The sequence below is a fragment of the Aythya marila genome (assembly GCF_965140915.1).
Source record: "Aythya marila genome assembly, chromosome: 4".
NCBI classification, from domain to species: domain Eukaryota; kingdom Metazoa; phylum Chordata; class Aves; order Anseriformes; family Anatidae; genus Aythya; species Aythya marila.
The window spans coordinates 32,098,060-32,151,208 of NC_139045.1; the positions used below are offsets into that span (position 1 = coordinate 32,098,060).

Below are 53,149 nucleotides of genomic sequence, written 5' to 3' on the forward strand. Positions count from 1 at the left end.
TTAACATCCATTAAGTCTTATGAGCAAACGGCTCCTGTTCCTCCTGTTACTCAGCAGGCCGGGGACTGCTACCGTAGCCCCGAGCCTGAACCTTTCCAGGCTGAAGCTGGCAGCCGGGGTCTCCTCACGCAGAGGCAGCGTTGCATGCTGTTCCTGTCATAGGCTCCCTGCCTGTCCCCCTGCCAAGCACAGTGCTATGCACCCACCAACCCATTCAGTGGGAGCCAAAGGCCTTGGGCACCCTTTGAAAATCCCCCTTCAGTGCCACGGGCCGGGCACCAAGGCTGCTCCCAGTGACACCCACAGCAAGCCTTTGTTTGCCGGCACCGCTGCCTCTGAGCCGGCAAACAGTGAGTGGCTGCCCCAGCTCCTGTGGCTGGGATCACGGCAAGAACAGAGGCAACGTGTTGGCTGGGCAATTAGAAGCATTACAGCAATTAGCCTCTTACAGGCACTCGCAGTGGGAGTGCAGCAGATAGGAAAAGACATGACCTCAGCCCGGATCAAATAGGCAAAGCCAGCCACGGCGGGGACTTCTCCCAGAAGGCAAACAGGCAAGCTGCGGCCCTGCCAGGCCCAGCGTGCCGGGCAGCCCGGCCTTTACGGCTGGCCTTTTTCTGGCTCGGCCTGTAGCCCACCCTTCTTGAAGCGCTGTTGTTTTTCCACAGCCGTTGCCTTCGCGACACAGCTCTGTGTGCCGAAAACACGCTGCTGGCACTGCACTGCGCCGAAGCCTTGCGGCTGGGTGGCTCCTGACAGCGCCGAGCTGGCGGTGACGGCCCCTGTCCCGGGCAGGTGAACCGGGCAAGCACCAGCAGGGATGTGCCCATAGCAAACCCCGATTTATCTGCTGGGGCAGGGACTTTTCCTGTGGCTGCCAGCATGAATCACAGCCCGAGCCTCCCGTTTTTTGGCTGAAAGCATTCGCAGGAATCACCACTGCTCCTTCTCTAACATTACTCTGCAAAAGCTGAGTAAAACAATGCAGTTGTTGGCTTTGCAGGAGTCAGGCAGCTCTTCTGGTAAGCAGAGGATTTTGATCGTGCCCTGTTATTTCATCTCTTTAGAATATTCACCAGACAAAGTAATTTTCCTGTCTCTGAGCAGCGCTAAGCTGTCAGGCTCCTATTCTCTGAGCAAAAAGCAGTGCAGCATCTTCCCCCTACACAAGTGCTTTTTTGGGGGAAGAGAAAAAAGAAGATGAAAAGAGAAGAAAAGGAAAAAAAAAAAAAAAAAAAAAAAAAAAACACCAACCCCTCCCTCCTCACGCTGGTCAGCTAGAGGCACACAGTTTTCCAGAGGTGGCAAGAAGAAGGAAATCGTGGCTGTTCACATAAAACCCCAGCACCCAGGAACTGCTCGTAGCACCCAGGAGAGTCAGCCCCACCAGGTAGCATAGTATCGAGAGGCTCATTTAGCTGCTGGAAATAAAATCCCACCCTGCAAATACCTCCCCATTGGGAATTAAGCAGCACTGGGGCTAAAACTGGGCCTCAGACAGGATGGTGGGGGGTGAAGGATGGGGGCAGAGCGAAAAGGGATTACCCAGAGCCCTCCCTCGAAGGCAGCACAGACACTGCCCGTGTTGTTTCTTTAATTGCGGAAACAATGTGCTCTTTCACAGGCTGCAGGTGGCTCGGGGCATGGCAGAAAAGGGACATTATGGCTTTCCACCACAGCCTGCTTGAAAGGTTTGGAGCCCTATGCACAAAAAAGCCTTTGCTGAGGGTATGGCTGCTGCATCAAGTATCAATGAAAGCTGCGTATCTGCTGCTATGAATCCGATCGCCACAGAAAATGAATGGAAAGCATTAAGAGCAGCAAACAGTATTTCAAGCTGCGATGAACAGCATCCAATTCATCAGTGAATAGCAACCCCGGGTCAGCGAAAGAATAGCTTTGTTTGAATGAAGTGTGGAAGTGCCTCGAGCAGTCCGCAGGAGCAGATGGGCAAAAGAAGGAGCCAGAAACACGAGCACTTCTGAGATCTAGCGAAGGGCCAGCCCCGAGCGAGGCAGTCTGGCTGGCCGGGTGTGCAGAGGATACCTGGGCTGAATGCCCCAGGTGAGCTGGGTGATGGGGCTGTTGGCTCATTCACAGCACCCCCCAGGTGATGGGGCCGTTTGCTCATTCACAGCACCCCCTCGTCATCCCATCCTGCTCCCAGCTGCTGCTGGGCTCCCCCTGCCCCAGGTGCCTCTGCCCGACCTCCAGGCCAGATGCTGCCTGCAGGGTGGTGACAGCAAGACAGCTCTGATAAGCTCTGATGGCTCTGTACTTAGGGGAAATCCTCTTGGCTCTTGCCCAAGGCAAGGAAGGCTCAGAGGCCTGGCTTTCCAAAGGATGCATCCGGATCAAAGCCTGCTCCCCAGCCGCCACCGCCACCGCAGAGGCATCACCTCCAGCCATAACAGAAGGTTATAAAAACAAGGTCTCTCCCTGACACATCCCAGGCTGCAAGGAGGAAGCAGCTCCCAGGACCTGGCTGCCAGCGTGCTGAAGGTTCACAGAAATGCTGCTGGACCATAGGGACACACAGGGACGTGCCCCAGCTGTGAGAGGCAGGGCAGCAGGCACCACTCAGCTCTGTGCCATTCTTGCCTTAGCCACAGGAGCCCAGCATGGGTCTGGGGATGCTTCCATCTGCTCCCACTGTTGCAATCCCACAGTCTTAAAATCCAGAGCACCACAAGGCTCAGGGCCATCTTCTCAGTGCAGAAGATGCCCAAGAGTCGAGCTGTGACAGTTTATGTTGCTTTGATAATTTATATCCCGTTTTATAGCTGTTGATGTTACAACTCCTTCGACATGAAAGATGGTAAGGCCCCAGTCTTATGGAGCTTGCAGTCTAGTACAGACAGGTAAACATAACAAGTAGAAACATTAAACTTTAGGTAGGGAGTGGGGACAGGTTGAGGGAGTATGTACAGAAATTATCTTTGGCACATCAAAGAGCTGGAAAAAGTCCATCAGAGGAACCTTTAGGCTATTTATGTATTTCAGGTAGCAAGATAAAATCATGAATAATGAGTTCCTGCAGCCTCTTTGCAGAACCAGCACTGAAGCAATGCTTACAGAGGCACTTCTCTGCTCACCTATGTCCTTCACACAGGGTACAAGGAATCCTCCATGGGTTTTCCTTGCTGACTTTTAACCAGCAAAGAGAGGAGAAATAGCAACCAGTACTGCCATGCCCTCCCCACCAAGGTTTGGTGCCTGTCCACGACTTCCAGATCACAAGGTGCATCTCCCCAGCACCATCCTCGGCATCTTTCTCCTCGTCTTCTTCTTCCTGTTTTTCACCATTTCTCCATTCTTTCAGACTGCTTATTTTGAACTTTAGTCCCCAGAGCTCCCAAACCTTGGCCCCACTCCCCCTCGCCATACCCAACCCACACCATCTCCAGCGAAATCCTGCAGCGCAAGGCAAGCTGCACGCCAAGGAAAGGAACAACCAGACCCAGCTCCAATGCAGCCAGTGCTCGCCTCAGCTCCTGCCATCAGAGAGCGAGCACATGCTGAGGGGACATGCGTGGATCATTCCCTCCAAGGCGTTCCTGCACTGTTTCTCTGACCAGGGGATGAAGGCCTGAGACCCATCCCTGACAGGCTTTGGAAATCCTCTGTTGCAAAACCCAGGATTTCAGCAGGAAGAAAGCAACCTGGACAACTTGCTTGTGCTACACCACTGGGCTGTAGGAGGCTCAGGCTTGTGGGGGCCGGAGACAGCTCCAGAGCAGACCTGGGGATGTTTCCCAGCTTAATATAATTATCTCATTTGTGAGGGCTCCCTCCTAAATAAAAATTGAGCAGACCGATATAGGGTATGAACTGTTTCCAATACAATGCAGAAAGACATCACCCAAACAGACAAACATACGTGGCAGCACAGTTTGCTGTTTCGCCGCCAAAGAGACTGAGGTAAAAATGCAAGTTGATCAAATCACAAAGACATCCTGCATTTACAGAGGCTATGCATGCTTTCCACCAGGCTGGAGGAGCTGCTGCAAGTACAAGCCTCAGTAGCCAGGATGTGGAGTTAAGTAGAACTGATGCAGAAAAAAAAGCAGCCCCTTCCACTCCCACTGCGCCAGCCCAAGCTATACTGTAAAGAACCAGGTTAAAAAAAAAAAAAAAATCCAGCTGAAAAATAAGCTAGTGAAAAGCATTATTTCTTAGCCAGACAAACTGTGCAGTCTATTTCATCCTCCAGCAGCCCAGCATCTGTGGGCTGTGCCAAGCCTGCCCCTGGGCAACTGCGTTGTGACTCCTCTGCTGAAGGCAAGTCATTGCAAGAGATTGCAGTCATTTTTTTAATTATTTTTTTTTTCCCTGTTGTTGTTTCTCTTGCTGTTTCAGCCTGTTCAGTAGTTGCAGCATCTCTTGTGGTTTCTGTCAGACCGAGGAGCTTGGTGGCATTTGCCTGGAGACGTCTCTCCTCAGACACCTTGTGCTGCTTCTCTGCACCCTGCCTGTGGGACAGGCAGAGAAACCAGGGGGAATCACACAGCCTGACGGCAAACCCCACCACCACACAGCTGAGACGGTGAAGGGGCTGGCCAGCTACTGGCACACATGGCTCTGAGAGACTGCCTTCAGCTGCCTGACAAACTGAGACAACTTCCAAGGGCCTTCTGCCCTCCTTGGGCCACTCCTCCTCCGCCATTGTGGCTGAAGACCTGCTGCCCCTCACCGGGCAGGCAGGCCAGGCCCACCTCCTCGCCCCGGCCCCCTTGTTTTGGGTTTGCTCTGACCCCAGTGCCGACTGCAAGGGGAAGGCAGAGACTGATCTCCAGCACCTCCTGCTTGGGTGGGAGCAAGCATGGCCTCGTTCGACCCCTGCAAGCAGCCACTCAGATATATTGTGGGCCTCCAGGCTTCAACACACAGAATAGGCCATGGTATATCACACAACGAGTTACAAGAGGCTTTCAGTTCACCAAACGTCCCTTTTCCCACCAATTCAGCATGGACCTAAATCCACGGAGCGCTGTGCAAGGGGCCAGCAGCTTGCCCTGCCGAGCACAGAGCCCAAGCTGTGGTCAGGGCCATCCCCGTGCCTTCCGGGCTCCTCCAATGTAAAATCCAAGCAGTAACCCAACCCTGGCAGCGGCAGTGTGCTGCATAGGGGCCGCATGAGTGAGCCGAGTGACCGATCATTTCAAGGCAAAGTAAACAATCAGGGAGAAAAAAAAGCATGCAAGTGGATTGGCGTAATCTATGCCAAGAGAAAAGGATGTTTGTTGCACAAATAAAGTGAGTGGGAGCAAGACTTTCCTGCGTGACTGGCAGAAAGGTCCATAAATCAAGACTGGAACTCCTTGCCACGTATGTGAATCAATTAAAGCACTCGATGAATCATTTATTTTCGACATAGACAATCAGCAGCAATGGTTTGATGTTCAATTGATTTCTCATTTGTCTCGCTTCCCTGAGTAATGACAAACAGCTCACCGCTTACACGGTGCATGTCTCAGCCCGACTGCTCCTGGAGCAGCTTCTGCTGCAAGGCATCAGCCGGGCACCTGCTCCTGCCTGCTGGCACTTCACGCCTTGCGGGCACTGCTCTGCAAGGCCCTTGGCTCTGCTCATCTCACCGATCCCACACCACGTTACGTTCTCCTTGGGTCTCTTTTCCTTTCCTTCTTTGACAAATTAAAAAAGTTAGAAATGTTCATTCCCACTGCTTGGCATGAGAGCCAGATTCCTGGCTAGAGAGCATCGGTGTCCAACTTCTGAACAGCCCAAAGTCTATAGAACAGACACAGGCTGCCCACAGAGGCTGTGGGCGCTCCCTCTTTGGAGATCTTCAGAAGCCGCCTGGACGTGGTCCTGGACACTATGCTGTGGGTGGCCCTGCTGGAGCAGGGGTTGGACCAGACGGACCCAGAGGGCCCTGCCCGCCTCAGCCATTTTGTGTTTACCACAGAAGCAGCAGAGATTTGCATGCAGTAGATGATTATGTGCCATAAACATACATTGCATTGCATTCGTCCAGATAGCCTTGTAAAACACTTTATATGGCCCTCTAATTTGTATTTGTGGACGCCTCGTGATATATTTCAATAGTTATAATTGGGAGCATACCAAAATGAAGTCCTCAGTTTGGGTGCTCGGCTTCACCGAGTGGTGAAGTGGTAAAGAAGTGGTGGTCATTAAGACATCAAATCAACAATGTGGACGGATTCCTGTAGCCAAATAGTTAATTTAGGGTGTGCAACTTACACAGACCCAAATATCTGTTCTGAAAAAGGAAGCAGCCCTCGCTGCTGGTTGCTGCTAGCTGATACGAGGCGCCACTGGGATGGGGCCAAGGTGTGCATTAGCATAATCCTATTGTGAAAAGTAAACTGATAAAAGACAGGTGGAAAAAACGGGCACGCCGAGCTTTTTCATTCATGAAAACAAGGTGCCCGTGCTGCTCAGTGCACAAGGTTGAGCGTTGATCTGGGGGCACAGGAGCCGAGTACCCTTGGAGTGACTGAGACCCTCAGTGTGCTCATGGCTTCTGGAAAAGGAGGCCCTGAGCTGCGCCGCCTCTTCTGGAGGCTGAGCACCAACGCACCAGCACCTGGCTGCACAAGCAGCTGTCCAGGTTCAGGGCCACAGGCAAAATCCAGGTGTCAGTGAAGAAAGGTCCAAGCTCTTCAGGCTCTACTATGGTGAATTTTATGGACAGACAAGCCATACTGTGCTGCTGGCTGCCTACAGTCCCTCCAGGAGCATCCCCTCCCTTTTCCCTTTCCATCACCCCTCCGGAGAGCAGGGCACCCGACAGGCACCTTCACCTTTGCAAATGAGCTGGCATTCATCAGCCCTCAGGGCTGAGCAGTGTTTGAAGATGCCTTTGTGCTGTAACACTGCCCAGTAACCCCCACTGGGCAAAATCTATTGCCTAACATGCTGACCAACAGATCTCCTTGCTTCTTTCTCCTTCACAATATAGCTCTCCTGAGTCATTTTTGGCCATATTTGTACATAAGCTGGGCACAAGAGTACTACAGGGTAATAAACAACTAGTTTGCACTGCTCTCAGAGCATTTCCAAATGCCTCTGCTTTTCAGCCACTTCACTGGAGAACCTCTCAAAAATCCTCTTCCATTTATAGCCAGGATTCAAAGACTGGAGCTCCGTTGCCCACAGCCCTCATGCCCAGCTCTCCCACATCCTCGCTCCAGCAGATCAGTAGGAAAACATTTGCATCCCCAGGATTGCCCAATGCCCAACAGCCCGGGAAGCTGTTGAGGCACCTCTCTCAGAGCAAGCCTTGCGTCACCTCCTGCGTTTGGGCAGCGGTGCGGTCATGACTCAAGGCAGCGTGCGCAGAGGCTGAGGAAAGTCCTTTCAAGCGGCTCCGGATTCACCTATGGGGAGCAAGCGCGCCCAGAGTTCACCCCGCCTGAATTCAGCGCTAGCTGCCTGATGTCACCGCGATTACAGCTCACTTCCTTCAAATCCTGCAAGCCAGGACACAGCAGGCGCTCGCAGGGGCTGTGCAAAAGCGTGCCCACAGTGTGCCGTACCCAGCTGGTGACACGCTCCAGTGCACGCGCGCACTGGCACAGCAGCTGCTCCGGAAAAGGCGAGGAACTGCTCCTCTGGGGTTCCTGAGCTTCCCAGCTCAGGCAGAGCATCCTGCACAGGCTCAGTGGTACTTTGCCCCCGTTTATCAGCTCGTCCCTTTTACTGGTTGAATGATGGGGCTGCCCCTGGGATGGGCAAACATTAGGGCCAGAGCAGGAAGCTGAAAGGAAGGAGGAAAATTCACCAGGCCAGCTTTCGCAAGTAATGCAAATCTAGGGCTTGGTACCTCTGGGCCAACAGTCAGTGCCACTGAGAGCCACCACACTCAGCTTAGATTTCCCTGAGGCTTTTCTGAGGCTCAGCAGCTTGGGCCTGAGAAGGAAACATTAACGGCCCTTAGTGGTGGTGGAGGTGGTGAAGGGCCTGATGGCCTTTGGGGAGGCTGTCCCATTCAGGGCTGGTTTCTTCAGCCCCGTCAACACTCAGCCCAACAGCATCATTATCTAATTCATGTTTTAAATGTGATATGCCACCACTACACACATAGCAGAATCAAGGAGGGGAAAGCAGCAAACCCACTGACCTCCTGCAGCAAAGGGTTTCAAGGGTCAACCAAGGGTCTCCTTGGTTTGAAGATATGGCACCTCCAAAGCAGGTCCTTGGGATGGGGCTTTCTCCTCTTTCTTCTGAAGCCTGAGCTCTGGCTGCCCACCCCCACACGACAGGGACAAGGAGCTGCTTTGAGATGCTTCACTGTCACAGACAGTTCCAGCTTCAGCAAAATCCACCCCACCAGCCTTTCTTGCCAAAACGTAGGCTGATTTTTAATTTCTGCAAGGCTTACACAATTTCAAGACAATATTAAAAAAAAAAAAAAAACAAACATAGTTTACCAATTTTCTACACTTGTCTTGATTTTAAAAGAAAACACATCTTAAATAAATAACTAGCACTTCTCCTGGGCTCTGCAATTTGAGATTTGTCTTTGGAAGAGGAGAACAGGGTTTTTATTGCTTACACTTGAAACTGGAACAACACACTTGATGCCTGCTCAGAAATGCGCAAGCTCTTTGAAATTAATGACATACCGCATGGGAAGGTGTAACTCATGCCTTGATTTTTAGAAGAGGCAAAAGCACTTGATTGCAGCTGGAGTTAAACTCGAGTGAATCCTTCAGCTGGGTTCAGCCAGTTGCTTTGAATCAGTATTATGGTTACTTGGGTCCATGGGTGGCTGGGCATGGTGTGCAATAATTGCAGCCACTCAGTGCTTGGAGAACCACGACAGTAAACAAAAGGAAGAGTTGCCCAAAGAAGTTCTTAAAACTGACTCCTCCATGGACCATGCACCGCATCTTTCCTCCTGGCCTCACAGGTTTTGCTCCGAAAGCCACCTCAAATGACTTGTATGCCCCTTGCCGTCTCCTCCTCACGTCCTGAAGGAAGCATTTTGCCCTGCTGGTCCCATAATGCTGAATAATGTTCCCAGTTGAGTCATCTGCAAGCTCTTTCCTGGAACGTAGCTCCTAAACTGGGGCTCCAGTGACCTGGCCCCCCTCAGCAGGTGGTGGCATCGGCCTGATATCCCCCTCCTGGTGGCCCAGGAAGCGCTGCAAGTCTCCTCAGGCTGCGGTGACTCACGGCGAAGCTGCCAGAGGTGGCTTTGGTGGAGCACGGCACCCGTGACTCACCCCGCGCTGGATCAACACCCGCGTCCCAGGCCCAAAGCAGCCATTTCGGGGCCCTCCTCCCTCCGCCCCGCTCCTGCTCCGAGGAGTGCAACTGCTCCGGTTGCCATAGCACGGGGCTCGGCAATAACATCAATAAGGAAAATGACCCGGGATGAGGCCATCTGTTTTATAGTCCCTCCGAGGCACCGCAGCGAAGGTGTTGCGCTCGGTTGAGTTGTGTCTCACTCCTGGGGCACCCAACGCAGCAAGCAGGGACACGTGCTCAATTAGGGAAGAAGGCTTAGGGGGGACAGAGAAGTCCCCTCTGTCTAAAGGGCAGCCTTAGCTGCCTTTCAGGGAGAGAACAGAACAGAGAAAACAGTCAACATGGACACACAAAGGTCAACAGAGAAGCAGCATTTAATCTGCACACACATCAGAGTAGCTCCAGGCTCCTCACTAGCTTTAGCTTAAGGCAAGGAGGAAAGGAAACCCGGGAGAAGAGTCTCAGAGCTCCCTTTTTAAAGGACACTAGTAAATAATCATTAGATGTTATCACTGCCTCCCTAATTACAGAATGCTCCCACATGGGAGGGGAAGAGGCTTACTGAAAAATGCCTATTCCTAGCTCAGGGGACAGCAGGAAAGGGGAAGAGAGGAGTTTGTTGCAGGAGGCAACAAAGGGGTGAGCAGATAGGGTTTGTCAGTACAGACATCATCCCCACCAGAGAGATGGAAAGGGCAAGCACACAACTCTGGCGGAGGACAGCCCTGGTGATACCAGAAACTTTCAGGCCCTGCAACTGACCATGTAGTAGATGCCTAGTTAAAAACAAACTCTGTTGTCAGGCACATTTACACTCTGACAGAGGAAACGTTGGCCACCGAGAGCAGCCTGGGAAGCCGTGGCAATAAAGACAGGCCAACCTCCAGGAGCTCCCTGCACACCACAGCGTGCTGCTGCCGGACAGGCCTTTAAGCAGCGGCTTTGGGTCTCTCCCTGGGCCACAAGGACACCAGCACGAGCAGCAAGGCCTCCTCCCATGCCAAAGGCCACTGTGCCCCTAGGGACAAGGCCGGTGCTGGTCTCCCCGGCCCCTGCGCCATCCTGGCAGCAGGCCGGGGCCTCCTGGGGCCTCCTCTGCCAGCCACTTCACCGCCCGGCCCGTGTGGGTCTTCTCCAGGAGGAATCACAGCTCCTTCCCTGCAAAGGCTGCCTCTGAGAAGCAGAGATCTGATAATAAGAGCCTGCCAGTTTGGCACACAGCGTTGTAACAGATCCAGTTACCAGCAATTAGACACTCCACCCCGATTAATTTGTGCTAGAAATACTATGACGGTTTTAAACAGAAAGCTTGATTATCTGTTCGAACTATTTACCGAAGGTTGGGGTGAATTCTCTGTTATTTAAAATGTTGTGTATTAAGGCTGGACGTTTTATTCAGAGATAGTTACTGTAGTTTAAATGAGATTTATTAAGAGAAGTATTTTAATGAAACAGGAGGTTAGCCTCAATCGTACAATGGCCCTCTGTGATTAGTCACACACCTGCTTTGCCAATTCATGCTGAATTTTGAAGCTATGCATTCTCACAAATTTCTCTTTCATAGTCTTTATAATACTGTTGGGTGATTTTGCAATTACAAAATGTCTCCTGCTGTATTTCCACATGCCCTTCTCCCACGGGTTGTTTATGCCTTGTTTCACGTTCTTTCAGACACCTTTGTGCAGGCTGGGGACACAACAGCCCCCTGGGAGGCTGGGACAGGCTGGAAGTTCACCTGTAAAATTGTCTGGTTTTGGCTGGATATTTTGTTTAGTGGGACCAAGTGATCAGGAAGCATTGTTTAAGCTCCTGCACAGGCAGAAGACAGGAGTTAAGATTTGGCTTGAGCATTCGTCTCTTCACTGTAGCCATCTCCTTGCTGTCTTATTCCGTCTGAGGTCCATTTGGGGCACAAGCTCTGATCTTGCACCCTCTCCACTGCTGCATGAACGGGTCTCATGGAGCAGTTGCATCTTGGAGCAGTTGCTAAAGCACCAGCAGGAGCTGCCACACAATCCAGCCCACGCTCCATCCAGTTGAGTTAGACGTCTCTGGCAACAGATTGCATCAAACCCTCCAGAGGAGCACAGATATTTTCCTGCAAAGAGAAATATTAGCTGAATTTCTAGGCTTACCAGTTAGCTTCACACTTAATATAAGCGTTTGTATTACTTGGGATGAACACAGTGGTTCTATCCTAAGTGTGGGTGTGCTGATTTCATTAGAAAAGCCACGTTGCAAGCAAAGATATGCATCTGAAGTGTCACATTTATCATGAGACTTGCTGCTTAGCTGTGTCGTTATAAACAGACATCCTATCCTGGAGGAGACAAAGTAGTCATTGGGAATATTTATTGTATCTTACTAAGCTGTTCGGCGGGTAAGCCCTTTAAGAGCAGGCTAAGCAAACACCTGCCAGGAATGGTTTAGCTATAGCTAATATTGCCGTGGGGCAGGGGGACAGACTTTGCTTCCTTCCATTTCCCTTAGACCTGTGATGGCACTGTCGTCAGCTGCCCACGTGAGCCTGCCCTCAGGTGAGCAGCACCGGACCAATGTGCGGTGTGGTTACCAAATATCTCTCACATCTCCTCCTCTCTCTCCATCCAAACTGCACCAAACTGCAAACATCCACCCTTTCCCACAAGCCTCTGCAATTTCCAGTGTTTTTTTTGTTGTTGTTGTTTTGTTTTTGTTTTTGTTTTTTTTTTTTCCATTGATTTGTCTTTAGTTGCAAACTTGTTTATTTCTTGCACTCAATAGGCTCAATAGGTTCCCTCCTGCTTCCAGGGTTTTCATAGAGTCATAGAATATCCCAAGTTGGAAGGGACCCATAAGGACTCAAACTCCTGGCACTGCACAGGTCTGCCCAAAAGTTTAGGCCGTGCTGACAGTCCAATCGCTTCTTAAATTCAGATAGGACAATCACCTCCCTCAACCGACTAGCAGTGCTGTGCTTGATGCACCCCAGGATACGGCTGGCCCTCCTGGCTGCCAGGGCACACTGCTGGCTCATATTCAACTTGCTGTCAGCCACAACCCCCAGATCCCTCTCTGCGGGGCTGCTCTCCAGCATCTCGTCACCCAGTCTGCACGTACAGCCAGGGTTGTTATGCAGGGGTGTTAACAAGAGTAGATGGGAAGGTGAGGATTTTTCCTCCAATTCCTTTCCTGACTCCTGCCTTTACTTGCTTTAGCAACTTCACACCACCATCAGCCACCGAAGGCAAAGCAGCATCAACGGTTGCAATATATTCCTTGGACAAGGTGGCAAACACTTTTCAAGCCTTAGCCTATAGAAAACCAGCTTAGTGGTTTCCCACCTTGAACACCCTTGTTTCAGCACCACTATTATCATGAGAACCGCATGCCCCCCTCTTTTAACCACCCTGTGCTAACCGCAACACCCTGAGGTCCTCAGCAAAGTGACACGAGTGTGAAATTTGTCCTTTTTTTGAGCAGGTGGCTGCGCAATTTTATTTTTTTATTATTTTTTTTTAGCAAAACCATGTTTAAGTACTCACAGCAATGAGCAGTGCATACACTACATAAATACACTATGCATACACTCAAAGTGCTCTCCATTTCATGCAGCATTAGTCACTTCCACCAGAAGGAAGGCTGAGTACATATTCTCTCAGAGGCACCTCTGGGCTTCTGAGAGCAATCTACTGTTGTCAAAAGGTCTTGGTCCTTACTGTGTGAGAGAAAAAATCTGCTGCAGTCTTAACCCATACCATGAAAAGCTGCGTGCCAGTGTGAGAACAATAATGCAATTATTTTGCTCGGATGCGCAGGGAAACGGCACCAAACTGGCTGCACAAACCTATTTTGCTTCTGGTACCAGGATTATGGGTGGGGTGAGGAATCACTTAGCCTTAACTTTTTAAGCTGAGCTGTTGACATTCTCTCATTATAGCTTTCCAGATTTGAACCACAATGCTAAATCACCCACACCTTTATTTGAACAGAATTCCCCCTCTGCAAAATGAGCCCGTGTGCTCCTCTCCTCTGTGCCCCTTCCTGCCCCCCGTAGGCTGCTCGACGTGGTGGGAGCGATGGTAGTGCAGAAGAGATGGGAAGATGAATTCTGACTCTTCCTCTGCTTGGTGACAGCCACCTCCAGCATCTACCCGCTCGCACAGACAAGGTGAGAGGTACAAAAAAATAAATGTAAACCCTAAAAACGGATCCCATTTTTGTTGCTCTATTCCCACATCTCACTGGAAGCTGGCAGGGAAAAGTCTCAGCTTGCAGGTTTTGCAGACAGACGTCTGACTAGCCTGGGCAAAAAGGAAAGGAAGCAAAAGAGCAGAACAGCCACTGAAGAGTCAAGAAACAAAAAGAGAAAGCAGGATGGAGTGAGCAGAAGAGCACAGAAATGCTGGGGCGTGGAAGGGAGATAAAGAAGGGAGATGAGTTATTAGTGGAAGCTGGAAAAATTAATAGAGGAGGATGGAAAACTGCAATAGAGGAAATAGGAGTGGGAGGAAACAGTCATGGGATGTAAAGGGGCAAATACAGCTGTAAAAGGGTGGGGGAAAATCAAAAACACATTTACACCCATTTTTCATCCTAAAATGGGAGATTAGAGATTTGCATAGGGAATACGCTTGAATCAGTTTAAATGCTGCATGAGAAAGAGCAGAAACAAAAACGTGAAGCTTACAACGTGTCCTATGTTCAGCACCAGAGCTGAAGTGACTCCAGCAGCACTCGCTCAAGTAATTTCTGCAGTGATTGGAGTCAGTCACAGGGGATTCCTCGTTTCTCCTGGAGACTGCTTCGTAGCTGGGTTAGCCAGAAACAGCAGGCACGCGGGGAAGTGTGAGGATGCTAATGATACAGAGAAAAGGATCCACATGCTTTCTGAAAACTTGTCTCCAGCTGTGCCTGTCCATTTGTAAGCATCACATTTTCCCTCATACACGTCTCCCTATTTCCACAGGCAGCACGCTGAGTACTGGACCTCAGTAATTCCAAGCTGCCAATCATGCACGTGTCCATCTTAGAAACAAACTCAGTTCCTTCCCAAAGCTTGTTCTGGACCACCAAAAAGATGCAAAAGCTTCTTTTTTTTTTTTTTTTTTTTTTTTTTTCGAAGAAACTATTGAAAGTGCACTGGACAGTCCATTCGTTTTTTTTCCCTGAACTCATGGAAAAGGATCAGGAGTAACCACCAGCAACAACACCACAGATGCGGATTCATTTTTCACCCATTGACCCTCCTTTACTGCTGAAGGAAGCTTTTTCACTTGTAACAACAAAGAAATGCAAGGGTAATGGTAAATAAAGTTGATTGTAAATTATTATGCAGAAGTGGAATCAAAGATTTCGTAGCCAGCTCCTTTTGGTTGCCCAAATAAACACTGTTTGTGTTGTTATTTCAGGATAAAGAGGAAATGCGAACTTTGGTGATCTGAGGCTAGACAGAGATTTGCTTTTATGCCTATTTTGCTGCTCCATCACTGCAAATGTTGAAAATAGCTGGTGCCCCTGTGCAGCAGAGAGTTACTTGAAGCTACACGCTCTATGTGATGGTCAAAGTCCTATTGTGAAAAATGAAAAAAAAAAAAAAAAAAAAAGAAAAGAAAAGTAGGTAGAGTTCATCTCTCTCCTCCATTTGGCCTAAGAGGAGGCATCAAAGTCTGTTGTTCCCCTTCTCCCCCCAAACAAATAAGGATGGAACAGGGTAAAAAAGGAGCTATTGTTCAGACATGATCAAAAGCAGGAGACACATCAATGTTCAAAGGGAGTCTGTCCCGCATCCCTGCTTCAGATGGGGTGAATGTTCTCAGAAACGCTTGAAACTCTCCCCCCTCCTTCCAGACAAGGCCACCCTTGTGGAGCATGTGCTCGGCCCCTCCAAACCTGAACACCGCCGCTGAATTCAATGTCTTAGAGTGGCCTCCATGCTCCGCACTGGTTCAGCGCATAAAGAAAAGACATCAGCAACTGGGGGCTAGTGATTTTTTTTGGTCTGGTTTTAAAATCAGAGCAAGTTGCTGGCTGGGACAGCGCACGCTCTGCACTCTCAGCCTTCTGCCTGAAACAACACAGAAGCCAGCCGCACGGCAAGGACCCGCACAGCGTTGGCTGGAGCAACTTTGTCCGAGTGCAAGTAGTCGGTGCTGCTGCTGGTGGTCGCACACTGGGAAGAGAAACACGCTTTGTTGCCACAAGAACCCTTCTCACATTCTTTGCCTCGGTGTCGCTTCTTTACAGTCGCAAGGCTATTTGCTTGGACGCCAGCTTTAACAGCACGCAAGATTTCCAGAATGCATCTTTCAGCCAGGAGAACAAGACAGATTTTTATTGGCTTACGAGCAATAAAGAAGTAATGTATTTCTGGCTATTTAGATAGTGACGTGGCTAAAGCAAACTCCTTTGTTTTCAGCAGCTGCTAACAATACCTGTAGGGAGCTGTTCCCAAGGCAGTTATCTCTGGCACTGGCAGCAGGAGGATGTAAACAGCATGTATCAAGTTAATGGAAAACGTCGAGCAGCCAGCTCGGAAAGGAACTGTGTTCAGCCGGGCCTCTCTCGCGGGGATCGCCTCCTCACGTGGAGCAGCAGCAGCAGCTTTCCAAGGGCACATCCTCCTGGGCCTCGGCTCTCCGTGGGTGCGCGTGGAGCTGGAGGCAGCGAGCTGTGCAGAGGATGGGGTCACCGTCACCGTATCCGAGCTCGGGGTCAGCGCTGAGCTAACACGCTGTGTGCTCGCTCCCAGCCCGCTGCTGGCTCCTCTCTGGCTCAGTCAGAGCCAACGCGTGAGGGGCTGCATCCGTCCACACAGACGTAGCCTAAGATGAGAAAGATAGCGGTGGGGTTATTTTGAATGACATAGCCCGGACTTGCACGCTGTGGGAGGCGTGATGGGAACTGTTTCTGTCTTCCCTGATAATTTAATGAGCTGTTGTAATGAGGGATGCACTGAGCCCCTCATTTGTATGCAGTTCCCACATGAGATGTGAATATTAAATTCCTTTAAGTATGAATCAGCACCTCTCTCCTACTCCCACAGCTCCTTCCCCTATCTCGCCATCTCTTCCAGCTCCACAGCCCCAGATTCCCCCGCGGTCCCCTGGGCTCCCCCACTTCACTGTCACCTCAGCAGCCATCAAAGGAGACAGATGCGCCTCTGATCGCGATCACAAGCACCAGCCGCTCGGCAGAACAAAGCTGGAGAGAAGGTCTCGTGTCTTTCTTCAAAACCGACTGCAGCCCGGCTACCCCCGCGGCCTCTTTCTTTGGGAAAATTTCATGACATGGGAAATTAAACCTACGGGGCAACGCTGTCTCTGACAGCTGGTAGTTTAAATAATGAATTGGTAATTTTAAACCCTTTTGAAATAAAAATGAAGTTTAAAAAAACATAAACTTTTGAGACACACCTTTTGATGGTGCAGGGCTTTCCCACGTAGATTCCATCAGCAGCCATCACTCAGCGCTGGCAGACAGCAGGTGCTCGCCGCTCCGCACAGGGAGAGACGCACTCACCAAACGAGAAAAGTCAGGGGCTAGGCGAGTTTGCAAATAGCAGCAATTCCAGTCCAAAAAATCATTTCCATAGCAGAGGGGAGGAAGTGCTCCCTGAGGACAAGGAGGCTGGCTGGCTTTCATTTTTTCCAACCCATAGATGTTCTTTTTTTTTTTAAGCAGCAAGGCAGGAAAAATTATGGGAGAATGGGGTGGAATGTGAAAATTCAGAATTGCAGTGTAGAAATCACCACCTGCTCCTGCAAAACAGGCTACTCTTTATTTCCAAAGCCCTGGGAGCTGTAAACCAGGATTTCTCAATAAAGTGTGCTAAGCTAAAAGGCATGAAGATAGTGACAGATCCAGACTTGTTAGTGCCATGAACATTTGTCTTGGCCACATCATGCAGTGCATACACAAAGTGCTGCATCTACCATCTAATACCTTCCACCTTATACCCAAACATGTGCAGAAAGCCCTGCCTCAGGAACATTCAGAAACTAAAGACGAATTGCATGTCTTAGTACAAAAACAAACCCGGCACTGTAAAAGCCAGAATTTCTGCTGTGAAGTCCGTCCTTTTGGGATTTTCCCACAGTCACCTACACTCAGATTCCAGTTGCCAGAGACCTCCAGGACCAAAGCCAAAAGCGTAACAGGAAAAAGAAGCATAAAGCTCATGCCCAGTAAATGGGAACTTTATTAAACTACCAAGTTACTCCGAAATGTATAAATGTTCCATTAAATACATTCAGTTTTCTTTTACACAGATTTATAGAAACTTATTTACATATTCCAAACACATTTAAATTATTTTTTTCAAGCTTACTACCAATAAAAGTTTTTTTTTTTTTTTTAATAAAGGAGAAGAGTTAATCATCTGCTTTTGCAGATGTGCATACATACACACAGATACAAATAAGGAAAAGAGAGATTTTTTTTTCTTTTAAATCTAACCCACAAGGGAGGCAGCATCCAAAAAGCTTATAGGGTTTCGAGCAAAAATTCACCCTGACCAAAAAGTGGGCTATATAAATTCTCCCTGTGGGACAGACTCAAACAAGAAGCCCTATGTAATACTTCGTGGTGTTTGGGTACGGTGTCTGCAGTAAGATTTGCTGGTATAAAGGAAGCACTAAGGGCCCCTTGCCAAATTCAGAGTACAAAGGTAGCTGTCCCTGATACTATCCCATGAGAAGCATGTGACCAATCTGGCGGCTTGTTCTCATTCCAGCACCAAGGGATAGAGCAGACAAGCAGATCTACCATTAGTAAGTCAATGCCACTTGTCTGAAGAGATTTTCCTTTTATTTTTTATTTTATTCTTAAATGAGGCTTCATTTGTAAGCAAGTAAAAAGGCAACTCTTTAAATAAGATACTTAGGAGAACAGCGATCAGTTTCCTCACCTACGTACACTTCCCTTAGGAAGACGCATAGCATGCTGAACAAGTTTTCCCTCATTCTCTGTACCTTAGTTTGGGAAGATGTTAAAATTTGTATCTGCAGGAAAAAAGAGCTGTTTCTATTTCGTAAAAAGCTCATCAAATACTAGTTTAAGTCATCCTTTGGAGTCTTTAAACATTAAAAACCACATTCGAAGCAACCAAGGAAGTCTACAAAAACATTGTCATGCGTAAGCTCTGTGTTTCATGCTAAATATTCATGTTGACAAGGAGAAGAGGAGGAGGAGGCAGGGAAACTGATGGCTCAATCAGAGCCATTGCAACATTCAAGTAATTTGGTAGTAGATAAACCAGTGGAAACATGGAATAGTACGAAAGTGCTCGGCACTACAACGCAGCCTTCAAGACTTGAACTGCAAACATCCTTGATATGTATCATAAATATATGGCACTTCTGTATGACCCAAAGCTGGCAAGTTTGCTTGTGACTAAAACAAGTCAGATGAGGAATAGGCATCATCCCAATGGTTACTGATGGCCCTTCCAACAGGCACAGCCTCCGGCTGTGCTGCTCGGCGCAGCACCAGCCGTATCTACTCGTGCATGCAAGACAACGCTGCCACATTCTTGGAGAAAAAGCCTCCTGGCCAGCAGAAAGTTTTCTCCAGACACACATACACATTCATAAAACATGCTAGAAATTCTTCAGTGAGGTTAAAGACAGCCACAAACAGAAAATATCCCATTTTACTATTTTTTGGCCAGCAGTTCCCAGTCTGTCCAATTGCCAGCAATGGACTTTGCAACAGGCAAAAAAGAGTTCCTGAATCCGAGGCAGTAGAAGCAACGAAAAGCACGATCACCCACGTTCATTTTCAGTACTGTTCCACAGGATTCACTTTAACATCAAATAAGGAACCGACCAGCACAAACGCTTGAGTCTTAGGAATAATCTTATGTACATACAAACTGGCCTTTATCCATGCTTTGTCACAACGCGTTTCATCTTGTAGTTTAACTGCTTTACAATTTTTGGCTTTTGGTGACCTTCTATAGGATAAATACTCAAAGGCTTGCTGTTACGCTCTTATTCCATCACAGTAGCTTCAAATACATTCAAATTCATAAAAAAAAGGATTTAGACCAGAACCCGAGTAGTTGCCCTTTTCCAGTGGTGTGCGGTACTTCAAAGAGCACATGGTGTTGCTTCTCAGCAATGTTACCGTTTTAAGGAATCCCACGACGCAGACATCCAGTGCTTGAACAAGTGTTCACATTCCAAGGTTCCCCAAACCTCTCCCTTACTTCAGCAACGGCTTCAGTATTTTACCTATTGTGGTCCGGTTCGCATCTTTCAGTTTAAGAGAGGACTTCTCCTCCGTTCCCTGCTCCTTTGCTGAGGGCTCCACTTTGGTGCTGACAGTGTCTCCCTGGAGGAGGCTTCTCCCAACCGCTCTGGCACTGTTTGCTCTCTTTAAAGTACTGCCCCCATTCTCCTTTGGACTCATCTCATCAGAGGTTGCTGCTGGCTTTGCTTTAGGCAGCCGCTGGGACACAGACCTCGTGATGGTTGGAGGTCTGGATGAGCTGGAGAGATCCACTTTTGCACGCTTTGAAGAAGAAGCCACTGTATTCCTTGCGAAGCTGGGGACAGTGGATGGTGTCTTGGGGACACTGACTGGGGCAACTTTGGTGTCATCTGCAGGGGTCTGTGGTTTCACGCTGGAGCGACAGATCTTTATTTCATCTGTCTTCGATTTTACAGTACTCCTAATGGGTTTAGAGACGGGCTTCTTGAGAGCGACTCTGTCCCTCTCAAAATGAGCGCTGCTTGAGGTCACAGTCCCCCTCTGTAACCTTGGCTCTTCCACTGACACGCTGTGCCTGTAAGGACTCCTCGGCAGCGTGTCGGTTGTGCCTCGGACAGAGCTGCGACGAGACAGACGACTCTCCACCGTACTAGTTTCACGAAGCGCCGGCTTGGCTTCGGGCTTTTTCACACTGCTTGGTGGTTTGTTAGACCGAGAAATAGGCACCACTTTCCTCATACTTTCATTCTCAGAGGCATTCAAAGTTCTTACAGGTCTGGAAGAAGCTGTGTGGCTTGGGCGAGTGCCACTGGATTTGGAGGAACTTGGAGATCTGTCCTTAAGAGAGTTTCTCTTTGGTCCTATCGCGTCTTTATTTTTTACGGACTTCTCTTTAGAAAGCATGTGCTTGCTGTTGGCATCATCCTTATCATTTGTGGAAGCATGAGGAGACAGATCCTTGGCAGACGCAGTATTCAGGTTCGAGAAGAGCGTTCTAGACCTGTACTGAGCACCACTCACCGAAGAGCGTGCTTTGCCAGCCTCACTTCTTACTTCGTTGCCCACCGATTTGAAATCATTTCCCTCTTCAGAGTCCAGCGTCAAAGAGCAGTCAGTCGTCGTATCCGACACATAGAACATGGGCCCGTCGTCCCTGCTTCCAGAAACACTTGTATCCAGGGACATGGGGCTGCTGCTGCTGGGCTCTGAAGCTTCGCTCTTGCCACCCACTGCCTTGGCTATATGGTCATGGGCCTCTCTGGAGCTCCTGCAAGCTGGAGGCAAGTCATCATCAGCAGTGCTAAGGGAATGCAAGCTGAGGTCATCTAGAGTCTCCAAGTCTGTCCCACCGACATCCTCTAAGTATATTAGAGGTGTATCTTCTCCGGGCTTTGCTCCTTGAATGTCGAACTTACGCAATCCTTTAACAAGTTCGTGCTCCTCAATTGCAAGGGCCAGAGCGTTTATGTCAGCGGACTCCTCGCAGGAGGCATTAGAAGTGTGCGTGTTGTAGTTGGTGCTTCTCGGTGGGAAGCGGGCACCAGGACCGGCTGACCCACCGAAGTGACTGGACTGTGCTGGGGGCAACTGCAAGTGGTCACCGCTTTTCCCTTTGGTTTCAGACTGCTGGTGCAAGTGCAAGGTATTTAAGTTGAGATCTCTCGTTTCTTTGGATTCAGTCCAGGCCACATTGGGTCTTGCTTGTCGGGTGTTTGCACGGGGAAGGCTGTTAAACTTGTTTGGATCCTCATCTTTTGAGATCTCCAGGAAACTCTGCAGCTCCCTGTCTGCAGTAATCCCCAGAGAAAGTCGAGAGCGTCTAGAATTGGGGTTTCTGTACGAAGGGCTTTGGGGTCTCTGCTGCAAGAAGGGAAGAAATTCTTCAAGTCCTTTTTTGGCCAGCATTTCCACATCATTTTCACTGCTGCTCCGTCCAAAGCTCCCAAGCTCCCCAGCTGCCCAGGATCGACGCTTCTCCTCCAGCTCCTTCCGCCTTTGCAGATGATGAAGTTCCTGAATCTCTCGTTCCCTGTTTTCCTGATAAAGAAAGACATAAATCCATGTTACAGAGGACAGTGCCCGACATGAGAACAAGTTGCCCTGCTTTATCTTTCCCTTTATTTCTTCCCGTCAACGTTATTTCCTTCTGCCATCACCCTCCCTCCACCCCCAATACATACAACCCACATGACTTCACTGTGGCAATCACAGTCTGCAAGCATTAACCATATAGGCAGCAGTTCCCTGCATAACTCATGCTGAAGGCACATCAGTCTGTGCGTTTTCTTCTTATGCTGACCAAGCTCCTGCACAGCACAGAATGTGACCTGTCAAACCCAAGCAGATGTCAGGTGCACTCAAAGAGTCCCTGCTATATATGGAGAGCTTGAAATCTGCTCGCGGTATGTTTAGAGTTGGCAGCCTTATCTGGTGAGTAAACTTCCACCTGAGCATTACATATTTTACAACAAACTCGTCTGATGAGCACACAGTCAGTGTGTTCCTTCCACTGTCCCATATTACAACAACTGCAATTGGAGCAGCAAGTGGGGTTGCTACGGGGTGCTACTTACCTCCAACTTGAGCATAACAGAAGGGGAATTTTATGAAAAGACATTACCTACTTCCACATGAAAGCAAATTAAAAAGTTTATACACTGCCTCATTATCATTACTTAGACAACAACGGACACCTCTCAAGGACCATTAATAAATGCTTCATCCCAGATTTGGACCTCTTGTTCACTTCAAAAATTGGTAACTACTGCTCAGAAGTTGCCCGGGGCAGGCTGGGGATTTTGCTAACGAAGCTACTGGGTTCTGGTTTAGAAGGCAGCAGTTTGTGCTTGAAAGACAACACAGGAACACCTTTCTGCTATAAAATCATCGTCAGTGGATTATTATGACCGTCAACATTTTAAGTGTCACCTCTACACTTCAGATTTAATCTAGGTGCAACTTCAGTTGACCTTTCCAGGTTATTTTCTGAAATGGAGAACCTGGTTTTCTAGAGCCAGTACAGCTGTAGCAAAAGAAAGAAGAGAAAGGGCTAGTCTTGACAGAGGATTCAAAATTACATCATTTTCCAGCATGTTGTTAAGTCTGCCCTCAGCAAGCCTGTATGACACACTGTTTAAAAAAACACACCTCTATTTGTCTGAAGCACTGTCTAGTTTGATTTTCCCAGTGTTGTGACAACAGAAGAGCTGCACAACTATAAACAGTTGCCTGAAAGCTTTCAGTAAACAAAAGCCTAATGCTGAAACTCCTTTTGATGAATGGGTTGATCTACACCTCTTAAAGTGGATTTGAGGTGACACTGGGCTGTGAAAGATAAGATGCATTAGAGACCTCAGAAACCCAAACAGCTAAGAAAGGAAAAAGAAAAAACTTGCTTTTCAGGAAGAATGTCTGTGACAGGGAGCTTTCTTTCACAGGCGTGGAATTACAGAATTAATTCTTGCCTAATGCTAAAGCTTAACTTTAAATATCCCATTGTAAAGAGAAATAGTTAAAAATAGTAGTAAGTAGATATTACTTTTGTCTTCCATACTAGACACAGAACATTTTAACCTCACCCAAAACATGCTTCTGGAGATTTTATTCACAAGAAAAATCTATTTTAAGCACATAGAGCCATATTCTAAAATTGAAAAAAAAAAAAAAAAAGAGTTAACACACAGTTTGAAATATGTGCACTTGGCTACCGTGTGTAAGCCATCTTTTCACACTGCTGGCTGTGCTGTCCACATGTTACATTGAGCAGACCTGCAGTCTCTATTCTAAATTGTTCCGTTAAATTTGTAGGGACATAGGTAATCCACATAAAATACCTCATAAGTAAATCTTTTCAATAGTCACAAATAAAAGACTAATTTGTCATTATTTTAGTGTGATTACTTACTACAGAGAGAGGAAGGGAGATCCCCATGGGACCCTGAAGTAATAGCTATTCATCAACCACTTGTAATGTGTGACTATGAATTAAATCCCCAGCCCTGAATAATTGAACACGTCCTTCATGAATGCACAAAGTCATCTCTCACTGAAATGTCTGCAATAGTTACCACCGTTTATATCTGTATAATATTCACATGCATAACTACGTGCTGCCTTGGGTGGTAAACGGTAGGTAAGCTAATGGGGTAATGAGCATGTTAACTGAACGTCCTCTTAGCTTGCTGTAATCAAGAACGTTCTCTCATTTCTAAACTAAAGCTTTTATGCAAAGTGCTGTCAAATGCAGGTCTCATAAGGCAGAAAAAATAAATATATTTCTGGATCCATCTAATTGATGCTATTTATGAAGTCCTAAAAATTATTTGTAATGACAGGCAGACTTTTCTCAACCAAAATTCTAACCAGGGCTAATATTGCTCCTTGCCTATGCTTATCTTCGCATACTTGAATTATTTGGGACCAATTCAAGGTGTGCAGTTAGTTATATACCATATAGCAATTATCAACCTTCTCACCAAAGGAGGAGGAAGAAGCCCACCTACAAGCAGGCCTACAGGCTACCCTGACAGAACACCTCAATGGTCTGGCCAGCCTGAGCAGAAGGTGCAGAAGAGAACAAGAGCTGATGAGTTGGCAGTGGGACTGCATACCGGGCTGGGCAGGATGACCATTTCCACGGCAGTTTGCTGTAGCCATTCTGGCAAATATACCAAATACCACCAGATAGGAAGTGTCCCATAGGCAGAAAACAAATAACTTAATCCTTGTGGGCCAGCATTTATTTCAAACGAGTGAGAATTGCATTCAGTGCTTACCAGCCTTACTGCAAGTTTAATGGTGCTTACCTTAACAGCCTTGTTGAATCTAATGCAGAAGTCCCTAAATATCTGGAAACATTCATCCAACTTCATAGTTTCTTTGTCCTCACAGAAGAAGTCAATGAGAGCGTTTCCTTCCTTTTGCAATTCCCGTTTCTGGTGTTCAAGCTCTTTTAGATGTCTTACAGCAAACTGTAGCAAAAAACACAGTAGGGTGAACTAGATAGAAAAATTAAAGTCCCAACAGGTGATGTAAATATTAAGAATTTAAGAAAATCACTTTCCATCCTAGAAGCTAGCTGTTACAGAGCCCCAGAAATTAAGACTTTGAGGGAAAACTTCTAGTAACTAAAAGAAGCGTCTTGTCATTTCAATAAATTGATTAAGGAAGGTCAAGGAAAATGCATAAATCAAAATGTAAATTCTAGTGACAAGGATACAAACCAGGCAAAAGTTCAAAAGCCCTTGAACTGACATAGATCCGTAATTCTCAGTTGAGTAAAACCAAAGACTGTATTGGTGGACCACTTTGGAGCCCCCACAAAGCTCTCATGCCTTATTTTCCTATTTTCCTGGCAACTTTAAACTCAGTTGAAATGGTTTAGTTCTTTCTCTCTGATTTTCTCAAAAAAATCATGAATAAATTCATGGATATACATCATACGATCCACTGCTTCCTGAGCTGACCTTAGACCACCACCAAAAAGCCTTTCATGCCAGACAGGTAAGGGAACACATATACTATAAATGTATTTTAAGACATCCAGAAATTATCTCTGTAAAGTAGTGCTCTGAGTCAGAAGTGTAGAGCTATACAGACTTGGTTGGAGTAGATTGTTGGAAAAAAGTCAGGAGGAAGACAGCAAGACTGTAGTTAGACTTTGAGCAGCAGAACTACTTAAAAGAATTTCAGAAGTTGCTCCTCTGTCTCTCTGATCTACATCACCAGCCATTCACTCCCATCCTTGCATGGTCCCACATCTGAGAGCACATCTGACTCAAAGTAATGTGGGGAGAAAATTAATTTCCAGACAAATCTGTTCTGACACTGTCCACCTCATGATCACCTAAATACTTCTTGTACTGCAGCACTGGAGTGTGAATAGGCAGCTGGAGGTACTGGTGACCATTTAAGACAACCCCACCTGCCAGAAAGCTACTTGCCAAATGATGCCAGTAGGGTAGGAACAAATCTGACTTGTTAGCGTTCAGAAAAAAAAACAAAACTGGATAGAAGATAAACTGGACAATTGACAAGAGCATACATAGAAAATTAGTTCCTCCCACATATTTCAGTAATTTATTCATGAGGATGAGATAATGAAAGCTGACTTTCAATCAGCTTGGTTATCATCTGCAATTTAAAAACAAAAACCGGAAGCGTTTCTGTAAGGTATGTATTTGTAAAATTATTTTTTTCCCAACATTTTTTTGGAACGTGGCCTAAACAAGGTTGTAGTGTTACGTAAAACCATCTATTAAATTAAAAAAAAATTCCCAAACATGTCAGAACAGAACATTAAAGAGTCTGGGTGCAATGGATAAAAGCCAATATTTCAGAGTGAATGAGGACAGCTATTTCAATCTTGACCCGCCTCTTTCTTCATCAGCTTCACATCTCCTGTAAAACTACAGGACTATTAACTACACTTGCAAGTTGAAAATCAGCGTGGGTTAAGTTCCAGTTCCAACGCCTGCTTTTTCACTTTTAATAACTATCTATAGCATGAAACAGAAAAAAACATTTAATTGAAGTATAATACATATTTCTCCAGGCATCACCCGGAAAATACCAAGAACTTTGCATCAAAGCTAAGCGCTCTGCTTCAAAGTGAAGTGCTATACACATTCATGCTTATGAAGTCACTGCGATAGGAAAAAAGAAAAGGAGAGCCTACCAAGAAGAAATGGTATGGCTTAAGAATAATACACTCTGTGTGAAGGGCAAATTAGTACAGAAAACAGCCCCTTAGCATGCAAGCTGCTAACAATATCTCCCCAGTCACCTAACAATCAGGATTAATATGCATAGCACAACCTCAGCAAAAACTGACATGATCCAATATAATGTCACAGCTGCCCGAAGTGTAGTATCTGTGTGTTAAGTACAAAACCAGAGATTGGTCCCAATTGTTTTATATTTTAACTACAGATCTCCAACAGTCATTTCACAGGCTTCAAACACGCTTGCCTAACAAGCCTCAGCCAATGTACACTCAACATCCCTCCTGGTAAAAATACAGTCTTTCCAACACTCTTGACAAACAGCATATATTTGGAACATCTTCGTACAACTGACAGAGTAGGCATATCGAAACAATGCTTCACTTTATTAACTTGTCCACACAAATTACACTGAGCTGAGGAATGCTACTGCATTCAGGCGATAACAACACATTAACACAGATATCCTACAAACCTGCAGAAAGCTTTCCATCTGGTAAAAGAGTTTCGGGTCTCGTCGAATGCTGTCTTTAACAGATCTTGCTTTGAAAGACAGCGATTGAAGCTCTGCTTCTAAATTATCAATGGATAACCTAAAAAAACGCATATACAGAGAATACTTATCAGTGAGAAAGAGTTGCCCCTAGGTTAGCCACAATATGCATCAAAAATGGATGTTTAACACGAGGTGCAAGCTGGCTTTTAAACAAGACCTGCCTGTTCAGGAACTACTTCCAGAGTATAAATCGAAAGTTAGGAGAGAGATAAGCACATTTCTTCTTATTTGCAAACTGAAAAGATTCCCATGGGGTGTGGTTTCACAATTAACTCAAGCCAGTCCTACCCAGCCTTACCACCTGAAAGTGCAATGCCACCCTGCCCAAGCACTCCTTTTTTCTCCCTGTGGCCTGTGCTAGCACTCATCTTCTAAATACAGCCATATCTGCGAACTGAAAATTAACCCAAAGAAAGGTAAAACAATTTGCTTCCAGATGGATCATTTCCTTGGTCCATCTTTTTACATTACTGTTTAAGTGCCAAAGCTGGCACAAAAAGGGGTCAGAAGGGACTGTCAGCCAGGACTGCCCATTTTGGCAATAACATGAGGCATCATGAAATTGCATGTTATGTTCTTCTAAATTGTCACAGCAATGTAGCCCACACAGTCTCGACACAGCAGTTGTAACATTTCATCCTTCTACCACATACCAGCAGCAGAGCTGCTCCTGTTTTTAGGCAAAAGGAACTCAACAAATGTACGATCACAGGAAGGAGCTCTCATCTGATGTAATCTAAGTCTCATCCTGGGAGAGGCACTTTCCATACGATGGGAGCTTCCACTCAAATCCCTCAGTCACTTTGAGGGTAAACACTCCTAAAGCCACGACATTTCCTTCACAAGGAAACTGAGCTCTGTCTGGAGTTGAAGCACCACTATTTCCAAAACGGTAAAACTTAACAATTTTTGCACATATGCTCCTAAACTACCCTTAATTCACCAGCAGAGAGACTTCAACACAGTAAGGCTGAAGACGTGTGGCAGACTGACTCAGTACACATGGCAGAACATGGTGACAGCACGTATAAATGAATATAATATGTGTTGTGTTTTCTCTGCTTACTTAATCTCCAAAGGTTAGCTCCCTGCTCTGGGAAGATGATGGGTGTTTTTGCAAATGAGAAGAGGTGTACATGATACAGGCTATGTTTTTCTGCCTGTGAAAGAGGAGGATGAAGGACTACAAGGAAAGAAGGTGAGATAATAAAAAATAGAGTACATAATGGCAGTTGTTTTAACATGCTCTAATTGGAAGGATTTATGAGCAACTTGTACATGACAGTTGTCTCTAATAATGATCTTCCTCACGCCCAGTGGTAGGACATGTATTTCATTTTGTTTCATTTTCCTGTAGAGTGCATTCCACAAATAGATTTCAGCAAGAGTTATAACAGAAGATTTTCAGCATTAACAAATGTGATCAAAGTACCAAACGGCTTGAAAAATATCACCAGTTTTCAGATTCTGCCTGTTCCCCCATAGTTTGCCAGGGGGCTTGGATGACGAGGGAAGCTACATTCCCCAGCAGGCCACGAGGCAGACTGCCAAGAAGGTGTGTGGGTTGGATGGCAGAGAGCCACACAGGTGGTCCATCAAAAATTTTCTGATTAACTCCATGGCCACTCCTTTCTTCAGAAGATTTCAGAGTCCTTTGCAGACATGACTTAATTCTGCATCAGATATAAGAGCAGAGCTTGGATCCATTTTACAGCTGGGAAAATAATGTAAATAGATTGCCCAAAGCTCAAGGAGCAAGGAAGTAGCAAAACTGGGAGTAGAACTCCAAGATCACTAGCTTCCAGGTTTGTGCTTTAGATCGCAACATCTCACAAAGGCAGGTACAGTTATCAAGGTATGAATCAGGTTCGGTTTAAAATTATGCAGCTAGAGATGTTGAGATGAAAACACAGAGCCCCAAATCCTTCAGATTTTCCACCTGACAGAAATGGAGAAGCAAACCAAGTATCAAAACACATCTAAGAGAAGCCATGGCCAGCACTTGTATCTGGAACCACACTTGGAAGAGCACTGAACCCCGCTCAGAGACAGATGAAAATTGGTTTAAAGAAAAACATGAATGTGCTTTAGCATGATCTCTTAAAAGTAGCATCCATGAGCATGGTATTTGACAGAGATGAAACTACAAAACACTTCTGGAGATTGTGTCATAAAAAACCTTACACCTGAAGGCACATTGCAGGCATATTTCTGCTAGCAAATGGAAATGCAGCCCTCAAAGCTATAGTAAACATTTGTAAAGATCTCAGGTTTTGTGCCAAGACTTCTCTGAATGAGCCTCATTGCTGCACAAATAAAAAAGTTCCAAGTCACAGTCTAACCCTAAGTTTTCAGTTTTCTTTTGGCTTACCTGGCAGCATCATGAACATCCCTGATTTTTTCTGAAAAGTTGAGAAGAGCAGCATCTTTCTTTTGGGCTTCCTGAAGCAAACAGAACAAAACCAAAACACACACAACCCATTAACATTCCATTACCAGGCCAAAGTGCCTAAGTCCAACAGCTCTAAAGCCTCTGGGAGGGCATTTAAAGTTTTGTCTCCTGCACTGTTTTCCTTCCCGTGCAATCCTAACACAGTTGAGCAGAGGACACCACTTAAAAGAAAAGCAGGGATGAGAACTAGAAACATTAAACAAGAGCTTCCATTTCACAGTCCACAGCTATAGCTGCTTATACCAGTGAACCCAAGTCACATTAATAGGGAATGCTAGGGAAAGAACAATTTACTGATGCCTATTGTTTGAGCAGATACAATGTTTCCTGCACAAACATCAATTAATACCCCATTGTTTGCTGACTAGAAATCTGTTAAGCCAGTTTGTACACAGATAACCAAAGGCACATATGGAAGCATTTAAATTCCCTCCCTTCTAAAATCAAAAAGTTTGAAAGGAAAGAAAAATAACTAAAAAAAAAAAAGTCTGCTGCAGCTTTAAAAATACTTGTCAGTCACCAGAGGTAGAAAAAAAGAAAAAAAACAACCGTTGATGAAAAGATTCAGTAGGATGATTAAAAGAGTACTTATCAAAAAAAAAAAAAAAAGTCACTTCTACATTGTAAGAATTCAGGACAGTAAGAGATAAGCTACAGTGAGAAAGTTAGATGAAGGTAAGCTCCTACATGAGATTAAAAAATCAAGCTTTCCATGGATTTCTGGATAGGGTGACCAGAGATAGAAAAAATAGTGAACTTTGTGTAAGGAGGAGAAAAGAAGAGGATCAAAGCCTTAAACAAACCACTTTTTCTGAGACACATAGCTCCTTATATTGTCAATCATCTATGGCTTTAGGTTTGCATCAGTTACAAAATAGCTTTTATATACCAGAGCAACAAAATGCAGCAGGCTCATCCCAGGTTTGTTTGCTTTTGTGTCCGCCAGCTTGAGCAGCGACGACAGTTTAAATCCAACAGCATTGCCAGCATAACCTCCCTAAAAAGAAGGAAACAGCTGAGGTGTGTGGCATAAATGGACTGCAATACTAACAATGAAGTTTGGTCGATCAGCCGTCCCCATTTTAGATGTCACTTACCGCATTCATAATATTCCCAGCCTGGAGGACCAAGTGCAATATGGAATGCAGCTCCTCACAAGTCATTAACTCTGTAAGGAGCAGAAAATTGCTGTCTAATAATTGTTTACAAATACACACACACTTAACAAACTGCTCTTCACATCAAGCTTTTAAAGATATTGATTTTTATTTTAACAAGAAACTACAGTGAATTGAAAGGTCATGGGAAAAAAAAGGTCCTATATAATTCAAAGTCAAAAGCACAGTTGGCAAACCTCAAGTATATGTTCAGACTTCAGCTTTGCAAGTGTAGTATTTCCAAGGCAACCCCCAGTAGCTCACAAAACATTTGGGGCCTGATCCTGCAATGTGCAAAGTATCTTATGCAAGTGTCCTCACAACCTACTAAATTCAGTGTGAGGCAAATGTTCTGCACCTCGCAGGATCCATTGCCATCTGTCAGGATTGGATTTTTGAACAATTATTCTTTTTAGGGAGACTTAGCCATCAGGCCTGAGAAGACATCAGACAATGTTTTAATTTTCCATTCTTATCTCACTCCCATTATGAATCACTATTTTATTTCTATATAATCACCAACTCAGAGTGGCATTTGTTTTACCTCAGTGACATCAAAGACGATTAGCAAAGTTATATTCAGTGTGAAGCAAAGAGTCAAATGGAATAGAACTGCCACTTAAAGCTTTTCCATCACGGAAGCTTGCTTTGTACACATGCCCTTTTTGCAAAATGCACAGTAGTGTTCTGAGTTCATACACCTCTTCACCCACCCCACACATGAACAGAAAACAACATGTGTTTAAAAGTAACTGAGCATAGCACCTTAGAAATAAAGGCACGGGAATTCAAAATTGCTAAGAGTTAATAAATCAACATTACACAAACGGCACAGTAAACCAAGTAACTGCAAATTTGCAAGTCAACTATAAGGCAAGAAAATCGATGTGAGCTGTTTTTAATGTAAGGTACTAATAAAAGGTGGAATCCTTTCGATTGCAGTATAAATGCTTTTAGAAATTATTTCGTTTCAAAGTTCACATTCTGAAATTTACCCCACATTTAACTGCTTAACACAATGCACTAATCTATCATGTTGGAAGCAGACAGCCCTTGTATCTTTGGATTTCAGTGTTTGCAGGATAAAATCATAGAACTAATTAAGCAGTCTGAGATCTAACAAGCTATAGGTGAGGAAGTAAGGGGGAAGAAAGAGGAGGGAATACAAAAGAGAATACTGGATTTCATAAGGCCAAGGAGAGAAAGCAACATCTGAAGTTTTTGCATACTAAGAGCCTGCTTAGCGTCACTACGAGATACATCCATTTGTAGGCGAGATGAGAATCCACCAAGCTATTTAGACCATCCTAAGCCTTAGTGGTTATCAGCGTTAGGATTTAAGTAAATATTCTCGCAGCTTAATTACAAGGAAAGAAACAGAGTAGATGGGTATAGAAAAGTAGACAGAATTCCTAAACAACTTCAGGCTATCAACAAGCCCTCAAGTGAAAAGACCAAATGGAGAGGAGCGCATGACACAACTGGACTGAAGACAGGGAAGCTCAGCCTGATTTGCATGACTGGCCTGGTGCAGGATCTGGAGACTAAAGTGTCTCCTCTGGAGGGAAAGAATTCATCAGAAAGGTCCTGGGTGAAGGACATGAAGGACAATAGGGCGCGGCTGCTTTTATACATAACATATTCCCCTCACCTATGTCTGTTGCTCAAAACAAAGAGCAATGATTTCAAAGAGCTCCCAATAAAAGGCCAAACTCAAACCTCAGCTTAAAGTAAGGGGCATTTTCCTGAGTCAGGAAGGACCAGTTCAATCCCCACATTTGGGAAGAACACACCAGACTTCTCTCCCTTTCCTTTCACTAAAAATGACTATCCTAAGCGCTGGTGTTCATATTTGAATATTTTGACTACTGTGCCTTTTTATCCCACTAGAAGCAGTCTAGACAGTGCTCCAGTAGTCTGTCAGAAAATTTACCAGCATGAAGCAGGACTTTCATACTGAGAAATAGGACAAATAGGTACTCAAGGCATTTGAAAATGTCAGCATTAATGTTAAATTAAACTAGGACATCAGTTATTTTCCCACAGAGCAGAAGATACCAGATTTGCTTAAGAATAGCCAGTCGTAGTATTTCAAAGATTGTGAAATGTAGAGAACATAAAACAGAATTACGTTTCCACAGTAAAGATTTTAGCCTATCAGTACTGCCGCCTCAAAAGGCAGCTGCACATAGGGAAATCTGAAAGCTCTACAGTGATTTTCTCTGAAAATTAGCAAAAAAGTTTAACAATGGGATTCAATCACAGCAACACATGATACATGAAAGAGTGAACTGTATTCAAATGACAAGGATGTGTCCTAATTTGATCATGGACACCTTTGCTTGCGTCAGCTTAGGATACGCTGTTTGTAGGCTTTGGTCATGAACTCATTGGTAGTGTGTCCAAGTCTCCAGATTTTTGATTTTGGAAGCAAAGATTCACCAGACACACCCTGATGGCATTTGTCAGAGGGGAGTTAGCTTCCTTTTAATAGTGAAGGTACCTGAAATTCAAGCTCTGGTCTTCATAATGCAAACTAATTAACATGCTAACAAAAACAAGAGTATTATACATGTCCCAACATGCTTAATTACCTTTTGTTGCCCGTCTTATAATTTTCATGTCATCCTGCAGAGAAGCACAGGAGGGTGAGAACTCCCTCTCTAACACCATGGCTTCAATCCTAAGAGCGTAACTGGAGCAGACAAACAAACAGGTTTAGAACTGACAGCCAAAGAGAACCATCATGAACAGAATAAACCTACTATCTCCTTACTTTGGCACCTGGATTAGTAAATACATGAAGGAATCAGCTTGAGACAGTTTTGATACATCTCCATCAAAGGCTTTTAATTTCTTTACCTAGAAAAGAGAAAAAAACACTAGCAAAGAATTTTATTGAAGATCAAGATTAACTTGATTCTGGAAGGAAACACCCTGAAAAACAGTAAATTTAACAGGAGTTAAAGAGTTCACTCAGTGGCTAAACAGCTTTAGAGCCCAAGATCTTGGGATTTGGGCACATCCCAACCAGAAAATAAAACCATTAACACCACTCTTCTCCCCAAAGCCTAGCTACAAAATCCAATGGAAAAAACATGGTACCATCACTCTGTATCTCCTCCGCTCCCCGTCCCCAACTGCTCCCTCACACATGTTCAGTCGGTGTTTAAAAAAAAAAAAATTGGCCTCATCATTATGTCTAGGATAACACTGTTCCAGTTTCCCTGTGAGAATCGGTTCTTCTCTTTCTCACTGGTCCATTTGCCATTCTCCAACTAAATGTTTGTTCTGCCAGGAAACAGCTGCTTAAGTGATGATCTGAAAAATGATCCTCAACTTTTCAGCAACTACGATACACACTTGGGCATAACCTAAAGTACTGGGTGTAGTTTAAAGTTAACTGTGTTCAGCATTTTCAGCATAAGACTGCCTAAGTCTCTTTGGCACTGCCTAAGTCTCTTTTTTTTTCCAGATACTTGCTTCAACTGTTGCCTCTAAAACTCTCTTAAGGGGTAAAACCTAATGCTCGAGTTTATTTTTTTTTTTTCATTCATATGACATAGTTTAAAGATAAATGCAAGGTTGCATTTTGAAGTTATTTGTGGTCAGTATTTTGAGACAGCGTTTACGTGTAAAGGAACTATCACTGCATTCATTTTGTCAATCTTCCTTCCCAGCTCCACCAAAATCCATATATTTGCATGATCTGCAAGCCACTGATCTGCCCACATACTTAGTATATGTTTATACAGAAGAAAGGGAAAATACATGCACATACACTTAAGTATAACTGGAATTTCTTCCACATTTCCCAATACAGCAATTGTGTCCAAAAGCAGAGCTCACTCACAATTATGCTATTGCTTCATTCAACCAACAAGTTCACATCCAGTATCAGTTGTACACTTCCACTGATTTAAACACTACCCATCAGCCTTCCCTTTTATGACATTACACTTAAGGCCCATTCATAACCACATTTACACAGCTGCTTTTCAGTTTTAGGAAGCTTGTTAAGATATCATGGAAAGAGACACACTCCATCAGGGCATCAACAGTTTTCAGGCTGCCAGGAATTAACAAGATATCCATGAGTTCTAGATTTTTTTTTTTTTTATATATTGTTGCTGTTGTTTGTGGCTTTTTTTTTTTATTATTTTGATTTCACATTGTAAAAAAAAAAAAAAAAAGAGCAATACTGATCTATAGTGAAAGACAACACAGGTTATGCTAAATCAGGGATTTTAAAAAAAATCGGCACTTGCAGAATAAAAGGATTCTTAAATCACTTTTTCCGCTTTATTCCCATTCTTTCTTTTCCATACCATACAATACAGAGGTGTTAAAAGCACATTAGTAAAGAGAAAACAAAAATTGGAAATTAAACCCAGAATAACAAAGCTTCCTTTTCAAATTTCAAACCAACAACAAAACAGACCAATATAAAAACTTCTGCCAGAAAGAGAATTCCAAGCAAAAAAGCAATTTTTATTCAGGCTATCTAACTCAATTTCCTAACCTGCCATTTAACTCAAGATATTCGGACAAAAGCTCCTTCTAAAGACAAACTGCATACCATTTATTTGAGGCCTGAGAAAACTCCTAATTTACAGAGTCATTCAAGAAGTCTGCCAACAAAAAACAGGAAAGACCAGACTCAACATTCCTGATATTTCTAAGGTGTTAAAACAAGCAAGAAACAAAACCCAAATAAACACTTTTTCCCCCCTACATTATGAAGTGGGGGGCGGGAGATAGTAAATATCTCAGGCAGTCTTTGCAGGTGGTTCTTTAACCTTCCCAAAACATAGCGGTCTACTTTCTAAGCAACAAAACCTGCAAATTCTCCAACTTTGTTTTAGTATATTGCAAACATCAATTTGCCTATAAAGGACACAGGCATTCAGATTTTCATGGGCGGAAAAAACCAACCACCAACAACAAAAAAACAAAAGGAGCACACCACTGCCACCCGCAAATCACCAAGATGCCACAGGCATTTAAAGAAAGATGCGATTTTAATACTTAAATGCACAAAAAGTGAAGAACAAAGCCTGAGATACTCACACAAATATTAACTTATGCTGCCTGAACTACATTTAAATGTAGTGCTGTAAGCAGAATCAATGTTACTTATGTGGAGTGTTAATGCTGCAATGTGAATTTTGCTTCCCTGGGAGTCGAATGTTTCAAAACTTTTTGTGGACGCTGGATGAAATCCACTTTCTCCCACCCTGTACCAGGAAAAATGCCTGGAGTGGTACAAGGGCGTCAAAACCCCAGAATTCACCCAGAGGAGTTTTCCTGTACAAGCAAAACAGAAGATATTCACCTGGCTGCTTTCTGATGGGTAGGATGGGGTGTGAATGTCACAATGCAAAAATTTGGGGCAGTTGCCAGCCCAAAAGAGAGTCTGTGTAATGATCCTTAAAATAAAGATGTTCTCACAGCATGGCTACGCTTTTTCCATCCCACATCAGCCATCTTAAACCCCGCTGTCTTTGCCCTAGATGTCCAAAACTACCTTTATAAGGAATAACAAAGAATCTTCACTAACAAGTCCCAAACCCAAGCAAGGTAGAGGACAGTGACCCACTCCACAAAAACACAAACAGGGAAGAGTTACGAGGTCCCTTTTGTCCTACAATTCAGCACCTCATAGCCTGGTTCCCTTTGTGAATTTCAGTTTTCCAGACAGGAGGCTGAATCCCGTGTTAACCCTGTCTTAAAACTGGAAATACTCTGGGGAATGGCTAAGGACAACACCTCAATGAAGTTACAACACCACTTGCATGTGCATTCCCTTTTTATTACTCAATTCACAACTGAAAAAGTCCCTTTCTCCCATCATGAAGCAGAAATAAAAGTTACTTGTTTGACACTCCCTATAAACTGAACTAACAGCTTCTATACACCAAAGCTCAGAAGTTTTGGATGGCTGCCCCTACGTGTTCCAGGGCTACTCAGAAGCCCATGGGAGAGGCCTCTTCTCTCTACAGCCACGTTGCCTCAGTCTTGCTAACGAGAACCAACAACCTCCAGCACTCCTACAAGTGGGAGTCCAACCAAAACACCCAACGCAGCCAGGAATTGCAAAGAAACTACGGGCACTGTCAACAATGGTTGCTATTAATCATGTGAGAAGATACAATAGATAGGTTTATAATTAGTCTGAGAACACAAAAGAGCTTAAAAAAATGTGGTTTATTTTAAAATCACAATGAATAACTCAAACATTTCCAGCCTTGACCTCCTCTCTCCAAGCATAACAAAATCTTTTCCACAACCGCATGTAACAAGACACAGCAGTGTAATGCATACACGCAAGACAGCAGAATTGTATTGTATGCTCAGTTCTGTATCACTCAAATTGGGCACAGAGTTACTAATTTCATTTTTTCATCATATTTGTATATGGGATATGCATTTGCACTGTCCATGCATGCCCATGCACACTACATCAGATTTTAGATACTGGAGGTTCTCACATAAATAATTTGCTTCAGTTATGAAACATGGAAAGCCTGATCTTTTATTTGATTTGTGAACACTTGGACTAATTATGACTACTGCAAATATCATTCCTCACAGATAGGAGAGCTACTGCATTCCTGCCACTCAACTTCTCAGACATTTCTTGGTTACCAGAAGTACTTACTTACAACTTCTGGGATTTTACTGGGGCGTAGAACAGATATGCTGCACTCCTAAATAGAAATCCAAGATCTCTGAAGAAGGGTATACATCAGTACACCACTCATCCTCAAATATATGTCTCTAACTAAGTGCTTTCCCACGTGCCAATCAGCTAAGTCAAATATTCCCCATATTACAAATAAATAAGTTAAGCCAAGTGCAACAGTCCTGAGGAGTAAACATCTCTCTGTTGTTTGTGTATGTGGTGGGTTTTTTGTTTGTTTGTTTTTAAATATTTCCATAACATTGGAAACACTCAGGGCACTAGAGAACAACACAACTGAAAAACACCAAATCACGAGGGCGTATGGGAAAGCAGCTAATGTATTAGGTGGTGAGATACCATGGGGCACATGCTTGGGTAGTGGCAAACCTCTATCAGCTAATGGTAAACAGAAAAGGAGAAAAACCCGTAGCTAATGTAAGGGGTGAAAAAAAGGAAGCAGAAGACGAAAGCCCTGAAGGATGGTCAGCCGTACAGAGTGCTGACTGAAGGAAGGAGGGGACAGTTGCTATACAAACATGGTTTGCGAAGGGTAGAGCTGATAGACAGAAACAATTCCAGTAAAGCAGGTGACAGATGACTAGGGTTTTAAAACAGCAGAAGAGCAAAGGACGGGCTTGAGAGATTGTGAAGGAAGACATTGTGTTGATAACCTGGGCGTGCATGTGTGTGGGTGCACTGATTAGTAGTATGATACGCTCTCTTCTGTATATATTTAAAAAACAAATTCTAGCTATTCTAGCTCATTAAAAACTGGACTCTCACCACTTCTACCAGTCGGGGCCTGCTGAACAGCGCGACGATGTGCACATACAAGCAGCTAAAAGCTTCTCTGTTTTGGACAGGAACAACAAGTAACAGTTGTCAGCTGTTTTAACAGGACGCAGTTAAGAAACTTAGCTAGGAATCGGTTCAGAAGTGATGAATCAGAGAAGGCCATTGCTTCAGTCACAACAAAGGCTCCTTGGAAATCAACATGAGCTGCAAGAGGGGTTAAGCAAAGGAGAATCCAAATAGGCATTTCTTCCTCTTACAGAGCTGCTAATCACCATAAGGCACCTTCCAATAAGGCTTATTCAGTCAGAGAACCTATCCTACCTGTTAACGGATTTAGAAATGTTTAGACCTTCTCCTGTTCCTTTTTTTTCTTTTTTTAAATCCACGCTACTGTGGCTACTCTGGTGCCACTCACAGCCCTGAACTGTTGAGTGAAACACTGCAGCAAGCTGTGGGTTTGCCAGTTTCAAGAACTTGTCAAGTTTTTCAAATTAAACATTTGAGAATACCTAAACATTTTCAGTGTGACAAGAAGCCTTCACAGCAGTGCCAATATTTCAACAATGGTCTTATTCACATCGGAAAAAAAACATCCAGCAAAGAGCCAGTACTTGCCATTTACACGCAACAATCCCAACAGCTTTCATAGCTGGAAGAAAAGCTAGAAAATTACTAGTACTGACACCTATTTCTGCATGTAGAGTTGACACAATACAGCAACGCAAAAAGAATAATCCTAAAGACAGCAGATGGTAAATTATTTGTTAGCCTGAGTCTTCAGCTTCCGTTCCCAAAAAGCTGTTCCATCTCAAAGATGCTGGAATGCCTCTCAGATGTCTGAGATAATACGGACTGAAACGGTGTAAAATGTGTTGCACACGTCAAAGCAGTGACTAGGAGAATGCTGAGGTAATGTGACTATATACCATAACACTTCTAGATAAGATTAGAGTATAAAGCCAGTGTTTATCCACACCAGATAAACTGTAAAGGTTGTTGGTCATAATGAAGGAGTGAGGCGGTCCAGAGTTGCCCTTCCTACAGCTGTGACCAGTAATGGTGTTCCTCCCACCCTGCTTTCATTTTGACAGACTAAAGGTTTATGGTACCATATAAAAGAAAGAAGAAGACATCTCCAAACACGCAGCTATCAGGGCGGAGTATATGCCCAGCACAGGGTGCTTGGACCTCATTCTAACTTGCAAGACAACTGTGCTACTGGGAAATGTAACTGCAAATAGCTGAGCTGCTGAAATGAAGGACATACAAAGGGGGAACTGCAAAAGGACAGCCAAGACAGAACACGTAACTAAACAACAACTAACTTTGTAGGAGCTGACTGCCTAGGTCTCCGCTCAGGGCAATTCTCAACCCCTACAACAACAAAACTGGTCTTTAAAAGGATGGGAAGTATCCAAGGGTAATCCCAGAGATAGCTTGCTGAGAACACGTGCAACATTCTCCAGGGACATGACAGCAGTAGGATGACATGATGATGACACCTTGCCAAAGCTATGTCACGTGCTATGACCACTAGATCAAAAAACAATTAGGGACTATTAAACTAAACAGGGAACACCAGAAGAAATAGCACCCCTTCATCTGATATCTCCAGTGACTTCAGATAATTTGTATGTTTGTATGGTTCTGATGCCTTCCCCTTAGTAAACCATGAATCCGTATTTCAGGAGGCAACTATTCAAGACTAGGAGGCAGATGATAAACTAACAAAAAAGAATAGGGCATACAAAGAGAAAAATTAATATACATTTAGAACAAAAAAAAAAAGCGCTGAGAAAGACAAACAACAAAATCTCTAAGGTTTCTAAAGAGATGGATTTTCTTTACTGCACTAATATTCTAGGAGCCACAAGTAGCAAACGAGTTATTGGACTCACTCACTCTTTGAGCACTTGAAGAATGAGGACGTGAAGGCACTGAAACACTCTTCCATTACGGCAGCACCAACACACACACTTAACATATTCTCCCTGTCCCACCCCAGCTATAGCTGTGGTACTGTACAGAGCTTCCCATTCCCAGGAAGCAGTGAACGCTCCAAGAAATGAAACAATTACAGGGAGAACAACAATGGGGAGAGGGGGTCTTTCCTTTTCCTGACCATGAGTAAAGAGATCTCTGAAGCATGGAATTCATTAAATAAAATACAAGTATTTTCACACCGAGAACAAGCTTCTTCTCTGCCTTCCCTTGGGAACAACAACAAATCTAACATCTGATGCCCCATAATTTCTAATAGTGCTCTACATCACAGAATCTCTTCCATTAATTTCTGAAGCGGCTCCTTAAAAGCACTTCTTAAGTGTTATGGTCCCGCTATCTTGATGGGTAGGCCTGTTGTCAAATCACCGAGTTGGAAATAAACAAACCTCTCAACCCTGAGCAGCACCAACTGGATCTATCTACAACGTGGCTAGCTGAGTACTGAGGACCATCTCCTGGGGATTCGGAAACCACGCGCTGCCTACCAATAGTTAGCAGGAGGATGCATTTTTACTACTGTCATGCTCCAAAAGACAAAATTCAGCAATGCACATTAGACTTCTAGTGGAATTACAACACTTAAATCACACAGCAGTACACCCTTTGAAACATTTTCAACTTGTGTTAAAATAAAAACCAAGATCTAAACCAGAAAGAGCAAAAGAAGAAAAAATACCTTTCTCTCAGCTTACTGCACTCAATATGCACAGTTACCTAGGAGTCACTTAAACTCCACCGTTTTCTCTGCCTGCCCAGAGAGATAAATCCCAGAAAGTTAAATTTTGTTTAAATATAGAAATGTGCACTGGAATTCAAAAAAGGGGGAAGGGGAAACAGTTTGAGCCGCCAGAACTATTTCAGAACTATTTTCACCACTTTTTCTCATATTACACATTTAAACTTGCTGATATCATCTAACTCTAAAAAAAATAATAATAAATTAACACCACTTTTTTTAAACAAGATTCCCTGCAAAAGAAGCTCAATTTAGGGTTGAATAGTCAACAGAAAAATAATGTGTTTTGCTAGTGACTGGATCTGAGATCTGCTGCTGCACAGAGGAAACAAAGTGCTTGGACAGCATGACCTTGAAGTGGTAAAGCACGTGAGGTGAGGCTGATCTCTATGTGGATGTTAACTAGCAATTTCCTGAGTTTCAGCCATCACCTTGATGTGAAACACTCAAGCAATTCCAATGGTAATTCTGTCAAGTTTGTGTTACACATTTCTCTCAAGTATGTACTAATGGGTCAGTACAAATACAAGAGCAGACAGGGAACTGTGCATCATTAAGCAGGGCTCCAGGTCAGTTGATGAAGCTTCACCTCCTAAATCACCTGATTGGGTTTGAAGGGTGGGACCATGAAGGGAGAAAGCAGCACTTGCACATAGGTCATATCATGGGCACAGAAATGGAGCAGAAGGTGCTGCTGGCGATTATATTATCCTTCGGAGAACTGAACAACCTTAGCAAGTTGTACGGGTGCTGCACAGAGGAGCAGCCTTTCTGCCCTTCTTGGAACCTAATGACCTGGGCCAAGGCGCAAGCAGATCCCAGATGCACCAAGAAGGCAGCAAACCGTGAGGGATAAGAGAGCACCAGAGGATTGACGACACTCAGCTCCCAGGCACTGCAACAGGGAAGTACGAGGCAGGTGCCAAAGAAGTGAAATAATTTGTTTGCATTAGGATATACTTTGATTTGGAGTTTCCTGACCCGCAGTGCAGAGTTCTCTGCACTGCACATGGGACGGTTCCTTTCCTTGGTAGCGTGTTTATGGGACAAAAGCTCATAAGGGACATCAGAGATCAAAAATACCTTAGCAGTACTTTCTTTAAAAAGCACATTAAAGGTAGGTGAAGTTACCTGATGAGAAGGGAATCGCTGCAATCTCAATGCCACATGTAAAATGAAGATTAAACCTTTGCACTCAGGGATTTCCTATCCCCTGACCTAAGGATGGTTCTGGATCCCCACCAACACCCCTTTTTTATTTTTATTTTTTGACAGCCCTTCATGTTGGGATCCCAGACAGTAGAACTCCACAGAAAAATAAGCTCCATGTAAAACCATTATTTACCTCCTCTGCTTCTGGCAACAATTTAAGAAATTCATTCAGCAATTCAGAACCATAGGGCTCACTTCTTCCATGATAAATATCTTCAATGATGGATTCAGCAGACCTTGAAAAAACAATTGAGCATACACATTTCTAACACTTGTAGGTTGAATAGTTACAGAAATTGAAAAAAACATCACGCCTGTGTTACTGAAAGGAATTATAATGAGGTTATCCGTATCTGTGTCTGCAGCAATGTTATTCTAACATTAGTTTGAGTGATGCCTTTACTAAAAGGTAACATCAGGAGTGAATACAGATAGCATTGAAACAGCTTAATCAAAAACAAACAAACCCCCACCTCAGCTTTCTATTAATTCTTTATAACGAAGGGGGCCCAATGAAAAGCAGATCTCATGCAGTATTACATGAGATATAAGGGCTTCCTTGAACCGCACCTGAAAACTCACTTCAACTAACAGCAGCAAAATCTGAATGTTTGGGGATAAGTCATATTGGCTGTCAAAACTAAGCATTATTAAACAAATTATGAAGTGTAGTTACTTATGACTAGCTTGTATAGGACTGCAAACTCCATCAGAACAGAGCACAATATACCATACATTTGATGACAACTGAAATTCACTATGAATTGCACATATCTGCAGCTTGCACTAGCAGCGTGGAAAAATCAAATCTTACTTTTTGAATTGCTTGAGAAATATCCCAATGTTCATACTCCGCTTTGCATCCAAAATGGAAACCTGAGAGAGAGAACAAGAGGGATTAATCTACTAATACATAAGAGAATAGTACATACTACAGATATCATTCTTAAACTGCTATAAACAGTTGTATGCACTTGCCACCAAACCACAAGCAAAATAAATAATTTCTAATCAAAGAACTAGTTTTTACCAGGGAAATGCACAGACCACCCACAACCCCTTTTCTCAAAGTGTAAAAACACAGCGACATTAACAGAAGGAAGGAATAAAGTTCTATTTCATTACAAAATGAAAACATTCTTCTTGCTTATTTGACAACACTGTATCTGTAAAATGTTGCTCAAGTAATACTTTGTGCTGAGTCTGGAGGCCCCACAGTTAGTTAGCAACACACTTCAAAATCAGTGTATTTCAGAGGTTACGCAGCAACTATGAGGAGGGGCTTTCTATAAGCAGAGGTCAACATGCAATACTGATTTCATTCAAGTGGACTAACAGCCACGCTGATCAAATGGAAAGATAAACCAGCCAATCTTGAATCAAAACCTGAGACAGGTGACATTCAAACCTGTTTCCTTGGTCTAGAATGAAAACAGAAACCCATAATAAATGGGTCTCCTCCCCTCACTGTACTTTAAAGATGATTTGCTAAGTCATCTTACATGTACAATTCTGGAGATTAAGCGAAAAGGTGTATTTTTCTTTTTCCCCTAGGTTTTTTTGCTTAATTTTAAATAGAAACATTAGTTCTTTTCATGCTGCTTTTTCTGACTGCAATGATGTACAACTGCAAACCTGAGATGTTAGCCACAGTTCTAGAGAATCTTGTCCTGAAGGTTAAAGTTTTACCACAGCTACTTTGGTGGCAACAGCTAGAAAATCAGGAGGTATACAAGGACAAGAGAATTGCTTCATGCTAATAGTGCCACAATAAATCAGCTCAGTACACACAGATGTTCAGGACTGCTGTTGGACTCACATGATGTTTGAGGTTTTGGCAAGTGGAAAGGTGTCTTGACCTCTGTGACAGCGTACGAATTAGAAGTGTATGTATATATAAATAAAAAGTTGGCACCGTCAAGAGATAGCCTGCAGTCAGCTGGTGATAGGGAAAATACAGGTATGGCTAACGTGCTATCCGCAGCGTACTACTGCATGCACATAGAAGACAGCCTCTTCATATGGTGAAAAAAAAGTGAATCAGATTCTAAAGTTTTGCAAAATCTGGGAATCTCCTCTCTCCTGAAACCAGTAAAGACCAGGAAACACAGGAAATATCAGAGTATCAGGTTTAATTAGATGACTACTAGCCTGAAACCCTTCATTTTTAGCATATGCAAAGATAAGAGGCCAGGCCATGGTTTATTCTCTCCTTATCTTAGGAGTTGAGAGGCCCCAACAGATCATTAAGGGAAAGCCCCTTAACATAGGACAGGTTCAGCTATCTCTTCTCCTGCACTATCTAATCTGTTTTCAAATGCAGGGACCTCTCACTGACCTCTCGCACTGCAGCTCCAGTCCCTAATTGCTCCGGTCACTGCGAATTCTCTGATCTCTCTCTACTGGTTTAAGTCAAGTAAGTTCTGCCATCGTGACATTAGCTTTTGGGTTGTTTGTTTTTTTTTAAGCATTTTCAAAGACAATCTCCAGTACACCTCATTTTCAGTCACAGTTGGTAACTATTACAATAAGACTGACCATCTCGTGGGTAAACTTTTGGTTTCCGTGGCACAATTCAGATGTACATTACAACCTCAGATAAAACTAGAGATTTTTTTAATGTCTGCACTTGAAGAAAAACAAGGGATGATAACATATAAAGCTGCATTTGCCTTATCAGCATGACATAATACAAATATCATAGTTGTTCTTCTTTTACGTACGGGGACCTTACATGCTTTTCGCTCTGACTGTACACTTTCTTGTTCAAGCACACCATCAAAAAGCGTGACTCAGTTTTTGGTCATTCCTTGTCTGGTGTCCTTTTTAAGATTATCAAAAGCGTTTGAAAAAGCTGTCATTACTTAACTACCTTCAAGGAGTTTCCAGACGCGAGTGTGAGGAGGAGAAAAGGGGCACCTGGCAGACACTCCATAAACACACCTCCCAGCTCTGCACAGAAGTACGGTACCTTCCACCTCCCATTCAGTAGTACCTGGCTGCATATCAGATTTAACAGCCTTAACATCTATTCCCAGTGTCTACTCCTCTTCCCCACTGAGCTTTCATTCAATTTGGTCCTTGCAGAAAGCTATCTGCATGATTTCCTCCCAGGCGCTTGCTTTTTACCCTTTAAGCACTACCCCAGCTTTTCATAAAGCCTGCTCCTCTCATCTCTTCACGCACACCTTCAGTACCGCTGCCAGCGCAGCGCATCCTGGATCTCTGCTCGCCACCTACAAAGACACCGAAGTGCTGTGTACCACTGACATTGGTTGACTGCTGGACTTGGGAAGCAAAGAACTGAGAACAGGCTCTCCCCGCTCACTGGGATCTTTCACACCAAAGAAAACCTCTTATGGTTCCTTATGATTTACTTCAGGTCCATTCAGGAGAGTTTTCTCTACTCTCATCTTCGACTCTCCTGACAGAGAACACTATTAAACGCCTGTTTACCTTACCGTGGAAATATTACAACCTGCTCAAATGCCTTGCACCACCTCAGCACCTGCACTTTGCCAGACATGCTTGCCAGCAAATGCAAACATCCCTGCCTCACACACCTGCCATCTCCCTTTCTTAATCAGTTCAATCCTTTACGAAGGACAGCTGGTCCACTCCCAAACCCACTGGTCACCACCATCATTTGCAAGCTGGTGTGCTTTTGAGATCTACAGCAGGAGCAGACCCTGGAGGGTAAGAACAGTGTCAGCTAACCAACATTAATCCACCACTGTTGGATTAATTCACTGTTTTAGATGCCGCTGTGTTAAGAGAAGGGGGAAATTAGCTTGTGAAGTTGTGATGATGGTAAGAGGAAATCTGCTCCTGAACTCTGAGACAAATTTTCAACCAACAGGAAAGATACAGAGGAGCATTTTGGCAGACACAAAAGACCTCATCTCAACCCCAGATTTGCAGTCACTGTGGGAAGGCAGCGGGAGTTTCTTGCCATGAGATGGTCAGTGAGGAGCAGGAACATGACAAGGTGAGTTTATGACAGACAAGCGAAACCAAAACATTGCATGGATTCCCTGGATGAGAATAACAGGTTTTCACACAGTGGGACATAGCTCATGAATTTCGGCAAGCACGGTCAGCCTGGCAGCACAGGCTCGGAGCCAGAGATTAGGAAGGACACAGACCACATCCTGCTTCAGCTTCCAGTTCACTTTACAACCTGCTGAACACCAGGGTTGAATTCATCATTTGGGGCTCTGCTCCCTGGGTCACACGCAGTGCCTGAGGAAAGGGGCACTTCAGCAGGCCGGGCAGGCCAGGCAGCAGGGCCGCCCCCTCCATCTTGCCCGCCTGCCACACTCCTCGCCTGCTCCCTCCCCAAGGCTGGCACTCAGCTCATTGCTTTTTTGCTGGGTCTGTTCCCTGCTGGATTAACAGGCTGAATCAGCTCTCAGGAAGGTGGAATGAGTGCTAGAGCTAGTATAGGCAAAAGAGAGAGAGGGCACAGCCAGGAGAGGGGGAAGAGACATATGCTGTTTGCCCCTTCCACCTTCCTTCTCCTGTCACGAAGCCCTCGCACGGGCTCTGCGATTCACTGCACCCTTTCACAAGCCATCCAACTCCCTAAAATGACAGAAAACCACTCCCAATGATGCCAGTGCACACGTGAGGGGAAGGGGGGACGGGAACTGAGGAGGAAGCCAGGCCAGATCCCTCGGCCGGCCACACCACCTCCAAAGGACAGGGAAAGTAATTTGCAGTCAGTGTGTAAACTTTGCTCTGCACCCCCTGTTTTTAAGAGACTCAAATTACGCGCAACCATAGTGGCAAATTAAGCTCTTAGTTAAGGAAACATGCTAATTAATCTCCCTTAAGGGTTTGGTGAGGGCTTGTTTATGAAAAGGAAGGCATTTGCTGTAGGAGTGAGTCTCAAACCTCAAGAGACTTCAGTTATAATAATGATGTTTAGTACCGAGCCTCCAGAACAGGGATTCAATAACCTGAGCTGAGCTCCTAAATTGCATGCATATAGCACTGCAGAGCGAGGAATTAAAAGAGAACGCAGTTCTGTCAGCTCCTACAAGACAGAACTTTTGCCAACTGCCTCGTGATTTCATAATCGCGCTGTGCAGCAGGCATGAACACCCATCTCCACCAGTCTCTGGGGAGTGCCCTCAACACCGGCTGCAGGCAACCTTCAGAGCTCCTGCTGATGCCCCTGCACCGTGCAGAGGGGAGCACCTGAGCCCAAAGAACAGTCTGTGTCCATGCACAGGGGCGTCACTTTGGACAGATGCTGTTTTCCTCAGATTTGGACTAAGCAATTCTTGAATTTAGGCACTTGAAACTACCATGAAAATTTGCTGCTGACACACGGCGACAACTAGACTGATTCCACCACGCGAATTCGGAAGACGCAGAAGCCACAACACGGCCAGAACAGAACCGCAGCTCCCTCAGCCCTACTCCAACACTGTCTTCACAAGGCCACGGGGATGCCATGTGCCTGTCTGCTGCAGCGAACCGAGGATATTTGTCGCAACACTAGGGTGAGCAGCAGCTGCCAGCACTGATGATAGAGAGCACAAACACTGCCTGTGCCTCCGACCTCCATCCCTTGCCGCATGATGCCTACAGTAACGCCGAGCATGTGAGCTGTTGCGTCCCGTGCTTCCGCGCCTCCAGTGACACTCAGCTCGGCAGCATTATCCCCTTCCCTCCTTACTAAGCAGCCAGTACCGCAAAACCCATTAGCACACAAGAATTGCTCACCACTGTCTGACATGTTCTTGCAGCGTGCTTGACAAGGAAGTTGATCGTTTTGGCACCTAAGCAGCGTGATAAGCACACAGAGGCAGGTCCTGGTCCCTCGCTGCCCGCCACCTGCAGAGGCAGTGGACAGGCATCGAGCTGCCAAGGACCACAGTATCAGCTCTGGATGTGTGCAGAAGAACAGTAATTGTAATAGTGTGGGAGTTTGTTTCCCTCATTTTGCAGACCCATATTTTTAATCTCCAGCATTGCTCCCCAAGATGCCCCAAGTCTCAAGCTGTACATTTGGAGCACACTGGGGCTTCCCCTGCCCCAACTGCTGTACACTAGGGGCCACATTCAGTTTATGACATTTATCATCACATTTGCTACATCTAATTCTTCACCACATGGCACTCCTGGAAGGGAGCAGGTGCTTCGTAGGAAACACGTGAGGAAGGAGCTGTGCTCATCCACATGCAGCACAGGAAGTCTACTCACTGCAATTCTGATTCAAAGATGCACATAGCCCGAAAACAGCGCAGAGGTTAATCACTACCTCTGATGACGGCCTCAATTACTTCTTCCCGATGTCAGGGCTTCAGAGCCTGCAGTACTCATACCTGTTTTAAACCCCTGTTTATTCTGGGGTTTATTCCTCTTTATGCTATGTACAACATGAACACTATTGGCGCATCACTTTGTTCTTGCTGATATTTTATTTTGATCTCTTCCAACTTCTGAGAAACACCATCAGCTTTGAGTCCCTATTTTTTCACTAAAAACTGATACATAATCACATCTGTTAACCCTGTGCCCTCTGTGTTTTGTTTACAAGCTAACATGTAAACACACACAGCTGTGATTAAATCTGCACTTCTACCCCCCAGTTACTTCACAGAAAGATCACTTGAGACAATTCAGCTCAGGCTTCAAAAAGAGGCTACCTCTAAGTCAGGACTGAAGAACTAGAAAAGTTACTTCTCAGTTTACTGGAGAGTGCACCTGGAAGTGCTTCGAGTATACCTCTCAGCACCAGAACAGAGATCTGTAACAACCTTCTGTTCGAGCTGAAAAATCAAGCAGGTTATTTCTGTGTCCAGAACAACCATGGTAGATGCAAAAAAAAAAAAAAAAAAAAAAAAAAAAAAAAAAAAAGCGCGTTCACCAGCAACATTTATGGAAGTTGAAACTTTAAAGTTATCTCAATTGAATAACAAATTCCCTTAACCAATGCATTGTATTTTATTGCCTCATTGTCATTCCGGTACTTCCCTTTTTGACGTCTCTAAGACATCGGAAATACATACAGAACATGTTAACCCTTGAGATATGACTCTCCTCCCTCCTGCCTAGTATATATTTGCATTTTGATTGTGCAATGGACACAGGGGAAGAGCTGAAGATAAAAGCTACAATGCACTGAAGTTTCACACTAAAAACTCAATGGCTATCCAATAAAAGTAAATACAGGTGTCTTCAGTTCCCTTTGCTTTTATTTATTTTAAGAGGTGGTCAGATCACAGCACTTACCCAGGTAAAAATAATAAAACACTGTTAGCTCTTTAAAAAACAGATTTGTGCCACCAAGGACAAATCCTCCCTGTCGTTTATCCTCCCTGTCGTTCCCCTCCCATTCAAATCAAGGCAAATTTATAGTCAGAATGGACCACAACAGAGACAGAGGTAAACAAAGGCCAGACAGGATTCATACCAATTCCCACAGCATGGTGGAAAAGAAAGATTGAACTTCGGTTCTTACCTCCTCTTTAGTCTCCTTAAACGAAGACTTTAAAGACCGACTTCTGGTGTCCTGGGGCTTGGTTTCTTCCTGCTGCCCAAACAGCTCCTCGATCGTCTTGGTGTCGATCTGATACTGCGGTCTCGCCGCGATCGTCCAGATGTTGGTTTTGCCACGGACCTGCTCCTCGGGGATGGTTTTCCAGAAGAAGCTCCGCATCCGCTTCTTCCTGCTGTGGCTGTCGTGCCCGTTGGTCAGCGGCGGAGGCAGGGGGGGGGTCGGTCCTGGCAGCGGCGGGGGTGGCGGTGGTGGCGGCGGCAGCCCCGGGGGCGGCGGTGGGGCAGGGGGTGCCCCGGCCAGGGGACATGGCGCAGGGGGCGGCGGCGCCGCAGCGGGCGAGGGGAGGTGCGATGCTGCCGTGGGGTCCTCGCCCATCAATCCCGTTGCGACCGAGATGGCCCCATTTTCTTTGTCATTGACCAAGGAGAGACAATTCATAACATGCATCTTACGGCCCCTCCGAAGAGGAGAGCGTCAGTGCCTCGGGTCTGCCTGGCGCATGGAGCAGCGCAGCAGCGGCGTGCAGTGCAGTGCGTTGCGTCGCGGGGCGCCCGGTCAAGCTCTAGTCTGCCAGCAGCAGCGGCTCACCAGGGGACTGCGCCATCTTCGCAACCTGCAACGAAGGGCAGCGGGGAGACTCGGGTCAGGGAGGCTGGTGTCGTGCTGAAAAGACACCAGGATTAACACGTAATGGCGATCAAGAAGGAAAATTTAGGGTATCAAGCATCCTTCCTGAGGCAACCGTGTAAAATCTGTCCATGCAATATCTCAAGTATTTGTGGGGACTCAGACTTGGAGAATACATATAAAAACAAGAATCTCTCCTAAATCACACACAGCAGATAACAAACCCATGCTTTAATCTCAGCTCGGTGCAGTTTTGTAAGAGAAGGTACGTATCCCAGATTATTAAGCCAAACAGTCGTCGACTCTTTTGCCCAGGGAGGTGGTTGAGTCACCACCCCTGGAGGTGCTGAAGAAAGGCGCAGATGTAGGACTCAGCAGCACGGTTTAGCGGTGGACTTGCCAGCACTAGGCAGAAGGTCGGACCAGGTGATCTCAGAGGCCTCCTCCAACCCAAACGATTCTGTGACTCCTGATTTCACATTTTTTTGGGTGATTATACAACACAGTTAGAAAATCTGACTGCTAACTACTACTCCTGCAGTAGCGGATTAACGGCATCAAATAGACCCCATCTGAATCCTTTGGTGTGAACCCAAGCTGTGTTAAAATAACAAGTGATGTGTGTGAAAATCTAGCAGCCTGCCCTAACATCCTGCTTTTTGGCCTTCCTATGATGTGACCGCCCATAAGGGAAGGACATCGCACCGCCCCTCGGCTCCCTGTGTCCGCGGAGCACCCACCTGCAGTATTTGCATTTTACCATTACTTGTCAGGCTACGCTGCCTGCCAAAATGCGCTACAAGAAGACAGACTGCAGTTTGATGAAGCTGTCCCTTATAATTTACTTCAGTATCTAGGTTACCACGGCAAGTTCAATAAGCAGAGAAAGGGCAGAGGAACCCCCAGGAACAGGAACCGACACATCCTAAGCACTCAGCACACAGAGCTTTACGTAGTTCGGAAAGCTCTTCTGTCTGCCCAGATTACCTCACGAGGTAGCTTAACAGGAATCACAACAGTTTTGAGCAAGCTCTCTTATACTGCCACCTACGAAAAGCAGATACTGACATTGACGGCAAACCTTCAAGAACGACTTCTGTAGAAAGCACGATTTTGACAAGCCACACCTGTTGGCTTTACTTTCCTTGTATTTCTCAGATAAGATAAGTTAAAATATTTCAGGTATAGACTAATGAAGAATTCCGTGGCTTCATGAAAACACGCTCATTATCTCAAAACCATTTGGGGAATTCACGAAAACCAAAACCAACCAAACAAAAAAACCTCCAACCAACCAAAAACAAACTAAAAAAAAGGATACCGCACAAGAAAAAATTATGTAGAATAAAGACAGCCACCGAGCACAAATCAGTCGCAGGAAAACTCAAGCTGAAGCAATGCGCTGGCATGAGAACAGCATCAAATCAAAAGTTTGGCACAGATTTAGCCGTACGTCTGTTCTGCAGGGTTCACATAGAGCTAATAGCAATCCAGATCGATTTGACATTGTATAATGGTGATGAAAAACCTTTGCTATTTTTGCCAGAGATCCATCATTAGAGCATTCATGAACAAACAGATCCAAGTACAGAAAGAAGCCTTAGGGCAAATTCTCTCTTGCTCCCGTAAGGACTCGGCTACTCACAGCTTCTCTGAAGTCAATGGAAATTGACACAGAACCATCCGCTTCACCTGGTCTTCCCAAAAACTTGCACAGGTAGCAATGACCTCCCCTTTCTCACTTCAGATTTTCTGGTCTCACACCAGAAGGTGTTACGGAGGTGCTCATGAGAACAGACCATGCTTATAAAAGCTTGTGTGAGGTTTAAACCATAGGAATGACGGAAAGTATTTTAATGGCAGGGTAAAAAGGGGAAGAGCTACAAAGAAAGTAGATCAGGATAAAGGGTTTCAAATTCAAATTAGCATTAATACCCAGTTGCTATTACAGAGCGCTACGCTCATTCCTCTCCTCCCAAGTTCATGATCAGAGATGCACAGAGGCATGAAAAAGCAGGTGCAAGGCGGTGGAAAGAAATTAACCACTCAGAGCAATTAACCGCTGCATTAATTTAAAGAAACACTCAACTTGGAAAAAAAAAAAAAAATAAAATAAAATCTTGCCTCCCTAGCACGTACTTCAGAGGGAAATATGCATTAGCCCGCCTGCCACCAACACAAAGCAGCTCTCGGCAGCTATTATTTTCCGACTCGGGTTCCCACAGATTTAAAAAAAAAAAAAAAAAAAAAAAAAAAAAAAAGGAGAAAAAGAAAAAAAAGAGACAGACAGACAGACAGACTGACCGACCTACCGTGCCCCTGGGCAAGGCGTAAGCGCCTGGTTTTGAAACTCCCCGCAAAATGTGGGCAAAGCGGGGTGAAACGCTGGGGAGAGGGCGGCGGGGAGGCACCCGGGTCCCAGCGCTCACACGGACGGACAGAGGGGACAGACGGACAGAGGGACGGGTCGGGGAGCTGGGCGCTGCTGTGCGAGGCAGGGACACTCCTAGTGAGAGGCGCGGGGAGTGCAGCAGCAGCAGCAGCAGCAGCAGGAGGAGGAGGAGGAGGAGGAGGCGAGGGGGACAGCGCAGCCCGGCCGGGCGGCGGGCACAGCCCCGCGGCTCCCCTCCAGCCACCCAGCGCTGCCTCTCCTCGCCATCGCCTCGCCCGTGCAGGCAGCTGTGCCCCCAGCCCGGCAGCAGGTGAGGCTCCCGGCTCCCGGCCCCGTCCCCGTCGCCGTGCCCCCGCCGCGCTCACCTGGGCCCGGTCTCGCAGCAGCCCCGGGCGCGGGTCCCGGCGCGGGTCCCGTGGCGGTGCCGCCGCCGCCGCCTCCTCCTCGCATCGCGGCGCGGCTGAGCCGGGCCGGGCCGGGCCGCCCGCGGCCGGGGGCGGGGCTGCGCGCAGGCGCGGGGCGGGCGGGGCCCGGCAGGTGGCAGCGGGGGCGGCCCCGGCGCTGAGGGGGGATCCTCGGGGACACGGGGCTGAGAGACCCCAAGGCCTCGGAGATAAAGCGGTGTGCGCGCAGCTCGAGGGCACGAAGGCCTGGAGCGATGCAGAAGGGCCCGTGCCCGGTCTCATGGCACAGTGTGGAAGCAAAGAGCACCCAGCCCCTCACAGCAGGGCACCCACAACCGTCCCCTCACCATGCCCAGGCACCAAACCCCATCCCTCTCGCTGACCCAGCCAGGCAGCCCGTTCAATTCACTCCCTTTCTGAAACTCTCAGAACAAAAGCAAAATTTAAGAAATGTGATATT

At 45.4% G+C, this 53,149-nt stretch overlaps 1 protein-coding gene across 1 annotated transcript; it reads right to left on the reverse strand.

Annotated features, from left to right (window-relative positions):
• Positions 1–17,817: 17,817 nt before the first annotated feature.
• FHDC1 (FH2 domain containing 1) lies at positions 17,818–49,834 on the reverse strand. The gene is made up of 11 exons (XM_082759059.1): positions 49,228–49,834; positions 42,568–42,629; positions 41,887–41,989; positions 33,098–33,183; positions 32,916–33,016; positions 30,262–30,332; positions 30,054–30,161; positions 29,084–29,154; positions 26,632–26,749; positions 24,240–24,404; positions 17,818–21,471 (listed from the first exon to the last, which is right to left on the reverse strand). Exons 1-11 carry the CDS (start codon positions 49,711–49,713, stop codon positions 19,426–19,428), a joined length of 3,417 nt encoding a protein of 1,138 aa, XP_082615185.1. The 5' UTR covers positions 49,714–49,834; the 3' UTR covers positions 17,818–19,425.
• Positions 49,835–53,149: the final 3,315 nt, after the last annotated feature.

Excerpts from the sequence above, each read along its gene's own strand:
- FHDC1 (XM_082759059.1), bottom strand. The coding sequence starts at position 49,713 with ATGCATGTTATGAATTGTCTCTCCTTGGTCAATGACAAAGAAAATGGG. Across the intron at positions 33,017-33,097 it reads TTACTAATCCAGGTGCCAAA|TTACGCTCTTAGGATTGAAG; the intron begins GTAAGGAGATAG and ends TGTCTGCTCCAG. Across the intron at positions 21,472-24,239 it reads GATTCAACAAGGCTGTTAAG|GAAAACAGGGAACGAGAGAT; the intron begins GTAAGCACCATT and ends TTTCTTTATCAG.